The sequence below is a fragment of the Heteronotia binoei genome, chromosome 2 (assembly GCF_032191835.1).
Source record: "Heteronotia binoei isolate CCM8104 ecotype False Entrance Well chromosome 2, APGP_CSIRO_Hbin_v1, whole genome shotgun sequence".
NCBI lineage: Eukaryota > Metazoa > Chordata > Lepidosauria > Squamata > Gekkonidae > Heteronotia > Heteronotia binoei.
The window spans coordinates 149,676,139-149,748,227 of NC_083224.1; positions in this window are offsets into that span (position 1 = coordinate 149,676,139).

Genomic DNA, 72,089 nt, shown 5'->3' on the forward strand with positions numbered 1-72,089 from the left:
GGCTGAGCAAGTGCTCTTTGCACAGTTGTTCCAGCAGCATTGCATTGCCTCCAAAATTGCCACTCAGTATAGAGTCATCAGGTAAAGCTGCCAAGCCCCTGGGCTGGGCGAGGGTTCTCCTGACCTGGAGGTTCCCAACCCTCCAGCCCACAGTGAGCCAGAGGGGGGAACCTCCTCCAATGTCACCAGCATGATGATGTCACCTGCAAATGATGTCATCATGCTGGTGTAGGGTTGCCAAGTCCAATTCAAGAAATATCTGGGGACTTTGGGGGTGGAGCCAGGAGACTTTGGGGGTGGAGCCAGGAGACATTGGGGTGGAGCCAAGATCAAGGCTGTGACAAGCATAATTGAACTCCAAAGGGAATTCTGGCCATCACATTTAAAGGGACGGCACACTTTTTCAATTCCTTCCTTCCATAGGAAATAATGAAGGATAGGGGCACCTTCTTTTGGGGCTCATAGAATTGGACCCCCTACTCCAATCTTTTTGAAACTTGGGGGGTATTTTGAGGAGAGGCACTAGATGCTGTACTGAAAATCTGGTGCCTCTACCCCAAAAAACAGGCCTCCCCCCAGAGCCCCAGATACCTGCAGATCAATTCTCCATGATTTTCTATGGGAATAAATCTCCATAGGGAATAATAGAGTTCCCAGAAGACATTTCCCTCCCCTCCCCCTGCTTTCTGACGACCCTGAAGCGGGGGGAGGGCCTCCAAACCGGGGATCCCCTGCCCCCACCTGGGGATTAGCAACCCTAATTCAGTTTGCCTCAAATAGTTCCCAGCTGCATTGTCAGTGGCCAACTAATAAATTATGAATTGGCTCAGCAACCTTGGCTTTTCTTAAACAACCTGTTCTGCAATCATCTGAAAAGTTAGTGAGTTCTAGATTCTGCTTGGTGGCCCAGCAAATTCCTCCAAGCTCTGTCCCTGACCTACTAAATTTTGCTCTGACTCCAACCTTCCTGGCCAAGTCCAGCAAATCTGGATTTGGGCCACTGTGTGACAAAGAATTAAGGTTGCCAGCCTTCAGGTGGGGCCTGGAGATCTCTTGCTTTTGCAACTGATCTCCAGCTGACAGAGATCAGCTCCCCTTTGGAAAATGTCTGCTTTGGAAGGTGGAATCTGTGGCATTGTACCATGCTGAGTGAGGCCCCTCCCCTCCCCAAACCCCAATCTCTCCCAGATCCACCCCCAAAGTCTCCAGGTATTTCCCAACTCAGACCTGGCAACCTTAGTATTGGACTGGATGGGCCATCAGCCTAATCCAACATGGCTTCTCTTATTTTTAAAGCAGTTGTTTGCAACCCTACAGCCTCTTGAATTATTTATAAATTTACACAGAAGCTTGACATATAAGAAGGCTAGCAAAAGACGTCTCAACCTTGATTCAAGCCAGACTTTTTCTCAGTTTCACAATTTCAACAACAGATGTGTATATTAACAAAACAAACACCAGCACATGCATATTACCTTTCTGCACCCCCCCCCAAACAAACAAGTGCCATATGTACTTTTTTCATTTCAATTTTTATTTGTTGTATTTTTTAAAATCACAAAATAGATGGAAAAAAAGTTTTTGACACAGGGCTACCAGCCAATTAGCACTATTCACAGCTGACTATATATAGTGTGAGGGTACTTCCAAATCAACTGCATTGCTTCCAAAATGTACATCCATATATGCATTCACTTGGAAGTAAATCACACTGATTTCTGTAGAGCTAAGGCCATATGTTAAGTATCACTTCCTTAGGGCAAAACAAGCACTTTGCTTTTCCTCAGTCTTTTCATGCTGATGTAGGGTCTTCAGAAAAGAACAGAGTATCAGATTGCCTGTTGTCTAGGGTTACCATATTTCAAAAACCAAAGAAGAGGATCTATTTCTGGATCTGATTACTTTAAACAAATGATCACTATAACAAATCTTATTTTAAATACCCCTACTATTTAAACTGTGATAACTGCTACTAACTAGAAATATTCCAAATCTTCCAACCCCCAAAAGAGGACATTTACACCAGTTTTTTTTTTAAAAAAAACAGCCTCCAAAAGACAGACACTCACAAAAAACGAGGACATGTTCTCTGAAAAAGCAGGGCATCTGGTAACCATATTATTGTCAGTTCTTTGACATTCTTTTCAGCTCAGTTTTCACCAGTAAATCTTAAGAATACAACATGCTTGAATATTTGGTAGAGTAGTATGCTATGAAGAGTTCTGTGTGATAGTTTTTCTAATTAACTCTAATGAGGAATGGCAGTAAATTAGATTAAATTTTCAGTTTTAACATACAATCTTTTCTGAATATTCCCATACATAAATTATAGGTGTCTCTTTAATCTCATTCAGTTTGTAGAGAAGCCTTCAGAAGCCTTTGTTTTTCGCTACATTTAACAGTTCTCTAGAGCCCACAATGCAATCAATACTGGAAGTTTGTGCAATGAGATATGTTTACCTTGTTCTTCCAACACTTACATTGCTGCCAGGAATCACTAAAGCCTTAGAGCTAAATGCAGGATTTGCCTAAACCTGTAGAAAGACAACAGGCTTTGTTTTAGAAATAGCGGCTGCTGCCTCCTCCAGCCTGGCCGCTCCGTAGTGGGCTTCCAAGTGGGGGAGGGGGGGAGGGAGAGACGAGGCTCCGCGCTGCTGCTGCCGTCGCCTCCGCAGATTGGGGTTGGTGGGCCTCGGCTTTAGAGGCAGAGAAGAGCAGAACATAGACAGGGATGCCTTTTTGTTTTTCAAGACCCTAGCACCCTTGATCTGTACTGCTTTAAGTTGTTTATAAAAAGAGGCAATAAATACAAGTGTCTATTTCTGTGAACTGGCAGGGGCAGGCTTGCAGAGCTGGTACAAATGCAGCTCATACCTATCAGCTGTTACTGAGACCTGGTACATACCGGTATTTGAAAACAGTCTGACTAGACACTCCCTGAGGCAGCAAGCAACATGATGACTTTTTGAAGTTGAATCCATCCAAGGCAGAAATAGCGGCCGCTGCCTCCTCCCGCCTGGCCGCTTGGTAGTGGGTTTCCAAGTGTATGTGTGTGTGGGGGGGGAACGAGGCTCCGCGCTGCTGCTGCCGCCGCAGGTTGGGGTTGGTGGGCCTCGGCCGGCGCCGGCGGCCTCTTCCTTCGCTGGGGCGGGGCCTGGTTGAACGGAGGGAGAGGAGACCTGCCGCCGCTCTCCTCGGGCAGCCTGTAGCTCAGGCTGCGGCGGCGGGCAGCAGCTGCGCCTGGGCCAGCGGCGCTGGTGTTGCTGCCGCGGCGGCGGCGGGCGGCGGTGTTGCTGCCGCGGCGGGCGGCGGTGTTGCTGCCGCGGCGGCGGCGGGCGGCGGTGTTGCTGCCGCGGCGGGCGGCGGTGTTGCTGCCGCGGCGGGCGGCGGTGTTGCTGCCGCGGCGGGCGGCGGTGTTGCTGCCGCGGCGGGCGGCGGTGTTGCTGCCGCGGCGGCGGCGGGCGGCGGTGTTGCTGCCGCGGCGGCGGCGGGCGGCAGCGTCGGGGCACCAAAATTGGTGCCGTTTCCTCCCTCCCGCTGTCGGATTTTCTGAGAGCGGGGGAGGAAGCGGTAAATCCGGGGGTCCCCCGCCAGGGCGGGGGAGTTGGGAAGCCTATGCTGGTGATGTCACATGCCAGTCGCTCTAGGCGTTTCCAGGAAAACTCTATGGTTTTCCCAGACGCTCTACCTATAGAGTTTTTTCCTCTCAAATTGCTAGAGCATCTGGGAAAACCATAGAGTTTCCTCAGAAACACCTAGAGTGGCTGGTGCGCGACATCACTGGTGCAATGACGTCACTTGTGGGAGGCCACGGAGGACTTGGCAACTTTACTATCAGGAGAGGCACAGAGTGGGCTACAGAGCCATCAGACATGGCAACAAAGCCATATCACCACTTTAAAGAGCCATGTTTGTCAGCTATGTTGCCTGCCACCTGTGCAGACGGCCGAAGGCCCAGCCATGAGAGAGTGTCAGCCAGCAAATAACCTACATTCTTTTCAAGCTCTCCTGAGGGCTCACATGCTCACCAGGCCAGCATGACTTCAACAACACTCTTAAAAGGAGGCCCTGAGAAAAGATAAGGCAGGTGCATTTGGGCTCTCTAGAGCAAACTGTGGAGAGGCCTAAAGAGAGTCCAGAGAGAATGCTGATGTGTCCTTCTCTGTTCTACTGAGTAGAATTGCCAGGTCCCCTCTTTGTTGTGGTGGGGGGATTTGAGGGGCGCAATCTGGGGATGGGTGTACCTCATATGTGATGTCCCCAATGCTATAATGTCACCTGGTAGTGACGTTATCACATGGTGGTGTTGGAGGCAATGCTGTTTTTGTTTTATTTTTTTACAAAACTCAATGGGTTTTTGGCTTCAAAACCATAGAGTTTGCCCAAAAATCAGAACATCACCACTCAATGTCACCTGGAAGTGATTTCATCACATCAGGGACATCACATGATGATGTCATTGCTTGGAGGTGGGATTTCCCCTTCCGGCCAGCTGGTCAGCAGTGGACCAAAGCCCACAAAAAAGAAGGGAAACCCCCACCAGAAGCTGGAGACTGACAACCCTACTTCTGAGGCCTTAAAAGGGAGAGCAGTGGTGTCATGATCCCCTCTGACCAGTCCAGTGCCTCAGATTTGGAGTCTTTATGGAAAGAGCCTAAGAAGCCAAGGCTGGTGGTAAAGGAGAACTGGGGATCTCCTATCAGTGGCCAGGGGGACCTGGCAACCCTGGGAAGGATTCCTGCTGACAATGGTCCAGCAGCACCAGAAGCCATCTTCCCTGAGCCTGCAATGGAAGCCCCACTGCCAGCGCTTGAAGTAGTCACTAGGCCTCCTCTGGGCAGGATGGACATGAACCCAGGGCCATAGCTTCTCAGGGAATCTTCTCACTCTGCAGAAATAGCGGCAGCAGTAGAAGCCCAGGTCAAGGTGGGCCAAAGAAGTCAAAATGCTTGACTGCCTGCTTGCAACCCCATTCCAGAGCCAGAGAATAAGAATTCTTCACAGGATCATGATCAAAGCACTATAGACACAGGAGCTCACACCTGTAAGCAGGGCAGCTGAGCCCAATTACTTCCCAGCCTATTTAAGCTACCCTGTGACGGAAATATAAATATATATTTATATATATATATATATGCCAAATATAGCAGCGCCAACCTCACGGCCTCACTGGATCTCTTTATTTCAGTCTCTTCGGGGTATTTTACTTGTTTATTTGATGGGACCACAGCAGCTTTGTTTGTTCTTCCCACAAAATATAGGCTCTTGAGAACTTTAACTTAAACCACAGATTTATTGTAACACAAAGTCTTAAACTGGGGATATGGGAGATATTTACACAGGCTAATACGTTGCTCAGTTGTTTCAGGCTTTACAATCACTTTTACTTTTCTTGGAGTCTCTCACAGTTCACAGTTTCCCTTTAACTCACTCTCCACCTCTAGCCAAGGTCTGGCCTCTTGGGATTGATGTGTCAAGTCTCACCCCTCGACTGGAGTCTCTCCTCTCAGCCCTTCTTGGTGTCTCAGACCCACATCCACTCCCTCAACCACCTCACTAGATCTTCAGAGTTGTCTCTAGGTGTTTGTGACCATTCAGGTCTTAACTGACTCACACACACACAGCCCTCTTGGCTGATTTTGTCGAGCTTGCAGCCTCTGGAAGACTTCCCCGTCTCTGCCTCAAGCTCCTTCACAGGATCAGCTGCCCTCTCAGCCCTTCTGGCAGGCTCGAACTGACCCTCTCAGTCTCTGTCAGGTCCCCACTGACAGACTTCTCTGACAGGCCTCCACTCTGTCAGACATCAACTGACTGAACTCCTGCCTCAGCAGTTTCTCTCTCTCACAGACTTTCCCTCCCTGAGAGTTCTGAGCACTTTGCCCCCACCCTCAGGTCACCTGACGCAGGCCCTGTGCGTCTTCAGTTTCTGGTTAACCCCTAGCTTTCCGTCACATACCCACTATGAGCAAGCCTATGTTCAAGTTCCAGCTCCTTTCCTCTAGCCCCTGTAAAGTGCTCTTAAGCCTTCCTACTGAGACCTTGGGGTAATGCTTCCAAGGAGACCTTACAGTGCTGGTCAGGTTGGCAGTCCAGGGGCTTACATAGGTTTGCCAGCTCTGGGTGGGAAATTACTAGAGATCTGAGGGTGGAGCCTGCAGAGGATGAAGTTTGGAGAGGGAGATGTATAATGTCATAGACTTCACCCTCCAAAGCAGCCATTTTCTCCAGATGAACTGATCTCTGTAGTCTGGAGATCAGTTCCTGGAGATCTTCAGGCCCCATCTAGGCTGGCAACCCTTCATTGGTTACCAAAGTGAACTCTGGCTCCCAAAAGCTTCGGCTATGATTTTGTTTAGCCTCTTAAACTACCACAACATTGTTGTTGTCTGGGGCTTATGCATTCATTTCCTGTGTTGCTGCCATTGTCTCTGGTAAAAACAGGTATTTTGGGGGGAGGGTGTTGTACTATTTCAGGATGCATTCTACATCCAGTGGTGCTGTACTGGATGTGTGGTTGTTGGCGTGACACACCGGAAGTATGCCTAAATAAAATGAATTCTGCCACATCAGTCTGACAATAATGCCAGTTATATTCTTGCTGCAAGAGCAATAAATTTCATACCATATAGACTGCTGACACTGGTTTACAAAGCTCTTGTTTTCTGGAAACTATCATGTTGCTCAAATTGATAGAGAATTTTATCAAAGCCACATTTGATCATTCCTATCATTATGATTGAATGAGAAGACAAATTTTGATGTAAGCTAGGGTTGCCAGCCTCCAGATGAGGCCTGGAGATACCCTGGTATTACAAAGAGACGGAACAAAATTGTGGCTTAAGCTTTTGAGAGCCAAAGTTCATTTGGTAGCCCATGAAGGGTTGCCAATCTAGAAGTGGGGCGTGGAGATCTCTAGGAACTATCTCCAGACTACAGAGATCAGTTCCCCTGAAGAAAGTGGCTGCTTTGGCAGGAAGATTCTATGGCATTGTACCCTGCTGAGGTTCTTTCCCTCCCCTAACCAGGGACTAAACACAAAGCCATTGTTTTGGGCTGCAGCGGGCTAACACAGCTACCCCTCTGTATCAGGCAATGATGGTACCAGGTTTATACCACTTTAATTCCCATATCCAGAGAGAAATCTGTCAGAGTTCCTAATCTCCTCAAGGACTAGTGAACCAGTTTAGGTCTGTAGTTTGGGCATACCCCAGATCTTAGAAACTCTTGTACACAGTTTACTGAAAGAATGTATAGCACTCTTAAAGTGTCTGTTACACTTTATTTTATTACAGCATGAAGCAACTTTCCACAGAATCACTGGTCCATTAAGATCAGTATTATCCACCGTGGCAGCAGCTCTCCAAGGACTCAGGCTGAGATCTTTCATATCACCTGCTATTTGATCCTTTAAACTGGATTGATCCTGGGACCTTCTGCACACAAAGCAGCTGCTCTGCCACATACCCTCCTCCCCATCAGAGTTAAGTTCACCATGGTTAGCCTTGCTTAGCCACTCCTCTCTGTTTATGTGTTTATATGTTTTATATAGATATTTGCCTACATTTTAATGTGGTTTTGATTGTTCACCACCTTGGGCACCTTAAATTTGGTAAAAAGATGGCATATACATGTTTTTAAGAGCAGGAGAAGTGCAGCCCATGCTAGGGTTACCTGGTTTCGGGTGGGTGGGTGTTTCCTAAGTGATAGAATACCCCCCTGGCAATTTTCCCCACATCATAGTGTCACTTCTGCGTGACATCATCACACCAGCCATGTTGTGGCATGCTGGTGATCTTTGGGGGTAGGGCTCCCCCCCACAGCAGCCAGCTCTGTAGCGGTGTGTTTGGGCCCCTGAAATCTGAGGAAAACCCACCCCCAGTGGGAGGCTGGGAAGCCTAGCCCACACTTAAGATGGCAATGATTAGACCTTTTTGGGGAAAAACCCTCCCTGAACCCTGCATGGAATAGAGAAGGCAGAGAAAGAAGTACTTTTCTCCCTTTCTCCCAAAACAAGAACTTGTGGACATTCAATGAAATTGCTGAGCAGTCTGGTTAGAACTGATAAAAAAGAAGTACATCTTCACCCAAAGGGTGATTAACACATGGAATTCACTGCCACAGGAGGTGGTGGCGGCTACAAGCATAGATAGCTTCAAGAGGGGATTGGATAAGCATATGGAACAGAGGTCCATCAGTGGCTATTAGCCACAGCGTATTGTTGGAACACTCTGTCTGGGGCAGTGATGCTCTGCATTCTGGGTGCTTGTGGGGGGGGGGGCACAGCAGGAGGGCTTCTAGCCCCACTGGTGGACCTCCTGATGGCACTTGATTTTTTTGTCCACTGTGTGACACAGAGTGTTGGACTTGATGGGCCATTGGCCTGATCCAACATGGCTTCTCTTATGTTCTTACTGTGTTGGAAAATTTCCAACCTGTTCCCAGTCTTCCATTTATGGGCAAGGTGTTAGAGGTTGTTTCTCAGCTCCACTCAGCTCTTAGAAGAGACTGATCTCCTGGGCTCATATCAGTCTGGCTTCAAGTCAGGATTTGGAACAGAGACTGCTTTGGTCACCTTGGTTGATGACTTCTGTGGAGAACCAGACACGGAAAATGTGACTCTGCAAGTTCTTCTGGATCTCTCAATGGCCATTGACACTATCACCCATAGTACCCTACTGAGCTGTCTCTCATCACTGGGACTAAAGAGCACCATATTATGGTGGTTCGAGTCCTTCTTGGGGGTTCAGTTTCAGGTGATATTGTTGAGGGTTTTCTGCTCTGGTTTATGGTCACTGGCCTTTGAGGTGCCCCAGGGTTGCATTTTATTCCTTTTCAGAGGATATGGGGCTGCAATGTCACCAATATGCTGATGAAACCTTACTCTACCTTCTTTTCCACCTAACTCTGAGGATGTTGTTAATGTTTTGAACCAGTGCTTTGAGTTAATAATGGGCTGGATGAGGGTGAACAAACTGAAACTTAATCTTGACAAGACAGATGTTCTCTCAGTTAGCAGACCAAGGACTTCAGATCTCCCTCATCTTGGATGAGGTTCTACTCCCCTTAAAAAGCCAGGTCTGCCACTCAGAAATGCTGTTTGTCACCTTAGAAAACCAGATGGCTGCTGTGACCCAGTGGCTCAACTGCATAAGTCATAACTGGCCACAGAGATCCATGCCTCTGTTACATCTAGACTGGACTATTCCAATGTGTTCTATTTGAAGACTGTTCAGCAGCTGCAGCTAGTACAGAATTCTGCAGTTAAACTACTAGTCAGGGCCAGCTATCTGAAGCATATGTCTCCATTACTACATCTATTATACTGGCTACCAGTCTGCTCCCAAGCCCAATTTAAGGTGTTGGATTTGTCCTTTAAAGCTCTACATGCTTGGAACTGGGGTATCTGAAGAACCATCTTTTCCCATACATTCCTATATGTTCGATTGCATCACCAATCGAAGATGCTCATTGGTGGATACACAAGAGAAGGCCAGTTCCATGGCAGCCCCTCAGTTATGGAACAACTTCCCCAGGGAGGTGTGCCTGACCCCCTCCTTGTCAACCTTTGAGAATCAATTGGAGATAGTTGTATTTAAGACTGCATTTTAATTGATGTAGCTTTTATTACTGGCAGTCCTAATAGTAGTTTTTAAATTGTTACTTCTATGGGTTTTATAATAATGCCACCTCAAGTTCCGGAAGGGAGAAAGGTGCCTAATAAATGCTATAAATCAATAACAGACTCTTTAGACAGTTGACAGCTCTTCAGACAAGGAGCACTGTCTTCTGCAGACTGAAATGTATGGTTGTTATGCATTTACATACACTTAACATAATCACATTGCACAGGTATCAGCAAAGTCAAGTATTTATCATTTTCTGTCCCACATCAGAAACAACTCCAGCAAACATTCAAGCAACAGTTAGCTTTAGAAAATGAGGTGCTTTTTCAGCTTGAAATGATTGCACTCTTCTAATTCCCTAAAGAATTTGCTGGAGAAAGCCATGTTTTTTTGGCTACTATGGCAGCATTTTACTTTCAGATTAAGTTGCAAAAAAAAAAAAAGTAATATTGTAAAAAAATCAGGTTTTTGAAGATGAAAAGTGAACGTAGTACAAAGCCAGAAGAGCATCTGTTGCAGCAGCTGTGGCAATATCTTCCACACAAAGAGCAGAGAGAGGGAAAATGAAATTAAAATAGGGTCAGAGAAAAATTCATTTTTGGGAAAAAATACTATCCTCAAAGTCTGGCTGTAAACCCTTTCCAAATATAGAATATCCTTGAACATATAATCAGGGGATATGCATTCAACATTAATTTGTATGACTAATAAATGTGATGACACACTGTATGGACAGTAATCATTCTGTGCCACTTTCTCTTGACTAACCTAGAAGCACATGCTCACTGGTGGAATGCAAGGACATCTGATACAGCAAAAGAATAGAAAGGGAATGTGAAATTCGTCATGATCTATTTAATTTTGATGGCAGTTAGATGTGCAGGACCATAGTAAGCAAGTCCTGCTGCACTGAATGTGATTTACAGTTCAATCCTAAGCAGGGGCTGAACCAGTTCAGGGGCCTGACTACCCTTACACCAGTGTAACTCAGAATTATGCTGTTGTAAGGGCCAGTTATGCGGGCACAGGACATCAGCGGTGCTGCACCACTCTGTTGCACTGGTGTTACTGTACTGTGGTTGTGCACCAGTGCAACTCCAGCTCAGTCCTTTGCACTGATATCCATGTGGGTATTCTAGGATGTATGGCCACAGGCAGACAGCTCCTTAAGCACTTCCAGCATCAAAACACTCCCCAAAACAGGCACAAAGTTGCATCACCAAAAAGAGCAGCATATCCCATTGGCATCCATTATACTTGAAAACTGTGGTCCCGCCCACTGCTGTAGCCCTTCCCAGAAGAAGAAGAGGATAATGATGATATTGGATTTATACCCCACCCTACACTCCAAATCTCAGAGTCTAAGAGCAGTTTACAATCTCCTTTACCTTCCCCCCCTCCCCGCAACAGATACTCTGTGAGGTAGGTGGAGCTGAGAGAGCTCTCACAGAAGCTGCCCTTTCAAGGACAGGTCTGAGATATCTATGACTGACCACTGGGGAATCAAGCCCCAGTGGGGAATCAAACCCAGTTCCCCCAGATAAGAGTCTGCGTAAACCACTACACCAAACTGGCTCAAGCATCTAAGGATGCTGACTAAGAGCATGGCCAATTCCCACCTTCACTGATGGTGGCCTTGCCCCCTCCCCAACATCCAATCACAGCCCCCCAGACCTAAAAAAGCCCCACTTCCAGCAGGTCACCTCATAACATGCAGCATGAGATACTGTCTAACAACTGCCTGTTGTGTTTACTTACAATGAGCCCTGAGGCACCTTGGTGTGGAAAAGCACAGGGAGGGCACTTAGCACCCCTGGGCAAGCACTTGATGCCAACACTCAGCAGGAAGAGCAAAGTCCGCACTCCGTGGTGTACCTCTCCCAGTTTTTACCCCAAACACCCTATCTGCTAGGAACCAAAGGGGGGGGGGGCTGCACAGACAGGTAAGCAAGGCACCTCTTTCCCTCCATGGCCTCCAGCAGGGTCTGCAAGCTGCCATGTCAGTGGCACCTCCCACACCTGGTCTTGGCAGGTGGGAAGCACAGGGGCCCTTGCCCCCCACACCATCAGCCCCACATACAAGGGGTTGGTGCATGGGGACCAGCCTAGGACAGCTGCTAATGTAGGGGGCTGTACACTTGATGGGCAGTCTCAGTTGTTCACAGGATCTCCACTGAACAGGATGCTGTGAGAGAACAAGCCCCACCATCCAGAGTGAAGTGCATTACCTCAGGATCCCTCAACCCATATTGCTGCAGCCCCTGAAGCTGCTGCCACAGTAGACCCTCCATTTGTTGGTGGTATGGATGTAAGCCGCACACAGGTAAGAGGTATGGATGCCATAAATCCTTTGGAGGGGACAGTTGCACTGTAAATCTGTCCCAGGGTCTACATTCTTGGGTAGCCCCTGTGAGACCTCCTAGTGCCCACCAAACAGCCATTGGAGCCTTGTTGCAGATGCTCTTGTATGTGTTTGTTCATTCCACACCTGAAAATCCAACAGAGAGAGCTGCAGCTCTAACTACAGAGGCCTGGGCTTGCACTGTGTCCTGGTCACAGAAGAACCCTGTCCCTGGAAGGCCCCACTGGTATCCTGTCTCCTGGCACCTTGGTCCTCTGCCTAGAGTTGCCAAGTGCCAGTGGGGGATCTTTTTTGTGCATGCATAGCACAATGATGTCACCCAGAAGTGATGTATCATGCCAGGCATGTTGTGGGGATGCTCTAGGAATCCAGGGGAAACTCTGGTTTCATGTGGGGCCACTAGAATTTTTTGGGGGGAACACTATGGCACCATAGAGTTTCCTCTCAAATTGCCAGAGCATCCTCGTGCATAACCATAGTTCTCCCCCCCTGAATTCCTAGAGTGTCCCTGCACAACATGCCCAGTACAATATGTCATTTCTGAGTGACATCATTGCACCACATGCCGCCATTGGATGGATTGTCTAATGTATAGCTGCATATGTTATTTCTGTAGCTGTTTATATGTTTGTTTATAATCTGATATATGCAAAAAAAGGCTTTTGAAATGAGTTGAGTTTTATCTTCTCTCTCCCCCCTCCCACTAACCAGAGCAGGCCAGGTCAAGGAAGTCTTTCCTTAAGGTTCTTTCTGGAGATTCTTCCTGGAGCCTTTCTAGCCTAAAGTCCTCCAAATCTCTGTTCCCTGCTTGGAGAAGTGGGGGGGAGCTTGACCTACCCATTATCTTTTCTGCCGTATTAGCATTTCTAAGAAAGCGGGCTGAGGTACAGCTGGAAAGCAAATGAATGGACTCCCCCCTCCCAGCCTGTTCTCTGCCCAGAGAGGAATTTTTTTTTAAAAAAAACCTCAAAGTGAAAGTTTTGCTTATTTCAATCCTCCAGAGAAAAAATGAATTTCTTCACAGAAGGCCAACTGCAAAAGGGATCAATGCCACAGCCATTGTGTACATCAGGCATCTGGCTGGTGCTCTCACTGAAAAATGGCAACCATAATGAAAAATGTGATCGCTATGGATAGTGTGTCTGGTTTCAGCCACTTTCAGTTGGTTCAAAGGCCCTCAGAGCTAGGAGCATCCAACATGTGTGAGGTCCAGAACTGCACCATGGAGGGATTATCCACCTATACGGATATGCAGATCCTTCCATGACTCAAGACTTCATACAAGTATGCAGCAGAATATTTGTGCTTCCTATGTAATGGTTATTCTTCCTACCTCTGAAGTCACAGCCATCCCATCCCTCTTTTAAGGGAACTAACCAAAAGTGAAAAACAGAACTGATGGCACTAGATAGAGCCTGGAGAAGCCCCATCACCATCCTCAGGGTGCCAACAAATATTCCCTACCAAGGACCAAGCTGTGTGGGTGTCTATCTGAGCGGACACTTGAACAACTTATGCTTAACCCAATTTTTCTGATGATCTTCACTGAACACTCAAACATGCTTGACAGTTCTCCCTGTTTCCAAAGCACAAGTCTTACCTTTCCAAAGAATGAAAAACAAGAGGCTATGGGGTGTAGTTCTTTAAACAAAGGATAGAGTCACACTGAGGCTAATTTTTCCTGCACGTTACTTTCCCAGAAAGTCCCCACCCCAGTATGAAATCCTGCAAAGGTTGGTGGGAAACGTATTTTACCTGGCCTTCTGAAGTCAATTGGAAAGCTTAGAAAACTACAACTCCCACTAACCCTGTCAAGAAATCACACTGGTGAAGTTTAGGATGTAAGGCATTCTGGGCCAAAGTATGAAGGGATCTGTACCCAACCCCAACATAGTGTGAGTTTTTAGAACAGAGGAATGCCCCTTTTAAGTTCATCAGTATCACTAGCCCTCAGTCTGGTAACAGCAACAAAAATGTGCATAGTCTTTGCTTCGAACAAGTTATGAGGCAATTAAAAAAAAAATCTGTGAAGATAATCCACAGGTCAGAGAAGCTGTCAGAAGGCCTAGGAAACTCCAATTAACTCCATCAGGAAATCATGCTGGGAGAGGCTGGTTTCTTCATTGGGTTGCCAAGTCCAAGAAATATCTGGGGACTTTGGGGGTGGAGCCAGGAGACATTTGGGGTGGAGCCAAGATCAAGGCTGTGAGAAGCATAATTGAAATCCAAAGGGAGTGCTGGCCATCACATTTAAAGGGACAGCACACCTTTTAAATTCCTTCCTTCCATAGGAAATAATGAAGGATGAGGCACCTTCTTTGGGGGCTCATAGAATTGGACCCCCTGGCCCAATCTTTTTGAAACTTGGGGGGTATTTTGGGGAGAGGCACTAGATGCTATACTGAAAATTTGGTGCCTCTACCCCAAAAAACAGCCTCCCCAGAGCCCCAGATACCCGCGGATCAATTCTCCATGATTTTCTATGGGAATAAATCTCCATAGGGAATAACAGAGTTCCCAGCAGACATTTCCCTCCCCCCCCCCCAGCTTTCTGATGACCCTGAAACGGGGGGAGGGCCTCCAAACTGGGGGATCCCCTCCCCCACCTGGGGATTGGCAACCCTATTTCTTCATGACATGTTACTAGTGTTGCCAGGTCCTGCCTCCTTCCTGGCAAAGGACTTTGGGAGGCATTCCTGGAGAGGAGGGGATTTCCCCAGTGCAATGATATCACACAGAAGTGATGTCATCACGTTGGGGACTGGGGCCTCGCACACCTGAACTCCAAGCAGTGAATTTGCTCTCCCCCTCTTGCAAACAGCATTTAAAGGGACCCTTTATATGCTGTTTGCAAGAAATGGGGGCCATGAACACTGGCAGCCACCTCTCTCACTCTCCTGCAAGATTTAAAAAGCCCTCCAGCTGATTGGAGGGCCATGTGCTCCCACTGATTAGCCTTCTCACAGGATGGGAGGGAGAGGGGTGGCTGCCGGTGGTCTCTCTTGGTGGTCACTGATTGGAGGGCCATGTGCTCCCACTGATTAGCCTTCTCACAGGATGGGAGGGAGAGGGGTGGCTGCCGGTGGTCACTGGCCAGCTGGCTGGCAGCTGAAAGGACCCCATAAAATTGGGGGACCCCCCACCCCCACCTGGGAACTGGCATCCCTACGTGGTGCCCATTTATATCTCAGACAAGGAATCTGACTTCCATGATGTTTATTTTTTCATGTTATAGCAAGATCTTAGCTTTTATGCAAATATAGCACTCTAATGTTCCAGATCCAGAGAGCCAGTTTGGTCCAGTGGTTAGGAGTAGTGAACTCCAGGGCTTTTTTGAGCAGGAATGCACAGGAACGTAGCTGTGGCCTAATATGCAAATATGTTTCTGCTGGGCTTTTTCTACAAAAAAAAAAAAAAAAAGCCCTGGTGGACTCTAATCTGGGAGAACTGAGTTTGATTGCCCACTTCTCCACATGCACCTTGGGTCCATCACAGTTCTTGAAAGAGTTGCTTTCTCAAAAGCAGTTGTCAAAAGAGCTCTCTCTTTGTAAATCACTCTGAGACTTCAAGTGAAGGGCAGGGTATAAATCCAATCTCCTCCTCCTCTTTTTCTTCATCTAGATGTTACTTATTCATGGGACTAAGTAACTGACCTGTGGACAGTTTATATCTAGATACAGAAAGAGAAAGTAAATTTTTCTTGATGCTTTTTAGATGCTTCCATCTTCCATAGGGTTGCTCACTCTGGCTTCAGAAATTCCATGAGATTTCATTTGAGGGAGGAGTCTGGGAAGGGTGAACTCAGTTGGGATGTAATGACCTAAATAATGCCCCCTGACACTACTTTTACCTGCAGGGGAGCTGATATCTGTAGTCTGAAGATCAACTTTAATTCCAGGAGCACTGCAGGCCCCGCCTACATCGTGACAACTCTACCTATATAACAAACTGACCTGCACATAGAAAAGTAGCATCTTAGGGACAGAACCCTTCTACCTGGCATGATACTTTCCTCCTGTGCAGGATAGGGTTCCTAGTCCCCAGGTAGAGGTGGGGGGGTCCCCCTCTGCCAGGTCCTGTTGCCCCGTTACCAATCAGCTGGGTGGCATGGGACTTACCTAAACAAAGAGAAAGGCCCAGGCCTGGTTGCTGGCATTGCACAGGAACTGACATCATCACAACAGTGATGTCTGGGTGATGCTCTGGTATTTGCACAAAACCTCTATGTCAGAGGCCTATTTTATGACAGAGCTTGCGCTGAAATATCAGAGTGTTGCCTGGATGTGATGACATCACTTCTTGTGCAACACCACTGATGAGGCCTGGGCCTTTCTCTAGGTAAGCTCCCCCTCATCCCCCACCAGTTGCCAGAAGGCACCTGGCAAACCCTAGTGCAGGAGGTTTTATAAATGTGCAGTGTCCCCAATTTACAATCTGAAAACTGCATTATGTGATTCTCCTGGCCATGTATTTCAGTTCTTCACTGCCTAGAGAAATGGCAAAAATGACTTCTTTTGAAAGACAGGCTCTTGCAGCAGTGAATGCTCTCAATGGCAGAGGTGACGATGGCTATCGGCCTATATGACCCCCGACACTCAGCTTTATGATTCTATACTTGCTTCAGACAAAATGTCAAGCCTATGCCAACCAATAGTGAGTCATTTTCTATTAGTTTCATTTTCAGGTTTGAAAACACAGTTACCTGCCTCAGTTTTCTGTTCAGGGTGTCTAAGCAGGCAACAAGCCAGATATTTTGGTCTCTGGGATTTTTTTTTAAAAAAACATCTTTTTCATGACTTTACATTCATAAATATTCTCACAGTGTCAAGAGATGGGATTTTTTTCATCAATTCATTAGATCTGCTTCCATGAATTATTTATATGTGGAGCTAAAAATGGTTTTGAAACATTACAAGAATTCAATATCAGTTTTCACAGTGGGGATTTCATCTTTTTAGCATTGAAGCATAATCGCCTAATGCAATACTAATATGATATGGTGCTAATAGGGTACAATGAGAGTTTCCACTAATATGCAAACATTTTCCATGTTGCATTATTATTTCTTTTAAGTTAATGTGATACGGTGATAATATGATGAAACGAATTAGCTTCATATCATTGTCTGCATGACTTGTGCATATTAAAAGAAATATTCTGCTGTTACCACGACGTTTCCATGAATTCACTTGGAATGAGCTTGAAAATTTGCCCTGTAGTTATGCTTATGTTAATGAGGCTGTTTAGTTAGAAAACAGCCTTGCTGTTACTTAGCCAACTGGAGAAAAGTGTTGACATGTGTGACTTCCTTCTGGAATGAGATTCCCTCCCTCCTTCCTGCCTTTAAAGATTCTTTGGTAAACATTTTTTCTCTTAATGTTTCTCAGTAGTTTCACTACACATTTACAGAATATTTCTTATCACAGTCAATAAGAGGACCCAATTGTAAGCAATCAGTTATCACTTGCTCGTAGAGATGATGCACACCAGAACAGGAAAGGAAGATGATAGATTGATATTGGGCGGAATATCCTGGATTATTGGTGATAGACATCAATAGTCTTCAAACAATGTTCCACAGATCCCTGGACAGCTTATAAGGGATTCCTTAGGGAGAATGTCAATAGTGGTATATGCAGGGCTCTTTTTCTAGCAGGAGCTCCTCTGCATATTAGACCATGCCCCCCTGATGTAGCCAATCCTCCAAGAGTTTGCAGGGCTTTTAGTACAGGATCTACTGTAAACTCCAGGAGGATTGGCTACATCATGGGGGCATGGCCTAATATGCAGAGGAGCTCCTGCTAGAAAAAGAGCCCTGGGTATATGTGCTTTCCTGAAAGACAGATTGCTCACCACTGCTAAGCTTCTCCTGCAAAGTACAGTGAAGTGCTGGGTGCTTTCTAAGGTATTTTTTTTTTGTTTATCTGGAACAATCGATGGACTCAGTAGGCTTTGCAAATTTCCCACATGTACCCTATGTATGCTCTAGTATATTTTCCAAAATATTCTGCAACACACAGGGGCTCCAAAGCAGACATACAGATTTCCCAGCAGATAAGTTTCCATTGGAGAAGTGATTTAAAGAGAGACATGCCTTCTCCAAGCTAGCCAACAGGGTGGTGGGGGCTTCAAGAGCCACACAATATGGGTGAAAGAGTCACATGTGGCTCCTGAGCCACAGTTTGGCCACCCCTGACCTATACCCTGCTTGTCCTCTTGGCTTAAGGCAACATAAGTGATGTTTAAAACATCACAAATGAAAACCAAATAAAAATGTAAGAAACTAGAGAGCTTTCTGCCCCCAAAGATAATTTCTGTTCATACCTCATTAAAAGGCTTGGCAGACAAACAGGCCTTCCAGCTGGAGCAGCCAGCAGGTGGTGGCCTGAAGACCTTTGTTGGTGCATGGGGACCTATGCGAGGAGATGGTCCTTCAGAGAAGTGGGCCTCAGACCATGGGGGGCTTTAAAGACCATATCGAGCCCTTTGAAATGAACTCAGAAACCAATTAGCAGCCAATTAGTCTATTTCAAATGGGCAACAAATGTTCCCACTGGCTAGCTCCTGGCCATAATCAGGCTGCCATATTCTGGTTTCTAAGCTGTGGTTTCTAGGTTATCTTCAAGGACAGGCCTACATAAAATATGTGGCAGTACTTTATCTGCATTATTGCCAGCCTCCAGGTGGGGCGTGGAGATCTCCAGCTTTTACAACTGATCTCCAGCTGGCAGAGATCAGCTCCCCTGGAGAAAACGGCTGCTTTGAAGGTAGACTCTGTGGCATTGTACCATGCTGAGGTTCCACCCCTCCCTAAACCCTGCCCTCTCCTGGATCCACTCCCAAAGTCTCCAGGTATTTTCCAACACAGATTTGGCAATCCTAATCTGTAAAGATGCAAAAGTATGGATAAGCATGACCAGATCTTCAGAGTCTCAGAAAGGAGAGAGCTGGTGAACCAGAAGCAGCTGGTAGGCAGGGTTGGCCCTGCCACTAGATAAACTAGGTGATAGCCTAGGGCACAACCTTCTGAGGGTGGCAAATTAGGTGCCCCCCATGTGACTCAGTGACATCATGCTGCCATCCAGCCTGGCCTCCTCACCCAGTCCTCCCAAGGAAAGCCTTTTGGAGTCTCTGAGAAGCACTGCCGGTAGGGCTTTCTCCTTGCTTTTTGTACCCCTGGAGTGCAAAAGCAGGGAAAGGATCTGTCCCCCCTCCCCGCACATCTCAGAGACTCCAAGAGGTGCTGGCAGCGGGGCTTTCTCCCTGCTTTTTCACTCCTGAGGTACATTCTATCTTATGGGCCCATAGGGTAGAAAAGAGTCCATTATATCCTATGGGCCCATAGGATTGAATTGAGAGATCTGGCAACAGTGACCCCAGAGAAGGGGGGGGGAGTCATTAGTCTTGCATAGGGTGCCGAAGGGCTCGCCCTGCTGATAGGAGGTGCTTTCAAGTATGGCTGAAAAAAGGAAACGGTAGATAAGACAACTGCTTTGTATCCAATAAGACACTACAGAAAAATTATCTCTTGATCTTTTCCAAGGTTATAGAATTATGGTTCCAGAAGAAGAGATAAGAAAATTATTTTATCACAAGTGTCTTCATTCTACAACCAGATCCAGATCCAAGTCCTCCCAATTCAATTGTCAGTATGCACAAGAGTGTTCACAGAGTTCATAGCAGCAATAATGGAGATGACTTATGTCATCAAGAAATCATCATCTTTACCTTTATAGAAAACTGGTCTTTTGAGGCAGACTCCTGATTTTCTGTTCTGTACAATGTGCACCCAACAGCTCACCTCAGATTAATGTAGCAAAACTGCATCTTTACCGTACCAAGTACATCCATTTTATAGGAGACACTGAGGAGTATATCCATATGCATACTTTTCTACCTCTCAGAGCACACAGCCTGACTCATCTTGCATCTCTGACAGCTGCCAAACAGTTCTTCAGATATACCATCTACTACATCTCATGTCCTCAGCTACCTCTGTGATGCCCTTTTTTGCTGCTCAAAATGAAAAAATCTAGAGGGTAGTCCAGTTATAATTTCAACTGCTTCAGGATCAACAACGAATCTGTACATATCTCTGTCCATTTATCACACTGTCCATTTGAGGCCATAACTAAGGGGTTTGCTTAGGGTACTCCCTGATACCTCTTGCCATGTACTTTATAGAAGCATGCATGTGTGTCTGAGGTGCACCTTGTGGGATTCGTTCCATCAGTCACGCTTTGCCTCAGCAAGAGTCAAGGGCTTGTATAAGTATGCTGGAGCTTCTAGCACTCTAGACAGCTCTACAGGGCTTTCATCTCATCCTCAGAGGCAAGGTAACATGATAAGGTAACTACCAAATGCTGCATAAACAAACCAGAGAGCACAGATTCCACTCCACTCTGGTTGTAGAATGAAGCCAGTTTGGTGTAATGGTAAAGTGTGTGGACTCTTATCTGGGAGAACTGGGTTTGATTCCCCACTCCTCCACTTGCACCTGCTAGCATGGCCTTGGGTTAGCCATAGCTCTGGTAGGAGTCATCCTTGAAAAACTTCTCTCCCACCTAAGATATCAGCTATCAGAGTGCTGTGTAATTTATAAGATGATCATAATAGCCATTCACATAGCTAGCAAGAACATCGTATTAGCAAACTCCATCAGCAGGTAAGGAGAAATATCAAACAAATAGTCCCTAACAACAACTTACCTGAAACCAATATTTACTTAGTGGGGTTGGCCTTAGGTACAGACTTTTGCTTCTGCAATCAATTGCAACTACTCTAGGTATTACAACAGAGCAGGGAATGATACCATTTGTGAACTCTTGGATGAATGGGCCTTTGTGAACTCTTGGATGGATGAACTGCTATGCATGTTTCTATATCTCTTGTACCTTGAGGACTCCACAAAACAGTTCAGGGTAACAGAAATTGTATATTGCTCAACAGGGCTTTTTTTTGTAGAAAAAGCCCAGCAGGAACTTATTTGCATGTTAGGCCACACTCCTTGATGCCAAGCCAGCCAGAACTACTTTCCTATGTGTTCCTGCTCAAAAAAAGTCCCGTTGCTCACCCCCTCCTGGCTATATTAACCATGGTTCAGGCAAACACTACACAAAGCCAAGAAAGTCTTCATTCACTTCAACCAGACCAAAGATCTCAGGATCATGGCAGAATATTGCATTTGGAAATGTACTTAATGGTCTGGAAAATGCCTCCTCCAGGATTAATCAGCCAAAATCCAGGACACTCTTCTAAATTCCAAGAAGTTCTCCATATTATATTCATATTGTGTCAATGAAAACAGAGAAAATTTTCCTCTGTTCAGATATTGCCATCCTATCTCAAGGCTTCATGAGAACCAAGAGTTTGTCCTACTTCCGGAACCCTTCATCTAAAGCAGAAAGGGCATTCTATCATTTGATGTTTACCTTCTAATGGACATGATATCTGTTTTTACAAAAGGTTCCAGCTTTCTCTACTACAGAGGCATGTGCAGTGACCTGTCACTGGATTGCACTGTTGCACATAAACTGGCTAAAAGGGACAATGAGAATATACTGGACAAGGACAATAACTGTTCCCACAGCTTTTTAGCAAAGGTATACCCTTATCAGAATTCTGTAGAGCATCCGCATTCACCTTTGTGAAATACTATGCCCAAGATGACAGAGATAGGAAAGAAGCAAACTTCAGACAAGTAATGTTCAATATTTTTGTCAGGACTAGGGTGGCCAGACCGTCCTGGGCACCCGGGAATGTCCCGGTTCTGGCCCCCTATTCCCGCCTCCCGGGCTGGCTATACTGGGACCATTAGAGGTCCCGGTTTGGCCAGCCCCGGAGGCGGTGGGCTGCGGGCGCCGGCGGGGAAGGCGGCGAGTGAGGGAGGGAGCATCCCTGCGCGCGCGCAGGGCCCCTGCGCACACGCAGGGACGCTCCCTCCCTTACTCGCCGCCTTCCCCGCCTGCGCGCGGGGCCCGGCGGCGGTGGCGGAGGCCTCTCCGCGGCCTCCGCTGGTCCCTGGAGGCCCTCCAGAGTCTCTGGAGGGCCTCCAGCGAGCAGCGGAGGCCGCGGAGAGGCCGCGGAGAGGCCGGCACTGGTCCCTGGAGGCCCTCCAGAGACCAGCGCCGACCAGCGAAGGCCTCTCCGCGGCCTCCGCTGGTCCCTGGAGGCCATCCAGAGACTCTGGAGGGCCTCCAGCGAGCAGTGGAGGCCGCGGAGAGGCCGCGGAGAGGCCGGCGCTGGTCCCTGGAGGCCCTCCAGAGACCAGCGCCGACCAGCGGAGGCCTCTCCGCGGCTTCCGCTGGTCCCTGGAGGCCCTCCAGAGACTCTGGAGGGCCTCCAGCGAGCGGCGGAGGCTGTGGAGAGGCCGCGGAGAGGCCGGCGCTGGTCCCTGGAGGCCCTCCAGAGACTCTCCTCCTTCCTTCCCTCCCTCCTTCCGTCCTTCCCTCCCTCCTTCCTTCCTTCCTTCCTTCCCTCCTTCCCTCCTCCCTTCCTTCCTTCCCTCCCTCCTTCCTCCCTCCTTCCTTTCTTCCTTCCTTCCTCCCTCCTTCCCTCCCTCCTTCCTTCCTTCCTTCCTTTCTTCCTTCCCTCCTTCCCTCCCTTCCTTCCTTCCCTCCCTCCTTCCTTCCTTCCTTCCTTCCTTTCTTCCTTCCCTCCCTCCCTTCCTTCCTTCCTTCCCTCCTTCCTTCCTTCCCTCCTTCCTTCCTTCCCTCCCTCCCTCCCTCCCTCCTTCCTTCCTTCCTTCCTTCCTTCCTTCCTTCCTTCCTTCCCTCCCTCCTCCCTCCCTCCCTTCCCTCCCTCCTTCCTCCCCTCCTTCCCCCCCTCCTTCCTTCCCCCCCTCCTTCCTTCCTTCCTTCCTTCCTTCCTTCCTTCCTTCCTTCCTTCCTTCCTTCCTTCCTTCCTTCCTTCCTTCCTTTCTTCCTTCCTTCCCTCCCTCCCTCCCTCCCTCCTCCCTTCCTTCCTTCCCTCCCTCCCTCCCTCCCTCCTTCCTCCCTCCCTCCCTCCCTCCCTCCCTCCCTCTGGCCACCCCTGGAGTAGACAATACTGACTTTCGTGGACCCAAGCACTGATTCAGTGTGAGGGAGCTTTGTGTTTGTGACTGGACTAGACAATACTGACTTTCGTGGACCCAAGCACTGATTCAGTGTAAGGGAGCTTTGTGTTTTTGACTGGACTAGACAATACTGACTTTTGTGGACTTAAGCACTGATTCAGTGTAAGGGAGCTTTGTGTTTGTGACTGGACTAGACAATATTGACTTTCGTGGACCCAAGCACTGATTCAGTGTAAGGGAGCTTTGTGTTTGTGACTGGACTAGACAATACTGACTTTTGTGGACCCAAGCACTGATTCAGTGTAAGGGAGCTTTGTGTTTGTGACTGGACTAGACAATACTGACTTTCGTGGACCCAAGCACTGATTCAGTGTAAGGGAGCTTTGTGTTTGTGACTGGACTAGACAATACTGACTTTCGTGGACCCAAGCACTGATTCAGTGTAAGGGAGCTTTGTGTTTGTGACTGGACTAGACAATACTGACTTTCGTGGACCCAAGCACTGATTCAGTGTAAGGGAGCTTTGTGTTTGTGACTGGAGTTGACAATACTGACTTTCGTGGACCCAAGCACTGATTCAGTGTAAGGGAGCTTTGTGTTTGTGACTGGACTAGACAATACTGACTTTCGTGGACCCAAGCACTGATTCAGTGTAAGGGAGCTTTGTGTTTGTGACTGGACTAGACAATGCTGATTTTGGTGGACCCAAGCACTGATTCAGTGTAAGGGAGCCTTGTGTTTGTGACTGGACTAGACAATACTGACTTTGGTGGACCCAAGCACTGATTCAGTGTAAGGGAGCTTTGTGTTTGTGTCTTCTGGTGCAATTTTGTTCTCAGATCCTGTATTTACTTCATCAGTATATGGGATAAGGCACTTTCTCAACTGTGCTGCATAATGCAGCCTATTTATTTTGTCCTGTTTGCTCTGTTGGCTCTATCTGCGCCACCTTCATCACTTTCGGGGTGTGGATCCCCCAGTGGGGTGGTCTCCCGACTCCCTCCGCCGGCTGTTTCTGATAGCCCTGCGCCCCCTCTTTCATTTGATATGTGTCCCGTGCGGGTGCCACCCTCCCGCCGGGAGATGCCGCAAAATGAGCCCCCTTGAGGCTTATGGCGGCAGGGCTCGGGGGAAGCGAGCTAGACTGCTGTTCTTCTGAGGGGTTATAGAGTGTTTCGAGCCCGTCCCTGTGGCATTGGTCCCATCATTGTAGGGCCCAGGGGGCCGGCGCAGCGGCCCGCTGAAGCAGCCTGTTGGTCACTTCCGGGTTCCTGTCCTGCATCTCGACCTGTGTTATTAGTGACAGGCTGCTTCGGCGGGCCGCTGCGCCGGCCCCCTGGGTCCCACAATTATGGGACCAATGCCACAGGGATGGACTCGAAACACTCTATAACCCCTCAAAAGAACAGCAATCTAGCTCGCTTTCCCCGAGCCCTGCCGCCATAAGCCTCAAGGGGGCTCATTTTGCGGCATCTTCCGGCGGGAGGGTGGCACCCACACGGGACACATATCAAATGAAAGAGGGGGCGCAGAGCTATCAGAAACAGCCGGCGGAGGGAGTCAGGAGCCCACCCTGGGGGATCCACACCCCGAAAGTGATGAAGGTGGCGCAGATAGAGCCAACAGAGCAAACAGTACAAAATAAATCGGCTGCATTATGCAGCACAGTTGAGAAAGTGCCTTATCCCATATACTGATGAAGTATATACAGGATTTGAGAACAAAATTGTTTCCAGCGGTAATATTTGGGGGATTTTTGGGGACGTCACAGGAAGTGCTGTGAAGTCACTTCCTGTTTCCGGCAGTGGCATTTGGGGGAAATGATGTCATTTGGGGGAAATGATGTCACAGGAAGTGATGTCACTTCCTGTTTCCGGCAGGTGGCGCGGGGGGGGGGGGGGGTGATGTCACAGGAAGTGATGTCACTTCCCGTTTCCGGCAGGTGGCATGACATCACTGGAAGTGACATCACTTCCTGTTTCCGGCGACGCGTGCGCACCCCTACCTTCCCCCCCCCCAAGGTGTTCCTGGCTGGCCTTCAGACATTATGGCCACCCTAGTCAGGACACCTATACCAAACTCCAGATAAATCATTTTACTAATTGCTCCATAGGAGTTCCTGCATAGATAACAAAGAAAAATAGTTTATCTGTACTGATATCCTTCAAGGGATTGTCTGTGGAGTCATAAAACCCACCCTCTTTCATCATAACAAGCCCACACTACTTAGCTGCATACACTCAAGGCAAGTACATTGGGAATTGTTCTCTTCAAAATGATGTCCAAAAAGTATTTTAATTGAAATCTGGAAGGTTCTAAAGCATGCTCTGCACAGGTGTAAACTCATAGATATGACAATAGAGATGACCACTAGAAGAATATAATTTACAGTAATCAGCTTGACATTTCCCATCTATTAAATGGTTCTGTTAACTCCTTTCACATAGATGTGTTGTGGAAATTAAATCAACTGGCTCCTAAATACTAGTGGTTGGATCCAGCAAGCTTTTTCATATAATCTCATATAATCCTCTTCCATGTTATAGCCCCCATTTCATATAGCTTTTGTTTATGCAGATTCCATGATCCCCAGGATAAGCTTTCTAGAGGCCAAAGGGAATTCCCTCCCTTCACAAAAGCTGGTTGGATCCAACCCTGTTTGTAAAATGCTATGAAATGCTGCTTATATTTGTTACTAATCTTTGTTTATCCTCTGACAAGGAATGCACAGCAAGGCTTGAAATCCACATCATGTCAACTCACTCATCATTACTGTTCACAAATAACTGATTGATTGAATTTAAATTGGTGTTTAAAAACCTATAATTCAAATAAGGTTACCTAGTATAGCTCTCAAAGTGAGGTCCTGAAATGCTGGAAACCTTTCCTTAGCATTATTAGGTTTTTAAATGTCAGAACTAGAAGGATCTTGTGCTTCCTTTTTAATTATCAGATTTTCAACACTATTGTACATAAATCCTTCCCTAATCAGAGCTTAAATTCATGAGATGCTCATATGGATGACATTTCTTCTCTGTCTTCAATTGGAGATTACGTTTAAGAGGATCCAGGACCTGAAAAATATGTCAGGCGAGCCTGATATTTAGAGCATATTTACTGGCATTTATGTTTTAATCTTCTTATTGACTAGAATTTATGGCCAATTCAGGTTACTTAAGTAGTGATTAAGATAAATTAAATCCTTTGATAATCACAAATTGAAGAAAGGTGAGCATTTGATTCCAGAACTGCATTATGGAAATCAGTGATTATGGGAAAGCATTCATTTTCTCCATTTAATGGTTTTGCAAGCCACATTGTTGCTGAGTTAATCTTTTCCTAAAATATATTTGGCTTAGTTTTGTTGGGATCCCAGGCCCTATTAATGATTCTAACCAATCAGGAAGAAATGAGCAAGATTAACAAAATTTGGGGAAATAGCTGACAGGAGCAAATTCATACCCTCTGAGACTGTAGGTGAGAAAGTCTCATAATAATTGCTACAGCAGTGAATAGCAAATGCTGCCCCAGGGACAGAACTCTTACAGGATACACTTTAGAAAACAGCACCATACAGAAGCTTATCTCAGCTCTCACCTCCCATCTCAAACCTCTTTCATGCTTTAGAACATCCCCATTAAAGAGACAAATAAAAATACCACCTAGACCCATGTTAACTAAAGGTTAAGAAACCATCTCAGCCTTCTGGCCTATTTTCCTAGGGGGCATATTGTTTTACGGGTATGTGCTTCGTGGCTGCTTGCACTCTGCTTTTGTTACCCATAATTCTAGAAGAAACTGCCTTTTCACACAAAAATATTAGACTAACCAATGCTTCTCTTTTTTTCACGCATCTCAGATTATGGCTAACCTTGAATGGTTCTGTTCACTTGGCATTTCCCCCTAGAGATTTTTTTAAAGTTCCAACTCTTATCCTTCTGTTCTCTACTAAATGTACTCAGCTATATTGGCCTAAGGATCTTTCCCCCTGTCTGGGGCAAAAGAGAGATCTGTTGATTGACTTATCATCTCCAGACAATCATAAGCAGCCCTTGCTTAAGAGCCAGTTTGGTGTAGTGGTTAAGTGCGTGGACTCTTATCTGGGAGAACTGGGTTTGATTCCTCACTTCTCCACGTGCAGCTGCTGGAATGGCCTTGGGTTAGCCATAGCTCTCACAGAAGTTGTCCTTGAAAGGGCAGCTTCTGAGAGAGCTCTCGGTCCCACCCACCTCGCAGGGTGTCTGTTGTGGGGGGATAAGATATAGGAGATTGTAAGCCACTCTGAGTCTCTGATTCAGAGAGAAGGGCGGGGTATAAATCTGCAGTCTTCTTCTTTAAGGCAAGAGAAAATACTGGTTTGGCCTTTAAGAAACATTCACAATTTCATCTGTCCAGGAGTTTTTTGATAGAAAAAGCACAGCAGGAACTCATTTGCATATTAGGCCACAGCCCCTGATGTCACCATTGTTTCACATAGGACTTTTGTAGAAAAAGCCCAGCAGGAATTCATTTACATATTAGGCCACACACCCTGACACCAAGCCAGCCAGAACTGTGTTCCTGTGCATTCCTGCTCAAAAAAGCTCTGCCTCTGTCCATGAAGAAAAAAAAACTAGATGCAGTTGACAATAGCTTTCTAAATCATTTGGAGGTCATCCAGTTTTAGAGCAGTCAAATGTATGCATGCAACAGCTTTAAACTAAATCAAAATTAGACAATCACATGTAAATCATGGAAGTGCATCTAAAGCACTAAAAATGGTGGAGGTAAAGGAAGTTTGTCAAAAGATAGACCTGTTGAATTAGGGATGCCTCCATCAAGGACAGATAAAATAAAATAAAACCCTTTCTACATTTCCCTAAAATGAGGGCGAAATTATCCCCTACTTAGAGAATAAACTCCCAAGAGATATCTTCCCCGCATATGACAATCGACTTTCAGCCCCTGTTCCTCTTGAAACAATAATCTGTTGGCGGAGTTCAGGAAATAATCCAATCAATGGTTTGGAGTTTGCTTCCAATGAATGTACTACAACAGGATTTTGCAAAAAGACAATAATTGACTACAGGCCATTCATACAACAGAGACACCTTCAGAGCACAAGCACTAACACACAGCAGATAGACAAAGAACAAGAGGTAGGCTGAACTGCAAGAGAAAACATTCAGTAAACTCTGAACACTAGAGAATGCACCACAGCTCCCCCTAGTGTACAGATGGACTAACCTACTCTTTCAGCTGTATTGCCTTTAACTAGACTGTTTGCAGGCTGTTGCTTCTCCAACATAATCCAGACATGGCCTAAGAATGGTAACACTGTAACAATTGTCTCAGGTATTGAACAATGCAATAATTTATGACCACTCAAGGCAAATCAATACAAAATTCTGAGTTGGAACACAGCTGATTGGAATAGTAAAAGTCAGATGCCACATGTTATTTCATTTCTAATTCAATATGAGATTATTTTACTTTAAGAAACATAGACAGTAAATGAAGTCACTCTGCCTGGTTATATTTCATTCACCAGGAAAGCTTCCTTAAGGAAAAGGGGAGGGAGAGTGAGGGCTGGCTAATCTCCACAGCATTATATATTACCTCAACTAAAGTCTTGATTTCTAATTATTTGGCTTTGACTGGTTTTGTTACTCTGGATAATTTTGATTTGATTTTTATTTCAGTTTGTTTACTTCCAGTTGTGGTATTGTATTCATCAATGAAAACTGGAATACGTTAATAGGGTTATATGATGAATTGATTGAGACCCTTCCTTATGTCATGATAATTTTAGCAGATAATTGGAATCAACAATGAAACTTTATTGTCTTCCTGGTTGAGTTTTAACACTGATCATACTTTAGTATGTTCAAAATCATTGAAAGATAGCAGTGGGCACTGGGACAGAGTAAAAGCTGGAACAGCCCGGAACAGCCCAGAACGAGCATAAAACAACAAAGACTGTCACAAAAAACACTGGGATGCATCACGGACACTCAAGAACAATATTCTAGAACAGAAAAAGTGGAACTCACAAGTCCTTAACCCCGTTCCGGGCCAAAAGGCTGGCATGCATCACAGCCACTCCAGAACAATATTTTAAAACAGAAAAAGTGAAACTCACACATCCTTATTACCCTGTCCCAGGCCAATATGCCTCCAGAACACCCTGGAACAGGCCAGAATGGGCATCAAAGAACCTGGGTTGCCACAAAAAACACTGGCATGCATCACAGACACTCCAGAACAATATTCTATAACAGAGAAAATGGAACTCACACTTCTTGATAACCATGTTTCAGGCCAAAAGGCCTCCAGAACACCCCGGAACAGATCGGAACAGGCATCAAACAACCTGGGTTGCCACAAAAAACACTGGGATGCATCACAGACACTCAAGAACAATATTCTAGAACTGATAAAGCAAAACTCACGCATCCTTATTACCCTGTTCTGGGTCAAAATACCTCCAGAATACCTTGGAACAGGCATCAAACAACCTGGGCTGCCATAAAAAACACTGGCATGCATCAAAGACACTCTAGAAAAATAATCTAGAACAGAAAAAGCGGAACTCACACGTCCCTATTACCCCGTTTCAGGTCAAAATGCCTCCGGAACACCCTGGAACAGGCTGAAACGGGCATCAAACAACCTGGGCTGCCACAAAAAACATTGGGATACATCACAGACACTTGAGAACAATATTCTAGAACAGAAAAAGCGGAACTCACATGTCCCTATTACCCCGTTGCGGACCAAAATGCCTCCAGAACACCTCAGAACAGGCCGGAACGGGCATCAAACAACCTGGGCTGTCACAAAAAACACTGGCATGCATCACAGATGCTCCAGAACAATATTCTAGAAGAGAAAAAGTGGAACTCACACGTCCTTATTACCCTGTTCCGGGTCAAAATGCCTTCAGAACTCCCAGAACGGGCCAGAACAGGCATCAAACAACCTGGGCTGCCACAAAAAACACTGGCATGCATCACAGATGCTCCAGAACAATATTCCAGAACAGAAAAAGCAGAACTCACAGGTCTTTATTCGCACATTTAGGGCCAAAATGCCTCCAGAAAAGGGTGGAACAGGCATTACAGAAATAATAGTACTGTGAAAAACTGCACTGTAGAATACTATTTTGAAAATCCAGACACAAAAATATTTTGTTCTGGGCCAAAATGCTCCTGAAGCACCCCAGATCAGGCAGAAGGGTCATTCAACAAATAACAGATGGATTAAGGTGGTCCTGCAGAAGTGGTATAGTACAGTGGTTGAGAATACCACAGAAGGTTCACTTTTTGTCATGTTCAGTTAAAGAAGAATCTCTGCAAGCCAGCCTAGAAAACGTGTTCTGTTAGAAAACCTGGGACAACCACGACTAGTCTGAATAGATGCGACTGGCTATGTGGAGTAGTGCATAAACCATATGACATCTCTGTTCTATTGTTAGTTGGCTAAATACTGAACCATGTCTTGTGGAATGCAAACAAACTGACTGATGTGTGAGTGAGGGATCTGCAAAAACCCTTGAGGAGCCCTTCCACTGCCAGCCCCTGGCCCTGTGCCATGTAGTCTGCAGCTACTTGACCCATGATTTAAGCCCCAAACCACACTGGACAGGACAGTTCAGGGGCCTTGGAGTTAAATTATGCCTGGTGCATTTTTAGCCCTGACCATGTTGCCCGCCACTCCCACCTAGTCCACTATTGTTCTCCCCTCCTGTAATCTGACCAACTATCCTTTCCACAGCACTCTCTTAAGTCATCTCTACCTTTTCATGGGAATCTCCAAGTGCTAGGCGACACAACTTTTCAGACAATTTTGTGTGATGCCTGAGCAAGTGAAAACATTGAAGGAGGCTGAAGTTGGTTTCCTTTTTGCAGATCCTTATTCATTCCCTATCTATTCCTTATTTGCGAATTCAACCAAAAACACTGAAGAGAGTTTGAAAGCACTGAACCACAAAATAAGGCCTGGACCCCCATATATCATACACCCCCTTGTTCAGGACAAGTGCTGCCTCATGGTCCAATGAGCGGTTCTCGTGTCAGCTGCTCCAAACAAGGTGCCCCCAGGGCACTCAAACAGACAGACACTGGGGAAAGGCTGTACCCCAAAACAATGTTTGGACCACCCCAAGTGACACATCCCCATGCTTGGGATACTGTCCCCTGCAAAAAGACATGCAGTGTTGTCCGGTCCAAACAATGGTTCCGATGCCACAAGCTTCCATTGCGAGTGCCACCTAGAAGCCTGTGTTCCAAAGGAGATTTGAATAAGGAACTGTTTTGATTGCTTGCCCTCTGCACCCCAAAATGCACTTTGGACCACCATATGCCATACACCCCCTGTGTTCAGGGATCTTTGCCCTTTGAGAGGACATGTGTTGATTCATGGTTCAAAGAGTGGTTCTTGTGCCAGCTGCTCCAAAACAAGATGCCCCCAGGACACTCTAAGAGGCAGACACTGGGGCCAGGTTGTACCCCAAAACAATATCTGGACCACCCCAAGTGACACATTCCCTCGCTCGGGACACTATCCCCTGCAAGAAGACATACAATGGTGCCTGGTCCAAACACGCCTGTTCCTGCGCCACAAGCTTTCACCTAGAAGCCTCTATTCCAAAGGAGATTTGAATAAGAAACTACTGTAAAGACTACTGTAAAGGCCTGTCTTCAAAGTGCTAATGTACCACACCCAAGTCCCAAACATCATTCTAGTTTGGTCTTTCAATTTGTTAATTTCACTATTTTGCAGTCAAAATAATGGCAAACTAGAATGATGTTTGGGACTTGGGTGTGGTACATTAGCATCAAAGGTGAGGTAAGAATCCATTGAGCCCTGATGGGTCCATCACAATGAACTTGAGAATGAATTCAAATTTAGAAATTTCTGTTTGTTACCATGAATTGAAGCTTGGAGGACTGTTAGTCCCTATTCAGAACCAAAATAACTTTAACCCTAAGGGAGTCTGCAAGCTGGGACATCACTGGGAGAGGTTCCTTTATCCAATGTACTTTGAAAGACAGGTCTTTACAGTGGTCCCCCAAAACAAAGTGTGTAGTGCCACACTTTTTAGAAGCTGGCATGAGCTCTTTGGACCATGAGGCAGAACATGTCCTCTTGAAGGGCAGAGTCCCCTGAATGTGGGTTGTATGGCATATGGCGGTCCATAGTGCATTTTTGGGGTGCAGACAAAGGGCAAGCAGTCAAAACAGTTCCTTATTCAAATCTCCTTTGGAACACAGGCTTCTAGATGGCACTCGCAATGGAAGCTTGTGGCACCAGAACCATTGTTTGGACCGGGCAGTACTACATGTCTTTTTGCAGGCGACAGTGTCCCAAGCATAGGCTTGCCAATCCCCAGGTCCCAGTGGGGGTTCTGCCACTTTCCCAGGCTGCTTCCCGCCCCCCGTGAGCTGGCTGGTGGGGGGGGGGAAGCCCCGTCCCCAGAGGACCATGTGCCTTTGGAGGCTTCAGTCTCCAATTGAAAGGCTTCCTCTTGGGATGGTGTGTCTGTGTTACTTTGAAGAAGTTGGCAGCAACTTGTGAGTAGAAAGGCCAATCACTTCAGTCAACAGAAATGGGGACGGTGGGGAGGAAAACGTCTGCTGAGCACTTCATTATTCCCTATGTGGCGATCGATTCTCATAGGGTATAATGGAGAATTGATCTGGAGGTTTTGGGGGCTCTGGGGGAGCTGTTGATTGAGCTAGAGGCACCAAATTTTCAGTATAGCATCTAGTGCCTCTCCTCAAAGTACCCCCCAAGTTTCAAAACGATTGAACCAGTGGGTCCAATTCTATGAGCCCCAAAAGAAGGTGCCTCTATCCTTCATTATTTCTTATGGAAGGAAGGCATTTAAAAAGGTGTGCTGTCCCTTTAAATGTGATGGCCAGAACTCCCTTGGAGTTCAATTATGCTTGTCACACCCTTGTTCCTGGCTCCGCCCCCAATGTCTCCTGGCTCCACCCCCAAAGTCCCCAGATATTTCTTGAATTGGACTTGGCAGCCTTACCCAAGCATGGGGCTGTATCACTAGGAATGGTCCAAACATTGTTTTGGGGTACAGCCTGTCCCCAGTGTCTGTCTGTTTGAGTGTCAAGGGGGTGCCTTGCTCTGAAGCAGCTGGCATGAGAACCGTTCTTTGGATCAGGAACCAGCACATGTATTATCAAAGGGCAGAGTGCCCTGAACGTGGAGGTGTATGGCATGTTGTGGTCCATAGTGCATTTTTGGGGTGTGGAGGGCAATCAAACAAAATAGTTCCTTATTCAAATTTCCTTTGAAATACTGGCTTCTAGGTGGCACTCCAATTGGAAGCTTTTGGCACTGGAAGCATTGTTTGGACCAGGCAGCACTGCATGTCTTCTTGAAGGGGACAGTATCCCGAGTGTGGGGATGTGTTACTTGGGGTGGTCTAAACATTGTTTTGGGGTACAGCCTGTCCCCAGTGTCTGTCTGTTTGAGTGTCCTGGGGGCACCTTGTTTGGAGCAGCTGGCACGAGAACCGCTCATTGGACCATGAGACAGCATGGCCCGGAACGGGCTAACAAGGACATGCGAGTTCCACCTTTTCTGTTCTAGAATATTGTTCTGGAGTATCTGTGATGCATGGCAGTGTGTTTTGTGGCAGCCCAGGTTGTTTGACACCCGTTTCGGCCTGTTCCAAGGTGTTCTGGAGTCATTTTGGCCCGGAATGGGGTAATAGGTACGTATGAGTTCCGCTTTATCAGTTCTAGAATATTCTTATGGAGTGTCTGTGATGTATGCCAGTGTTTTTTGTGGCAGCTCAGGTTGTTTGATGCCCATTCCAGGCTGTTCTGGGTGTTCCGGAGGCATTTTGGCCTGAAATGGGGTAATAAGGACACGTGAGTTTTGCTTTTTCTGTTCTAGAATATTGTTCTGGATTGTCTCTGATGCATCCCAGTGTTTTTTGTGGCAGTCCAGGTTGTTTGATGCCTGTTCCAGCCTGTTCTGGGGTGTTCCAGAGACATTTTGGCCTGGAACGGGGTAATAAGGACGTGTGAGTTCCGCTTTTCTGTTCTAGAATATTGTTCTTGAGTGTCTGTGATGAATCCCAGTTTGTTTTATGCCCGTTCCGGGCTGTTCCAGTCTGTTCCAGCTTTTACCCTGTTCTGTGGGAACTCCTACTTCAACTTTTTTCCACTCCCTCCTCTACAGGATAGTAACACCATAAGGACTCAGATGCCATCTGCTCCCCCCCCCCCGCCCCTGCAAAAAAATTAGTGTTTATTGTTGTTTCCTTGGTTTTAATTCTTTTGCTGGTTTTATATTACTGTAAATCGCCTTGAGCCCAGTTTCTGGGAAGGGTGATTAAAAATCCAATAAAATACCGTAAGTAAAGAAATAAATAATATTAATAGGGCTAGTCTGAGTCTCTTTGAATTTCCTATACAAAGAGGACTTACCATATTAAATGGGTATATGGAGATTTTTGTTGAACAAACAAGTAGCAAAAATGCTGCAAAAATGGACACTATCCAGTTGAAAACGTAACAACCAATATGATAGTTGATTAATTATGATAACCAGGGCTTTTTTTGTAGCAGAAACTCCTTTGCATATTAGGCCACACACCTCTGATGTAGCCAATTCTGCAAGAGCTTACAAGGCTCTTCTTACAGGGCCTATTGGAAGCTCCAGGGGGATTGGCTACATCAGGGGTGTATGGCCTAATATGCAAAGAAGTTCCTGCTATGAAGAAAGCCCTGATGATAACTCATCAAATCCACTGGCAGTGAATCCCACAGTTTAATTACTCATTGAGTAAGTATTTCTTTTTGTCTGTCCTGTACCCTTTTGCCCTCAACCCTGAGTTCCTATTACTTCAGGAGAGAAAGAAACAGCTTCCTCTATCCACTTTCTCTGCCCCATGCATAATTTTATAAACAACTGTCATGCCCTCCCTCCAAAATGAAAAAGATCTGACGCTTCAGCAGACCATTGATTATGTTAACTGCCTTCTTCTGTATGCATTCCACCTCAGCAATATCCTTTTGAGATGTGGCAACCAGAACTGTTCACAGTACTCCAAATACAGATGCTCCATTGCACTATAAAAAGGAATTATCATTTGATGGTTTTATTCTGGATCTTAATAATCTGCAGCATGGAGCTGGCCTGTATCATTGCCGCTGCACATGGAGGTGGCATTTTCATTGAGCTATCCACTATAACCCAAAGATCTCTTTCATTTTTGGTCTGAACCAGTTCAGGATCCATCAGAGTGAAGATTTTTTGTTCCAATGTACATCACCTTACATTTACCAACAGTGAATTTAAATTGCCACATGGTTGCCCTCTTACCCATATTTGAAGTTTCTCCTGTTGCACTTCACAATCCTCCTTGGTTTTCACTATCCTCAATAATTTAATATCATCTACCCTGAGCCTGCTTTCACATCCATAAGAGGACCATAAGAGGTCTATAAGAGGACCTGTCCTCTTATCCCATGATTGCTTTAGCATACTTGAAAAAGTTAGGAAGTTCTGTTACTTGGGATTGTTTTCTCTTCAAGCCTTTCTTGGTCTCTCCAGCTTGAGTTTGCTACCCCGTCAAAAGCCTTTTACAAGTCCAACCTTATAGTGTCTATTGGATGTCTATCTCTATATTCATGTTAACGTGCTCAAAGTACTCCAGAAGGTTGGTTATACAGAACTCCCAGCCATGCTGATGTTCTCTTAGCAGTTTTTGTTCTTCAGTATGCTTAATAAATCTGTCCTTAATAATGATTTGTTCTAATCTTCCTGGAACAAATTTTGGGCCAACAGGCTGCAGTTCCCTGGATCACCTTTGGACATTTGCCACTTTCTAGTCCTCTGGCACGAAGCCTGATTTTCGTGATAATTCAGTGACAAGTTTCTTCCAGCTGAAGTATCCCTTTCTTTATCAGGCAAATTCTGGTATCTCCAAAGCAAACAAAAAGAGATGCTGCAGGTCTTAACAATCACAGCTTGAAACAATTTCCACCCTCCCACACATACGTCTTTTTAAAACACTATAAATAAATAGCTCCATGTTAAACACAGACTATGTTCTTTGTGCTTTTCTTGCAACACAATAACCATTCAATTGGCTTGCTAAAACTGCCCAGAACAGATAGAGCCATTTTTTCTGCTCCCATATTACTTTTTCTAACACAAATATTAATGCTCAAGCTGTGAAGGAAAAAAATAGTCTCTTACGATGTGCATGAGATTTTCCCAGAACAAGTACCTGTAATTGTAATCTGCATGTATAAGAAGCTCTCTTAATGTTTTGTTTTCAAGCAAACATCCTCCTTCCTGTTTGGGTCAGAATTCCAGCATTTCCCACTCCCTTTTTTCCTCCCATGGTTCCACGGTCCTTTATTTTTCTTCCTTCTGGCTGAGGGGAACCTCCACATTCAGAGGCACTAAACCTTTAAATCTCACAGCCAGGAGGTAACATCATGTGAAGGCCTCAGCCTCTATGCCCTGTTGTTGGCTCTACAGAGGAAGTGGTTGGTCACTATTTGAGACATGATGCTGGACTAGATGTACCACTGGTCTGATCCAGCAGGGACCAATGCTTTCAGTTGCATAGCAATCAACCCTGTGGTTGCTTAATAACTACAATGTTCTCAACATTTCCCTCCCAAATCTTCCAAATAGTATACAAGGGAAGAAATGTGTGAGCAGGTGGCAGTGAAAGGATGGTGGAGATCTCTTCCGAAGGACAAAAGCAAAAACAGGAAAGCAACAGAAATTGATAATACCTTTTTTTAGTCCACTTCAGGTTTGGACGAACTGCATTTTTTTGTAAAAAAACAGAAGCTGAACAGAAGTTCAGGAGTTCTTATGTCAGTCTGGGAACAAGAACTTCAAAAGCTGGTTTAGCTTTGGTTCGTAGACCTCCCACCGAAATCTCACCATTGTGAAACACTTTTTCTTAAAAAGCTCTTCTCAATCCTTTTAACAAATAAACAAAAATGGCATGAAATGCATCAGGGAGACCAGAGGCAAAGGAGGGCAGCACCCTGTACATTTAATAGAAGAGACTGTCCATAGATGCAGCTTTTATTTTATCTAAGGCATTTATTATCTATACTTTCCTGCCATATTTGTCATCCATACCCATTTTTCTAGCCTTGAAGTTGCGCCTTTCAGTGAGTGCTCTGCCATCTTCTGTATTTGGCCATACTACCTGTACCTATTAATTCACAGATCTGTAATGTTACCATTAGTATAGTGTCACTACATGCGGAAAACAATTTCAGCGATCAAAAAATAATTATAAATGAAGCCCAGTTAATTATGCCAGACAATCACAGCTGCCCTAATTAAGGCTCAGTTCAATAAAACTTGCCTAGCAATTAAAAAAATCATAGATTTAGTAGAAGCTGTTCTGGTAAACAAGTAATGAGACTGGAGTTTCTGAAAGTGTCTGATTAACAAAATTACTCAACAGCCATTTCTGTCACCTTGATTCATATTATACTTCTGCCTTTCTGACCCAAAAGACATTCCAATCTAGAGCCTAGAGCTGATTTGAGTGCAGCAGAGATTATTCAGAAGTCTGCAATACTAGAAGAGAATTGTTCAAGCATATACCAGGATGAAGAGGGCAAGCTCTCCACCTACCATAATTTCATGTTGTTGGACACCCCTCTCATCATTGTACAAAACCCCATTTAATTAAACAGAAATATAAATATACTGAAGCCAGAACAGGTCACAACTTATCTCAGAAATGTATAATTACATAGTGGAGTGATTCAGAAACAAGATGGCAAGAAGGCCAAAGTTAACAGTATCAACACCAGAAAAAATGCATTTTTAAGAGGGCTCTTGAACAAAGTACTGAGGTAATGATTGTTCCAAGAATGATATGAAGGCTAGGAGCAGGAAAGGAAATATTTTATTTTAAAACCATGTATTTCCATCCCAAGAAACCTCTTTGGAGGCAGTGATGACTTATTCCTCATTAAGGAGGAAAACACTTGCTAAATATACTTCAAGCTCTAATATGTTTTCTTCATATTTGAATAGAAAAAAATGAAAATAAAATAAAGTGCCTCTTTTTTGTGGATTTGAAAGAGATGTCAGGAATAATGTTTCTATCCTGTATGATCCGTATCATTAATATTTGTATAAATTATTGATATCCTGTTCACAAATTAACTACAATAGAAAAGGGATACTGCCCTAAGACTTTGTTAGGGGTGGTGGTGGGATGATTTGGGAACCAGAAAATTCTAGAAATTTGGATTGGTGTAAAGCAGAATACCCCATTCCCAGTTTCCAGTTCCTGCCACTGCCGAGGGAAAAAAAATACCATCAGTCCTCTCTAGGAATCACACAAAATACTATGGTTTTTAACCACAGAGTTTCCAGAGATTCTTGGAGAGGCATGATATCACTTCTGGGTTTTTCCTGGAAGTCACACCATAGCCAAAAGAAGACCACCCATGTCACCTCCACCTCCAGTCTCCTGCTGGTTGCTGGGCCATGCCTGTCAACCCTGATTGGAAAGGGAACTATATTTTTGGTTAATTCCAGGCTGGGTAGCTATGTGAGTCTGATGCAACTAAAATAACAAAAAGTTCTGTGATACCTTCTGTGATATATAAACAAATATTTCACAGCATAAACTTTCATGAGCCAGATCTGCAAAGCTTATGTCACAATGAGTGTGTTAAATATTTAAGGTATCGCAAAAATCCTTTGCTATTTTGCAGTGGGTTAGTTCAACATGTTAAATGTAATTAATTTTTTTTACTAATATAGCAAGTAACTGGTTGCCTCTGTTTCACCTCATAGCAGTATATTCTGCATACTCAGAATTCCATAGTGTGACAAATTGGACATTCCAGGGGTTTGTGGGGTGGTTTGTGTGTGTGTGATTAGCAGTTCCTGACCCTGATTTGATTTCTAATTTAATCTAGCAAAACTTAATTAAGTATTCAGATGTCCAATTTATATGGTTTTCTCCAGATTAATTACTACCGGGGCAGGTCTCTAGACCCCTTCAGATGCTAGTAATGTCTTCAAGGTGAAAGAAAAGAAGATCCAGGGACTTCTGAGTCTGTTATAACATTGCCAACACAAAGTAAACCTTCCCCAAGATCCCCCTCTTTATTTTATCATCCAAGAATTGGAGACAGCAGGGAAAGTCTAATTCCTACTGAGAGAGCTACAGAAGAGACTTTGCTACATGCCCAGTGACCTGTGCATGTGCTAAGCTCTAGAGGATGAGTTCTTTCAAATAATTGTGGCCCCAGTTTTGGAATCTGTACATTCTGCCTAGGCCCTTCCAGCATGGAGAGAAAAATAGTGCATATTTGACCCTAATATTTTCTTAGTTTGTCACCAACTGTGCCTCTTGCCAATGAAGTTTCTGGTAAAAGACTTGTGGGCGTTGTTTTAGCTGCTCTCCTTAGCAGAAAACCTGTTGGCAAAACTAGTCTAAAGTACATCCTGCACGGGTGCTGCCTAGATGGTTATTAATGCATCCAATTCATCGGAAGATTCTGTGCAGATCTCTTTAGCACCAAAGGGCCATTATGTAGGGTGGTTTGAGTAGGGGAGGCCAAGATGGTTGGATGTCCACCGCCTCAGCTGAAGACCTGGCAGAACAGCTTCATTTTACAGACCCTTTGGAATTATAATAAATTCTGCAGATTTATAATAAATCTCAGGTGGTAGAATGTTCTACAGGTCCAAGCCAGGACAGAAAATGCCCTGGCCCTAGTTGAGCTTAAGAGGGAGTCTTTACCAGAAGGCTTTGATCTTCAGATATGGGGAGAGACAGTCCTGTATGTATGTTGGTGCCAAGCTGCATAGGGCTTTGAAGGTTAATACAAAACCTTGCAATGGATCTGATACTCAATTGGCAGCCAGTGCAATTGGCACAGCACTGGCTGAATGTGCTCCTGCACAGACATTTTATTACTGGAATTAAATTACACAATGAGCCACAGTTTCTGGTTGGATACTCAGCTCTTTCATACAGTCTCACCTAACGCCCCTTCTCTTGACAGCCCCATTGCACTTACATTTTGTCCATGCAGCTCCCATGATTCCAAGTATATCCTTTTATTTTGCTTTATGCTATATAGAATTTCTAAGTTATTTGTTGTATTTATAAAATCTTGTTATGGTTCCATTTTAAATTGTGCCCTCACTCTAAGGAGCATACAGGTTCTCCCCTCTTCCATTTTGTCTTCACAAAGCCATGTGAGATAAACTAGATAATGCAACCTATAGTGGAGCTTTGCAGCTAGGGCAAATGCTGCTCTTTGCCTCTGTTATGGGATGAACCAGCCTTCAAAGTCAGATTTCCCACACACGATTTAAATATCTTTGTGTGCAGAAGATACGCAACCCCATGATGATAAACACACTGTCTCGTCACACAAACACTTTTCCAGTCATAAATACAGGCATTTCTCTAGCTTGCAATGTTTCTCTGGTATGGAACTATCCACACTGGCAGGTTTTCTTGTGATCTATTATCTATTGATTGCCAGATTGGAAGAAGGTGATTTTTTTATACCACATCGTGATCTGCCACTCTTTACTCCCAATTAGCAATAAGCTTTCAGGTTCTTCACACAAAAACGCATCTTGTCAAACTCTTTACAACTGACCTGGACAGAAGTCTTGCACTATTCTGTTTTTTCCCCCTCATGATTCTGCTTCTTCCCTTTTATTACTGGGACTTTTTTTGGTCAATGTTATTTTGTACATATGCACATGTGCATGAACGTTCACAATAAAATCTATGCACCCTAAGCATAGCAACAGTAGTGTACAGTAGTGTCCTTGCACTACAAAGTTTACAACATGCTAACAGCAGAATTTGATATGGGAGAGCCTGGGCATGGGGGACTGTCTCAATGAGAGGTAGGCCCTCTCCCACAACCAGCTCTGCCCACCAAATCACAACCAGCTCTGCCCACCAAATTCTGCCATTCAGTTTTCATGAATTCATTGTTGTTGCAGATTTTTAAAGCCTTCAGTGGTGAGACCATGAAGAGGAAAAACAAAGAAAAATACTAGAATAAAGTTTGAGTTCAGTGGCACCTTTAAGACCCACATGGTATGAGCTTTCATGTGTACACACAGTTCTTCAGATACAATGAAATGGAAATTGAAACAACAGTCATACATATAGAGGGTGGGCAGTAAATTAGCATACAGAATAATGAAGATGTTTTTAACAGATTAAAAGAATAATAAGCTTAGTATATATGGCTGTCATCTGTTTGGGTTCAACTGGGGGAACCAAACATAGCATAGGTAATAAATACATCAGAACTGGAGATTGATGTATCCTTAATTGTGGAATCATGAAAGTCTGTCTCAAGTATGAAGGCGACCTTGAAACATCTTATTGCCCCCCCAGGCGGAATAACGAGACAGACACCAAATTGGATTAAAGGGCCACTTTATTAACTTAACGGCAAGGGCAAAACATGGGGACAGATCAAGCCAGGGGTCAACCCGACCACCTCCTTGACCTGAAACTGGGCGAGCCCCCTAAGCCCCGGGTATGAGCCAACCCAACGGCTCAGACCCGGCCGACCCGGCAACTTGATCACCGCTCACCTGAGCTCCGCCATCCCTACAGCCGTGCAGCCTGGGATGCGGACATTCACCACGTGCCGGGATCCCACAGACTCCCTGGAGCCAACCTTGGGCCGTACAGCTTATGGTCCCCCAGGACAGTCATGCACCAAAATGGGGCGATGCTACGGGAGCTCACCAATCCCCAAAACATAATGCCAACCATAAACTGCCAGTGACCAACCTATATAACGGCACCACCATTCCAATTGCCAGCACCAAACATCAGCAGTACAGGGTAGGCAAAAACACCCCCAAACAAAGCCAATCTGTCTGGGGGCGAAAAATTCCTACCCGGCCCCTAGAAACAGGCGACCAGCCTCTGCCTATACTGCTTGACGGGCGGGCGGGCGGGCCGAGAGCGATTTCAAACTGCATGCTAGGGGGTGGAGGCAGCCTCTTAAGGCCGCTCCTCGCCCCCTCCCTCCAAGGAACAAACCATTGCCTCTAATCCGATCGGGGAGGCAATGGATGGCCCCCAGCCTCAGCAGTCGATGAACTGCTCGGCTGGGAAGGGGGCCGAATTCTTTGAAGTAGGACAACTGGTTGTGTAGAGAGAAAAATACTGTGGAACTAGAAACTGTGGAACTAGAAACTCAGTCAAGTATGCTGGATTTGATACATCTTTCAGAGTCTGCTATTTTTTAAAATATCCCCATAGAACTGGACAAAATTCATATATGAACATATGAAGCTGCCTTATACTGAATCAGACCCTCGGTCCATTGAAGTCAGTATTGTCTACTCAGACTGGCAGTGGCTCTCCAGGGTCTCAAGCTAAGGTTTTTCATGCCTATTTGCCTGGATCCTTTTTAGTTGGAGATGCAGGGGATTGAACCTGGGACCTTCTGCTTACCAAGCAGATGCTCTACCACTGAGCCACCGTCCCTCCGTTCCCACCGTTCATACATGCTGCTTAAGAAATTGTTTAGACTTTCTCCTGCTAGTTGGTCTGCATATGTTCAAAAACAGCTGTTCTAAATGTACAAGAACTAAGTTTCTAGTGTGTGTAAACTAGAAAGGCAGTTTTAGATGTGCTCACATTGGGTTTCTAAATCAACTGATCAAAGGTCATGCAGAGAAAAGCTGATTTTCAACCACATTTCAATCTTTACAGTTGCATATGTGGTTTTGCATCAGTGCAGTCATGCATGGAGAGAGACATTGGGGGCTTATTGACACAGCCAATGCATGACCTTATTAACATAAAGCCATGCATAAGGGAAGGGGGGGATTGGGGCTTATTCACACTTAGCCAATGCATGGCTTTTTCTTATGTCACTCAAATAACATACCTTGGAATTAGATAGGCAGGGCTAATGCCAGGGTTCCTTCTCACAAAAATGCCACCCTTCCTCCTAGCCTGGTGATGTTTGTATTGGAAAGGAATCATGCATTGGCAACCCCCATGTGGTTTTTAGATAACACATTGCTGGAATTTAACTGAAAAATGGCTCTGGAACTGAGCCCAGTTAACCCCAGACTTAAAATTCAATCCGGCGGCTCAAAGCAAGGTCAAGTCAAGCCTAGTTGTAGGTCATATGTGGCCTTTGATGGGAATGTGTATCCCATCTGCAACAGTCATTACTGAAGACTATTTTAACATACATCTATATCAGCTGTGCACAGGAATATTCATGGAACGCGTCATGTAGAAGAGAGTGGGGATCTTCATCATCTTGGTGAGCCCCCCTCAACAGCAGAAGGAGAAGGGTTATGCAGTAGCAAAGAAATGAAGGAAAATGTCTGCTGTTCCTGCATACCTATTGGAATGACAAACAAGGAAGGAAAGAATAATTGTACTGCTGATTTATCGTTTTCGTCATGGAAGCATTATATCTCAAAAGAAAGTCATGATACTTGACAGACCCATGTCTGAATATCACTTCCTGATTAATCCTGGGGGTTTCATGACTCCTGTCTGTGCTGGAGAGGCTCTCCCAAGCTGCAACACAAATTGCCTCTAGCCTAGGTTTTCACTTACAGTAGAAACTGTTCTAACTTGATATGGGGTGCGGGGTGGGAATAGTTGGCCCTTACTAAAACCTTGGGAAGGGGCAGAGTGCTGTAGGTTAGGGTTACCAATATCCAGATAGGGCCTGGAGTTCTTTAGGAATCACATCTGACCCTAGACTACAGAGATCAGTCCCCATGTAGGAAATGGCAACTTCAGAGGCCAGAGTCTGTGGCATTATATACTAAACTTCCTCCTCTCCCCAGACTTCAGCATCTCCAGGCACCACCCATAAATCTCCAGGAATTTACCAAGCCAGAGTTGGAAAACCTATGGTAGATAGATTTTTTTTTAAAAAAAAAATTTGTTTAAGGTCCTTTTATCCTACCCTTGAGCCTGGTGGGACAGAGTGGTCAATGGAAGGCTAAGCCAACTAATCCTAGTGTTGTCTCTTCCCTCTTCCCGTGTACTATTGCCAAAGAAGACAACTGCATGCATTGATGGTCCATTGATTCCGTATAAGGGAATCTCATTTGTTTCCTGCTTGTAACTCTCAGTCACTTCTACACTGAGTTCCCAGACAGTATAAGGTGATTTACTAACTATGCAATCCTAAGGAAAAGTTACAGTTTTCTAAGCCTGTTGTCCTCAATGAATGAAATACCCTTATCCTGTATGCTGTTCTTCATCCCTCTTTCCTCTCAGGCAAATTCCTCCAGCTAACTCTTCTCATAGTTATGTTTGTTTCTCAGAGTCAGCATTCAGCTCCTACTGGTTGATCTCCTGTGTTCTTGGGTGATTTTTGCTTCTGTACCTGTCACAAATGTGAATAGAAGAGTGGAATTTTCTACAGGCAGTGCCTTGGGAAAGGACTAAAAGGTGCTAGACAATGGATCAGGCTGGTTAGGGAGCAGCCGAGCTCAGTCCAAGGAGTGACAGTGAAGGTGAGTGCATGGAGCATTGCCTGAGAGACAGGAGGATCTTTATTCCCAGATAGGAAATGTTCTTCCCCTCCAGAAGCAGCATCAGCTGTCAATTATGTCATTTGGAAAAAGGTGTTTCAATATGGGCTGGGTTGTATGGAGAACTGAAGTCAGTTCCAGATGTGGTGACAACAGGAGGCAGGTGGCTCTTCAGCATTCCAGAATGCTACTCCTCTGCAGCAACAGCAGCAGTTTTAAATATCTATTGGAAAAAGTGCAGGTCTGAAATGGGCTGGATGGGAAACAGGGATCAGTTCTAGTTGATGGAGTCTCTGGCACATTAAAGTATCCCTATATGTTTGTTTGTTTTTTGCATACAGTATTGCTACCACTTAGATTACTTTTCATAACAAATACAAGCTCCCACTTGATCATAAAGGTTTAATGACAAAATTCCCAATACAGTGTAAAGTTATAAACTCTTAAACAAGGACTCCTAAATGAATCTAAGATAAACAAAGAAACTTCATGAATTTGTCTGGATCCATTCAGATTGTATTGCCTAGGCTGCACTTCCTGCTTAGATATTACACTGTTATTAATTTTCTGATATGAAACTACGATTTCTTAGATTCATAAACTGTAAACTGCATTACATAAACTGATACGTGCCAGATTAACTGGCTAATTCTTCTTCCAAATGGTGATGTGAAAAACCCAACTAATAGGCTGGTGAAAAGACTGAAGGGGGTAATAATGGACTTAATCGAGAAAGACAAATGTGATTCATTAAAAGCTGGCATTTAGTTGATAATCTTCAGAGACTATTCACCATAATCTATGTGGCAAATCTGAAAATAAGAATATAATCTGGTTTCTTCCTGTGCATGGGTGAGGAGATATTCATTTTTGAGATAGTAAGAGACTATTCCTATGAGCCTTTGCATTGCAAATGTTCAGTGCTGGACACAAAAATCTTGGAGCAAATGCATGCAGAGGCAAGCTGACCCTGTATATCAACAGTACATGAATTTATGTTTCTATGTTGACAATAGGCTCTGTCACCAGCTGTGTCATGACTAGGGATGGGCATGGATTGGGAAAATGGAGGTCCAAGGAGGTATGTGAATTTCACAAGCTACGTATTTCCCCGGTTTATTAACCAGTTCATCCTTTGTGAGATCTATTATATGGTGTGACCCAGAAGGGGGCTCAGAAGACATTTAAATGGTACAGTACATGAATTTATGTTTCTGTGCTGACAACAGGCTTTGTCACCCGCTGAAATGGCAGCACGACCCAGTAATGGGCTCAGAAGGCATTTAAATGCCTTCTGATCCCATTTCTGGATTTTGCTACTGCTGAGGGGGGCAATGTGAGTGAGCTCAGGAGGCATTTAAAAGCTTTCTGAACCCACATCTGGGTCGTGCTGCCATTACAGCACAACGTTGAGTGAGCTCAGGAGGCATTTAAATGCCTTCTGAGCCCATGTCCGAGTCAAGCTGCTGTTTTAAATGCTTCCTGAGTTCACTCACATCATGCTACAGTGGTGATCATGCTACAGTGGTGTGATCTGGAAGTGGTCTCAGGAGGCATTTAAGCTCATGGCACACCATAGGGTTTCCCTGGGCACCAGAATGTCTGGCCAATTGACTACTCCAACAGACCATCTAAAAAAAGTGATCTGTGGATGGTCTGTCAAAACTGCAAATACACAGACCAGGCAATTGGACCACAAACTGGCCCCTGGTCCTTGATGAAATTAGGTCCATGGGCTGGTTTGTGCCCATTGTTAGTCATGACAGCATTGTTCATGAAAGGTTGCAGCATAGTGCATCACTTAGCAGCGAGGAAGTACAAAACACTACATCCTCATAAGGGATTTGGGCCAATAGGAAGGCAGACACAATCATCTCATATTAGTTGTATACTACATACTTTAAAAAAGAATAGTACTGCTTTCAGGCACACAGGGCTACTGGGATGACAGGACTGGACATACAACATTTCTTGGGCCTGAGTTGTTAGAAGAGGACAAGGAGTAGAAGCCAACATGATGCCTGTAATCATTGCCTTCAGCAATATCTAGAAACCTCTCTAGAAATCTGCAGTCAGTCATTATGGTATAACCTTTTGTTTGATTTGGAATCATACCAAGTACTTTCAGGTGAAGCATATGAGCTATTGCAGGCTGCTATAGAGACTTCCCTTCCTCTGTTCTATTAAGGATTCACTGCAGCCCAGTGATTTCCACAAACTACTGTTACTGAGGCATAGGGGACCCTGAGGAATGAAAAGAGGGTAGGGGTCCCTTTTGTCTATTTTTGGCAGGCAAACCCCACTGAAGCACCCCCATCAGTGGGGGCTGATGCTCAAATGTGCAACTGGAGAACATGTGAGGGAGAACATCATTGATGCATCAACATCACTTCTGGCTAAAACCAGAAGTGCCATCACTGGCACTCTAGGATTTCATCAATCTCTATGGTAAAATCATACCAACAACATCCTTCCCCCCCCCCCCCCGTGCCCTGCCCTTTGAAGTCTTCCAAGGGTTCCATGCAAGTACCTGGCAACTCTATATGGTGTGGGGATTTTCAGTAGGAAGGAGAAATTGTGCAGAGCTGGCCCTAGACTGTCTGGCACCCAAGGCAAGGGTAACTTCTGGTGCCCCTCCCCTGCACTGATAACATCACCAAGTCACATGGGGAGCACCCAATTCGGCACCCCTAGAAGGCTGGTGCCCTAGGTGATTGTCCTAGGCAATTGCCTAGTTTGCCTAGGGGCAGGGTCGGCCCTGCCCATAGGCAGGAGTCCATTGTACTTTATCACTCCGGTGGGTAAACAACTGTCAGCAAGGAGACACCGATTCCAAAGTATTACATATGAATTAAGTGGTTTATTGAAAGACATTACGGCATAATATATTACAAAAGCAAATTAGAAACAAAATCAGATGCATAATGCAGGAATACATATGGAAAAGCATGGGTACAAACATCAGAAAGGTGCAGTTGGCTACAGAAAATAATATAAATAGATAAACAGGCAGGGCTGAACCATGAGTAATAAAATTCTAAAGGAGTAGAAGACACATTAGAAAGAAGAGAGATGAACCATAAGGCATTGTAAATACAGTTGAAACAAATAATTGCAAACTCAAGAACAAACTTAACAAACTAAATTGAAATGTTAAAACATTGCCATCTTTCTGAACTTCTAGTTTCTCAGTTTCTGAGAAAGCAAGCTGATAGATAGTTTCATAGCTACCCATCCAAGGATCCAGGAAGGTTGAAGAAGCAGGCCTTTGATAAGCTTGTGAGCCTCTCAGCCCTCCAACTCCTAGAAAGCAGGAGGAAGGGAGGGCAAAGCACAACAGCTAGAGGACTGAAACTACAACACAGGCCTGTCCAGTAGGGTGACCAACCCCCATCTGGCACCTGTTACAGCTGATTTCCAGAAGACAGAGATCAGTTTGCCTGGAGAAAATGGCTACTCTGAAGGATAAAATCTATGACATACAAAATCTATGACATTATACCTTCCACAGTTTCCACTCCCAAATCTTCAACCAAGGGACTGATTCCTCACCAGCAGTTGCTCCTCCCCTGGGCTTCTGCTTGAACCAGCTCAAGTGATTGATTCCCCACCAGTTGCTGTGTGGGCACCTTTTGATCCCTAACTACCTCCCATTCCCCTCACGGCAATTAGGTCCCCAAAAAAACAGATCTGGTCTCTGGTCTCTGCAAGGGAATGGAAGGTAGCCATGGATCAAAAGGCACCTGAGCAGTAACTGGTGGGGAATCAATTGCTTGAGCAGGCTCAAGCAGAAGCCTGGGGGTGGAGCAACTGCCAGTGAAGAATCAGTCTGAGTTAGCCACCCTAGTCCAGACCCAGAGCTTCTTGGTCCTTAGCAAGAAAATCTTTAAGAAGTATACATCTTCCACATAGAAAGAACAAACATTTACAGGTGGCTTAAAAGAGAATGGATCCCAGAGCCCAAGTCCTAGAAGCAGGTTGCTACAGGCCCAAAGGTAGCAGGTCTGAATTCACAGGCAAGTGGACTCCAAGGTGCTAAAAGCCAATCCTCACCTAAGGTCCTTATACCTTTCACTTGATCAGGAGCATTACCAAAATGGTTCCCATTCTATAGGGGTGGAGAAAGTGGTGTGTGTATGTAATTTCCACTCATTTATTGTTTACTTGGGCAACCAGGGAACCAAATGTCCCTTCCCCATGACTTCTTCCCAGGATTTGAACAATTCTTTTCAGTCACAAGACTGATTTTTTATTCATCAGAGTTGCAAGTGTTCCTGGGGACTTTCTGCTTTCTCAGCGATCAGTCAGCATTCTTGGGACTGCCAATGAGAAGTTTCAGGCTGGGGTTCAAGGAAGTGTCATGATGGTGTTTGTAAACTGTCAAGGGGGTGGGGTGGGATTCTGTTTCACTTTATGTGTGGAATCCAGTCTTGTGCAATTTGGTTTTCATGACATTTCAGGTGCTGCTTATCTCAACTCAGTTGGCAATACAATTTTGAAAAATCCAGCAGTCCATGCTTCTCTTCAATCCATAATATCCATTACAACCAAACATCACCAGGGGCAACTGATGGGGGAGGAATTTTGTTATAGAAATCCATTTGGACAAGCTTTAGACAAATTGCCCCTCTCCCGCTGAATTTTTTTTCTCAATATTAAGTGGTGCTTTCCCAGTGTTCTCAGCTGTTTACAGTTAGATGTTCCTCAAGGAATACAAAACAATCACTCAGTGTTTTATCGTTGCAGTCTCAGCAGAACTAACTGCGCTGAGTAAAGATCTGAAATCCATTTTGTTCAAAGAGCCAAATGGCTCTGTTGCTCCACAGGATTTTAGGGACATGGTTATTTGGACTGGTTCAAAGTTCCCTCTAAGCTGCAGAGTCTTGTGAGCAAAATTCTACTTTGTGAGCTCCTGGTACGAAAGTTGTGAGTTATTACATAAAATAGTGTGCTCTGGGGTCATCCTTCCTGAGCTAAGACAAAAATGCATGAGCTGGAGGCTAAAAATCTGTGAGCTAGCTTACGCTAACTCAGCTTAGAGGGAACACTGGTTGTGAGTTGTTCTAGATGCCAATAGATGCTATTCTTCCATGGCCTACTTCCTGTAGTCTTCCATGATGAGCACTCCCTTCTTTTGGGTGCCTCCTCCCCAAGTGTGATAAGGCTAAGAGCTTGGCCAAGAAGAGGATGGGGAAAGAAGAGCTATGACTCAGAGCATACCCACCATCTCCCTGGGGTGTTGAGAAAGCAGAGGCTTCCACTATCATTCAGTAACTATCACACTGGAGAATGCTGGAGAAATGTTGACATTAATACATTCTTCCACTTTGTAAGTTGCTTTGAGAATTTGTTTAGTTGAAAAGAAATGGAAAAATGTCTAAAATAAATAACATTATGAGCTTGGGAGAGTGTGGACTATGTAGCAATATGTTTATATGGGATTCTGCAACTGGTTGCCAGAAGTCTATGTTCTCCTTCCAGTTGCTTCTTACTGTGATGACCAAAAGCACTCTGGATTCTGCATGTGAATGTCTGCATAGTCAGCAGCAAGAAATCTTTTGCTACAAATCTTTTTCATTGTGCTGGACAGTTTCCAGCACATGCTCATGTATCTTGTCTCCATTTTCTGTGGGAGTTTTAAGGTAATGGATTTTTAAATATTCTTTAACCAAGCTGACCTTTACAACTAGTAATCTTGCACTGCTATCAGAAAATCCTGCTATGTGGAGAGGAGTCCTCCCCCACCCGCCATTGATTCCTCAAGAGTCAAAATGGAATCCAGCACTCTGTGGGTCTCAGAAGGGTCTACCTGGATATTTACCTGGATATGGTGGCAGTCAAAGAGAGGTCCTGGTGGGAACCCTCTTCCCATAGTGGGAGGCCTTGCAACCCTAAGCCATGAGGTTTCCAGTTGAAATTCATAAATTCAGCAATAATGCATAGTGGGTAGGCTGTTATCAGGAGTTCAACTGTAAACAATTAGCAATAGCATTGGGCTTCCTTTCGAAGTGTTCAGATACTTGATTGGTCTGATGTAGCAATCCAGTTTATGAGCAAAATACATTATGGCCAGCCTCAAGTTCCTTTTGTTCTCCCCATGCCACTTTCCTGGAGTTTGTTCTCATTTCTCTGTATGGGAATTACTTTTGAATGGACCTGCTTGAGATTGCTGCTGGTGTGCAGAGTGCTGGGGGGGTCTTCCCTTTTTTTGCGTTGCTGCCTCTGTTCTGTGTTGTGGGGCCTGTTCCTCTAAGGGGGTGGGGTCTATGCCATGGGTGTGGCTCAGTGATGTGCAGACCCACCCCTCCTCGCCCTCAGTTTACAAGTCCCCAGGTCTGGCTCACCATGGTTGCCTTCCTGCGCTTGGTTGCCCCCCCCCCCCCATCTATCATGGCCATGCAGTCACACCTCTGTAATGTCTTCTGGGCATGATGGTGCTATTGTTGGGGATGCTGGCCTGTCTATCAGATGGCACTATCTGTGGTGTGTATATGTAGAGCCCCCCATTCTATAAAAATGGGGGGGATTGCACTTAATACAATGAAACTGACCCCTATAGTTAAGACGAAAGAAACAAAGCCATTGTACATGTTGTACATTTTGTTCCTGTATGGTTTCATTAATGTGGAATCACCCAGTGAGCACTCCAAAATGGATCTGTAGGCCTTCTGGTTCCCATATGCCAACTCCTACCAACTGATATCTAGTGATGACCTGTTAAGCATTCTGATCAAATAGGGGAAGTTTTAAATTATTTTCCTTGTCATGTCACCAAAGTCAAATGTGTCATCTAAAACATATTTTGCAGCTGTCACAAAGCTGCGCTAGTACAACACAGTGTCAAAGAGAATAAAGCCAGCTGTGAGGAAGAGCCAACTAAAAAAGTAGTCACATGAAAACGCATAGGGCATATGGATAAAAAGATAAACATCGCAATATGTGTCTCTCGAAGTGACAGGAGAGGTGTACAGTACCATGACTCTGTGTGCCATTTCAACAAAGGTTATGAAGAGTCAATGCCTTATGAAAGATTAAAGAACAGATAAGTGTCACACTTCAGTCCCAAAATGTTTCCACATTGTCTCTTTTTTCCCTATATGCCATTTAAGGTGCCTGTATTCTTCACCTTGTCTGAGCCAGTTTATGCAGTTCCTGATCTTCCTAGAAAATGGCCATCATCACATGCTAAACAATTCAATTCTGTGTCATATGAAAATCATCCATTTCCTATTACTCACCTTCCTTACATACTTTAGACTGCAAGGCTGGGATAAGGACTATATCTGCCTACATTGTGCATGTCTCTATATCTACTTACTTTGTTCACATAAGCAGTAGCAGGCCCTTGAAGGAGATTCAGCTTCTTTCAGTAATACAATTTGAGAACCCAGAAAAAGTTAAGCACCTTCCCACTGTTGATTTCAGTGTGAAAGTTAAGCATCATTCAGTGTTGGTGATGTAAAATGGTTAATTTTTCCAGTTGAGGAAAGCAGCCATATAGAGATCACTTTGCTGTCTGAATATACAGATAACAAACTTCTTGTTGTTGTTGTCCAGTCACACAGTTGAGTCTGACTCTTTGTGACCCCATGGACAAAGTCACACCAGGCCCTCCTGTCTTCCACCATCCTCTGAAGTCTGCTCAAATTCATGTTTGTTACAAGATGCTAATACTTCGAAAGAAGGAGTTTGATTAAGGAAGGAAATCTCCTAGACATGTTGAGCTCTAGCTGTTTAGGATGTTATAAATGATCAAAACTAGCAATTTGCGTTATGCCTGGTAGACAACAGGATGTCATCATAGACAGGGGTGCAATGTGTTTCTGGTGACACAACACAATACTTGTTAATTACAGGTCTTATTCACATGTACACACCACTTTGCTAGGGTTGCCAGGTGTGGGAGGGTATGGTTCCCAGCTTCAGGTTGGGAAATTCTTGGAGGTCTGGGGATGGAGCCTGAGGAGGATAGGGACCTCAATAGTATAATGCAAAACAGTCGATCCTCTAAAGTGTCCACTTTCTACAGGGGAACTGGTCTCTGCAGTTTGGAGATGACCTGTAATTCTGGAGGCTGTCATCCCTGTCTTCAGATGTAGAAGAAGAGCCTTAGAGACTAAATAAGTTTGGGGTGTCTGCTTTCTCTGTTGTCCAACTGTGTTACTAGACATTCTCTGTTCTATGGTTGCCAACTCTGGATTGGGAAATACCTGGAGATTTTGGGGGTGGTGTCTGAGGAGGGCAGGGTTTGGGAAGGGAAGGAACCTCAACATGCCATAGAGTCCACCCCTCAAAGCAGTCAGGGGAACTGAACTTGGTCACCTAGCAATCACCTGTAATAGTGAGAGAGCCCCAGGTGCCACCTGGAGATTGGCACCCTTACGTGTCTGGTTCTGTCCTGCTAAAGTCTTTCCCAGCACAACTATACCATTGAAAACCTGGTGGGGAAGCAAAGTAGTGCCAGTGAACAGGCACAGGCTGTTGCTGGAGAATGTTTCCTTGGGAGCAGCACTGTATGTATTACCATCAACATACAACAGTGATTGGCCATAGGTTATCACTTAATGGTTTCCACCTGTGCCCCGCCAGCCACAATTGAGACATAATCATGATTTTAAATTATATTTTATATAGCCTAACTGAAATATTATCCCCAAATGCAAGGGAGCAATAAATGTTAAATAGTCATCCTAGTAGCAGTAATATCAAGCAGCCACTGACCCAACACATCAGAGGCCATCTCAGCCTCTGTTATTATGACAGCAGATGGGTATTCCCATTTTCTTCATGAAGGTTCATTCCTTGCCAGATACCACTACATTCTCCAAAATAGCAGCAGCTGACATCAGACCCCCGGTGGCTATTCCCAGCCTGAGATCTAGCATTTTTATTAATTCTTGCTGCCCTCAATTTTTGACTCCTCCAATTGTCCATTGATTTAAATTGTCTGGTTGTCTGAGAGAGTTCAGGGAGGAAGTCAAGAAAACCCCAGCCTGGATTTGTACAAGCTCTCACCGTTCTGCCTCTCACATCTGTAGAGAAACAGCATGCTTTGAGCAAGCAGCTCTAACACCAGCAAGCATTCCTGATGTTTGGAAGTGCCCTCGGTACTTAAAACTCTGATTACCACCACTACCAGCCCATAGGTGTCTTTTTTGTGTGCAAGGATGTGTGTGTGGGGGGGAGTAATGTGAGCTGTCCTTTGACATTTTATGTGTAAGCCTTACTGTGTTAACCTTTCGAGATAATTTTCTCGGCGGGTGTTTGATGTTTCAGGCAAGCATTTTAACAGTGAAGTATCTGCTAGGCTTCCCGACAAAAACAATTTGTGGTAAAAGTTTGGAAGGAAGAGAAGTAAAACTAAGACAAATTAACAGGAGAATTTTAAGCAAGTCTGCTAAAGGATCAGATCAGATATTTTGGTGTGTCCTAACTGTGCCTGCCATAAAGAATTCAAGATGCCCTTTCTTCAATATTTATAAAGTCCCATTACCTCTGTCAGCCATTAAAATATGCTCCTGTGGTTTTGCCAACAAAATTGGAACATAGAGACCTCTAATTATTTTTAATTCACAAGGCCAGTTCACGTTACACAGTCCTCACATGTTCTTTCAGCAAATGTCGTCTGAGAGCGCACTGAATTTATTTCCCAGGTGCATGTGGGCCTGATTCAGATTGGGATTGTGGCTGGGCCAGTCTCAGCATACCCAGAGGTTGAGCAGCTGCCAGGGCCAAGGACTTCTGGCAGGGCCCACCACTGTAACTCCTCACCCTCTCACTTGCTAGCACTCCACCACCTGTGCTCCCAGATGCTTGCACTGCTAATGCCACTGGCTAAAGTACAGGTGGATTTGACTATTCGCAGGCAGAGAAAGGACACCCCCCAAGTGGGAGGCATGCAGATAAGTGGGAAAGGGCCCAGGATGAGTAGAGGAGGGGGAGGGGCCCTGGAAACTCTGTTCAGGGTTCCCTCAAATCTGGAACTAGCCCTGGAATGTGACATCCGGGGAGTGGGGGCTTAAGCCTTCTCTATCCCACCATTTCTCCTGACCTGAAAAGCACTGCTGTGTTGGAGTCGGAAAAATGCATGTGTAGGCCAACTGTACATATAAGTTGAACCAGTGGGGAGAATAGGAGCTCCCCAAGGCCCTTTCAGGTAAGAAAAATGGTGTGATGGAGAAGTCTTAAGTCCTCTTTCCCTGCAAGCCATGTCCCAACCAAAATTGGGCCCATGGACCTAGAATTCAGTTGGGTTAATGTTGGGTTAATAGGGCTAGGGTAGGTATGTGGTAGATGGGAACACCAAGTCTTTGTAACTTTTGAATGGGTCCTGAGTGTGAATGAAACATGTGAATTGGCCCTGAGTGTGAATGAAATGTGACCTTTTTTTGTCAGGTAACATTGCAAGGAAAACAACTTGGCTATTTTAGGTTTTTAAAATTATTATACTCACCACTTGCTTTCTTTTAAAGCTAAAACAATATAGAAATACACTCAGGCTGCAGTCTAAATTCAGTGTAATTAACATAAGGCATTTAGGACTGATTTCAGTTGAAGTTGAGAAAGATCATATGCAAGCTTGTCGCCTTAAAAGATTTGTGGACTGCAAAATTTAAAATGTCAGTGCATTGTAAAACAAAACACCAAATGACAATCTCTTCCAGTCTTGTTTTTTTTAATGAAAGCAAAACAAAAACCAACTTTGCTTTTATTTGCAACCACTGAATAATTCAGGGGAGTGAAAGCCACCCCACCCACCCCCCCGCATACACTTATTGTAATGTGTGAAGAGATCGTAATAGAACCACTCTGTTAGCATCATTAACTGGCAAAGCACTAGATCCAAATGTAGCTCTACAACCATATGGTCTGATTTGCATGGCACCATTCACTTTTATGGTCAGAGTCCACTCCATTTATCTGAGAATGTAGGGTTGTGTTGCCCAATTCAATACACAGACATTTCCTACTTTTGTGTAGATGCCTTCCTTTGAGTTCAGGTCACAAGGGGGATGTTACAGAATTTCAAAAGCTGTGACAGCATGGAAATGAGTCAAGTGCCTGCAAGCTTCCAGTGTTCAGGCAATCCATTTTGTATTAGCACTTTGCCCCCTTTTTATTCAAATCATGCATCTGTCACATTTGCAGACTCCCCAGTGATTTGACACATTTCATAGTAAACCAAGCCACTCCGTAGACTGTACTGGAAAATAGGTCAAGCCCTATTTAAGGATTAAAATACACTGTCCCTCGTCATGAAAGGGAATGCCTATAACCTTGTTTATGTGGGGAAAGTGCAGTGTTAATAAAAGTGTTAATAAACTTTATCAGAGCTTGATAGAAAAGAATAGCTACAGAAATTCTGAAGGTCACAATATGTGCTAGGGCTTTGTTCTGATATTTTTCCATCTATCACATTTTTATTTCATGCTTTCTCTAAGGCAGTCCAGAACAGCACACACGGGTCTCCTCCTCCATTTTATACTCAAAACAACCCTGTAGTGTAGGTTAGGCTATGAAAGAGTACCTGTCACAAGAACACCAGTGCTTTGAATTCAGGTTTTCCATTGCACACTGAAATCTACTTTCAGTGCCAAATACCAACCCAGCAGGAACTCATTTGCATATTAGGCCACACCCCTTGATGCCAAGCCAGCCAGAACTGCATTGCTGTGTGTTCCTACTGAAAAAAAGCCTTGGCTGGAATCCACCAGTACTCTCCCATCCAGAAGAAACCAAACACCAAGAGTGCATCTTTTGTATTTTGTTACGCATTTCCCCCAAGCACTGTGAAATCCAAGGAGATTTTTCTTCTACAAATAAGCCCTATGTGAAACAATGGTGACATCAGGGTGTGTGGCCTAATATGCTAATGAGTTCTACAAAAAAGTCCTGGTTCCAGCTATTACATCATGTACAAACATACAGGTACAGGACAGTGGAAACAAAAATGTTATTAAGGCATGAGATCTTCTACTCCAGTCCTCCCACAAGAGACCTCCTTGTACCACAATGCCAACTTTCAATCAATTTTCAGCTCTTTCCCACTGTTTCTTCTAGACAACAAAATTCTTAACACACCCCTGAACCTTATGTTCAAGCAGAGTAGCTTGTTTGTTTGTTTTTTAAATCTCATTCAAGATCAGGAGACCATCTCTTAACAATTAGCTTCCATTTAGGAAACATCTGCAGCCATTATAATAACACCTTTTGCAAGACATTCTTTATAAGATGTCACTTCTGACAAAAACAGTGGCATACACAAGTGATTCTCAAACTGTGGGTTAGGACCATGTGGCCAGGAAGGAGGAAGATGAACCAGAAGAGCTGGAAGAGGAGGCTTCTGAAGTCTCATTGGCAAATTTGCGTTTGGCTCTGAACAATGTGCAAAATGGCTATGCAACATAGCCTGTTGTTGGTAATGCTATATATTAATAAATATCTGATTAAATATCTGGTGAGTTAACTAATGTAAAGTTCCTGCATTTTATACTGGGAAGGGTGAAAGCAGGGAGAAGTTACTTTGCAGATGTGTCCCCAAAAGTACAATAATTTTAGAAGTGAGTCCCATATACAAAAAAAAAAACCCTGAGAACCACTGGTGCAGACCCATTTATAGCCAGCACTTAACAATATGGGGGGGAGGGGGACCTAGTGAAATCACTGTGAACAGATGAAGAGTGCATTTATCTCACTTCTGAGAAACCATCGAATCCCAGCCTATCATGAATTTAACTTAAAAGTTTCCAGATACATATTTAGGTGTTTTTGATAGACTTGAGCACAGTATCTCTTGTTCCAGGTTTTAAAGTGTATTAGTGATCTATCCTGAGGATTTTAGTACTACTGCTTTTACATCAAGCTAAAAGAAAGAAATTACTGAGAGAAAGTGAGGATTAAAACAAACAACATGGATTGGAGAGAGTTAAACTTAGCTCTGTCACTAAAATCAATGGAACTTAGTTCCGCTTAGTTGGCTGGGTCAGGCCACTATATTTGCATGTGAAATCAGTAGAGAGATATTCAAAACCCTATCTGGAAATTAACAATTAGTACAGCAGATAAAAGCAAAGATGGGCTGTGCGTTCAGCACTGAGGCCAGTCAAGAATGTTATCCTGGGTTACAGTGCCACAGTTCATTTGTATATCATTATTGTAACATGTAATTATTGTAATACAATTGTATATTTGTTTCATGAACATGTCAAGCTGCAGCTGCTTGGCATAATTCTTCTGTCACTCTTAGAGCCTAGCTTTCTCAGGCATCAGCATCTCTCACAGGAACTATCTTGGAGGGTTTATGCAATCTGTACAGGCCCTGCTCCTTTTCTGAGGATGATGGGCACTCTATAGAAGGCATTTCACAGGAAGATGGCTTGATCATGGCTTTTAGAAAATGGCTGCTGGGCAAGAGGGTGAAAGAAGGATTCTCTTGGTTTCTATCTTTGTTAATACCTGCTAGTGTTCTCATCATTGTATTAATTGGATATTGGAGATATTTTTTTAAAATGGATTTTTATAGTAAATTTCCTTGAGATCATACTCGGAACCAAAGGGGAGGGGGTAAAAGTTTGAAGCCTATATACAGGCTACAGACAATTTTTTAAAAGAGTGTTTAAATGATAAAAGCATTTCATTTTCCATGTTATACAGTTCCCATTCTATTGGCCCACTGCCCTTTGTGGCCAATATTTTTAGGCATTCAAAAAAAAAAAAAGCATAAGCAGAGTTAATATGGGGTGAAGGTGTCCCACAATGTTTCTGTCACATTAGCTGCATCTCTATAGAACAAACTCTTTTCTGTCTCTACTACAGCCACTAATACTTTTGTTCTTTGAAAGCCTGGAGATCTTATTCAGAATTTTTTACCCAGTGAATACAAGCAGAGGGAATATGTCCATTCCTCTTCTGAGCTTCCATGTATCATTCAACTAAATCTCTGAGCAGAGGCTACCTGTAAGTTGTTCACCTGTTTAGAGGAAGCTCCCTATGCATTCCACTCCTTGAATTCATTGACTATGGATTCTTCATTCCCAAGCACCCTACTCAGACATTTTAGGAAATCCTGTTCCCACTCCCTCCATACTACAGGGCTCAAGGGAGTATGTTTTTTGCACACAAGCTCTCAGAGAAGACCAAACAGCACCAAGAAAGAGGCTAGTGCCTCATGGCAGGCAGCCAATCAAAAGTGAACTTGAATTGTCTCTTCTCCCAGCATCTTTCAGTTTATCATGGCACGTGACCACCCTCCCAGTATAGCAAGTTGGGCTTTGCAGGTTGCCCATTTCAGGTTCAACTGAATTCTTCTGTTCTAGCAACCTGTATTGACCAGTATTGATTGTGGAAAAGGAGGCTGCCTACTCCATCTTCCATATGGGCACAGGGAATGTTAGTATGGCCTTAGTTTCTTGTATCAATAGCTATAAATAGCTCAAAGAAAAAAAGTTTGATGAGTGCCATGAGTGACTGGTAACTTGGCACAGTGAATTCAGACAGGATCCCCTTGCAATAGTCTGTCTGTAACCCAGGTAGTAGGAATTGACCCAGTATAGCTCCCTTCAACACCAGTAAATGTTTTTTTTTTGGGGGGGAGGGGTTGGGGGGGCGGGGGAGTCAGAGTAGAAAATGGCCTCTGAGCAGGGTGTAGGCTCTCAGATGCCAGGGATGTTCACAGAAGTAGGCCTGACTCTATCTTATTCCTGAAATTATTTACTACACTGGTAGGCAAAATAGAGAAATGATTCTGCCCATCCCAGATCACTTTGTTATAAATAAATTAAGCTGTGGCCCTGTATTTATCTAAATCACGTGTGTTGTTATCTGTTATTTTAATCAAGTATTGCCCTAAGTGATATGAAATTCTGCCAAACACAGTATCCCAGAACCCAGCATTTGGATGTCATTTGCCTAGAAGCCACGACATTTACACTGAAGTGAACCAAACATAAAAATACAGAATTATCTCTACAGGAAAAACTATCTGAGATTAACAGCTAAATTGAGTGTTTGTTCTGGCATAGCAAGTACTTGTGTGAATGCTCATTCTAATGTGTCCAAGGAAAACAAAGAGACAGAATTGCTTTGAAAAGAGAAGAATCTGGATAGGGTGAATTACAATTTTATAACTTGTCTATTACATGAAAAATATTGACCATATCTAAAAGATCAGGATTTCATGTCTTCATCTATCATTTCTGGCAGTTTATCTGAACCCAACTTTGTTTAGCTAGTTCTGGTAAACATCAGCAATGATGGGTAGAAAGATTGTTTGGGACCTCACACATTAAAAGAAAAGGAATAATACTTTAAACAATAAACAGCAGCAAGTAGTCCTCCTCTTATGAACCTCTGTGTCAATACATAAATGGTTAGGTATGGCACATGGACCACAACACCAGCATACCTTTATGATGTATCTTTGTGCTGAAGGTACAAGCCTCCATAAGATATTGGATTTATATCCCGCCCTCCATTCTGAATCTCAGAGTCTCAGAGTGGCTCACAATCTCCTTTACCTTCCTCCCCTACAACAGACACCCTGTGAGGTGGGTGGGGCTGAGAGGACTCTCACAGCAGCTGCCCTTTCAAGGACAACCTCTGCCAGAGCAATGGCTGACCCAAGGCCATTCCAGCAGGTGCAAGTGGAGGAGTGGGGAATCAAACCCGGTTCTCCCAGATAAGAGTCTGCACACTTAACCACTGCACCAAACTGGCTCTCTGAACTGCTGAACTGAGGAAACCATATGAGCTGATATCCAGCCAGGTGAGGTGACATTAGCAGCAGCCAGTGCTGCCAGATGTGACACAGTGGCAATGAACAAAACTGTTAAACTGTATGAAAATGAACAGTGAGGAAATGGGGCAGGTGTGAAGAGAACCTAGACTAGAATGGCAGATCTATATGCCTCTCCCTAATGACACTTCACCCCTGATAAATTAGTCTTCTGCACAGCATCTGGTGTATACTAGTTACTTGTCTGAATGCAATCACAGCAGTCATGATCAGACAAGGGAGAAGGGCAGCTATATTCAAAGCCAAATGGTGTGTTTTCTGTCCAGCTCAGGACCCTTGAGTTTAGTTGCTGGAGCCTGACGCTTGGCAAGAAGCAGGTACGGTTCTGTTGGCCAGGCTAAGGCAGATGGCAAGACTCCCTGTATTTATGCCAGCCGATAACAGAAGTGATGTTGTAAAAATCATTCCCTTATGTGCAAAAAGAGAACTCTGAATCCTACGTACACAACATTCTGGATAGTTCATTAAAGTAGAATTTAGCTTCAACTACAAAGTTACACATTCATTTTAGAGTACTAGAGAAAACCTTATAAAAAATACGGAGGGACAAATGGATACCTCTTGAACAACAAAAAGGGGGCTTTATTAATCTAAGGCCCATTTCCTTAACAATATTATTATTAGAAGTAATATTATTATAACTTCTAAGAGCCGAACAAGCAATTCATTGACGATTCAAGCTCTGATCTCCTAGCATGGCAGTGGCACCATTACCTCAGCCCCCTGACTTTTTTTTTTAGGATATGAACCTAAATTTGGAGGTTTTGATCACAAATCTCCAATGCAAAATTTGGGACAAAGACTATATAATGTTTCCTTGAACTGCTTCTTGTCCATTATTCAAGATCTGCATTCTCAATATAAGAAGCACAGGACAGAAAAACAGTATATTTTTGAATCCTACAAGTGTCAATGAATGCCACAGGACAAGGATACTGTAGTGGTGAAGCAATGTATGGGGCAAGACAAACTTTGGAAGGAACTGTAAGCCTATTTGGAGAAAATGTTCCCAGAAAAACAAATAAAATGAACAACAGATTTTATAGTTTTCAAAAAAACCCAACCCTTCTTATATTCATGTAGGCTTACTCAATGGATTGTATTTGTCTTGTGAGAAAATGGTGGAAAGTATTACATTCCTGCATTTTTATTATGGCATAGCAGCATTAATAGGTACTGTCCAAAGACAGAGGGATTTCTCATATTTTGCTTCCCTCCAGTGCTGACAGAATGCTATTTCCCTGGACCGGTCTTGCTGGCCCTGTCACAATCGATTTTTGAGCACTGAAAATGTTGTTGGGTAAAGAGGACAGATTTGCCTCAGTTTTTTTGGCTACTTGTCCTGCAGTACAGACTGAGCAGTACTTCCTTCTTGCTCATGAGAAGGCAAGCTGGTTGTCGTATTGTACCATATTGTATTGCTTGGGGCAGTGTACCTCAACACCAATTGCTTGGGAAGGGGGCAGCACTGTTTGCGGTGTGCCAGGAACAAATCTTGGTGCAGGGTTTCCAGGAGACACTTACCGCACAATTCAGAGAGGGGGGGGCGGAAAGTCTTTTGGGAGCAGATGAGCCGCTACGTGGGCACAGAAAGGGTTTGCACCAACGTACGACCAGCACCACCACAGTATAGGGGAGTTACATGGGCGGGAGGCCGCCCGAGCACCATTCCGCCTGAGGGCAGCGGCGCCTGAGGGCTGCATCCAAGCATGGGCAGAAGTGAGGTGAAGCACGGTGTTCAGGCAGAGGAAGGGGTGGAGTTTGGGGCGCGGCCAGGCTTAGGCAGCTTCCTGAGCAGTTTGGCCCATGACACACACACCCCCCCCAAGAGGCGCAATGTTACGCCGGCAAAAATAGCAGTGTGTCCAATAGGCACTCGTTGAAACCAAAAACAAAAGTCGCCTCCGCTGCTGTGGAAGCTCACAAACCGCTTAGGGAGCGACATGATTGCCTCACCAATCCCCTCATGCCTCGGGCTAATGAGCCCCCTCCCCAGCACCCAATCGTGATCTCCCCCCTCCTAGAAATGCTTCTGGCCTCGCACAACTCAGTTGTTAGGAGTGTGTGGCGGGAAACTCTGACGGTGAGCTTCCAGCCGTACAGACTTAGAGTGAGGGACAGGCAGGCACATTGGTGACGGGTTTTGCACTGCACAGTTGCTTTGACAGTATCTTTGACTTGCGAGGGGGAAAGAGAGATCCAAGATCCAACACCAAACCTCCATGAATTTTCCAAAATGGAGTTGTAAAACCCCCTGAAATCAACAGGCATGCCCGAGAAGCACATATTTTTATGTGATCTCAGCACGACCAAAAGGGAATAAGAAGAGTTACCTGCCATAAAAAGAGCAATGTGTGAAAAATGAGAAGAATCTTCTGCAGTCCTGTCACTGAGTGGCAAGGGAAAAAATCAGTTATAACAAACACAGCTAATAATAGAAAGCTAGCAGATAACAAGCCTTGGGGAGCATGAAAGAAACATCCAGCCCCAAAATATCAACTTCTAATCTGCAAGAAACCAGGCCAAGGCACAGCTGAGACTACTGGATCCACGACAAACTCAAATGGAAAGCAGAGATTTAGCAAGTCCATTCCAGGATCCATTATAGTGATGCTTTTAGTCAAAGAACTAGAAGTTAACAATTTAAAATTCTATGACACCTTACCTCGGAAAGAAGAAAAATCAGACAAGAAGGCCACCGGGGAAAGAAAAGGAAGACACCTGTTTGATCCTACATACTTAGGAGGTAAGGAAAAATACACTCTACAACTACAGAAACAGAATTTAAGGGTAGGGTTGCAGTCCCAGCAGGATACTACCTGCACTGTTGCAGCTGCACATTGATTTAAGTGAGAAGGGAACAGAAGTGTAAAACACCAAATGGGATGTATTAGTGATTCCTGCTTAAAATTCTAGTCCCTATAGAGAAAAGAAAGAAAAGCTCACAAAGTGTTTGAATTTTATCTCAATGTCAACCACTCATTCAAACAGTGTGCATCACCATCCTTGAAAAGAAAGGAGTGTCTCTTGCCCTCCACTGTCAAAAATGTGATGTGACTTCATATGCTTAAGGTGCTCAGGTAGGGCTTAAAAAGGCACCTCTTCATATCCAGAGACATAGTGATAAATGTCACAGAGGAACCTTTTGAGCTGCAGTTTTCCTCCTGGGCTGCAGTCACTTGACTGGGTTTAAGCACATGACCCAAGAAACCAATCAGAAAGTCTCATTCTGGACAACTTGCTTAGCCTGGAAGGAACTATTCCAGAATGAGTGTGGTTCTTCTGTTTCCAACCCTTCCATAACCAGTTTAACTTCCAGGAAGTTAACCCTGCCCATCTTATATTACACTTCATGTTTGTGACCTTTGAAGTTTGGTTTACGTCAGTTAAGGTTGGCAATCTCAAGGTAGGGTCTGGGGATCCCTTGGAATTGCAGCTGTTCTTTGGACTAGAGAAATCAGTTTCCCTAGGGAAAGTGGCTGCTTTGGAGGGCAGATTCTGTGGCATTGTACCCCTCTTAGGCCCTTCCCTCCTAAACCCCTCCCTCCCCAGGCTTTACTTCCAAATCCCCAGGAATTCCCTAACCCAAAGTTGGCAGCCCTGTGCAACTTCTGGCCTGTGACCTTATCATCCAGTTTTCTGTCTTCTATACAGTCCCAGCCAGCCTGTGTGTCCATTGGCAGACCATGGAGGTAAGCACATAAGACTACTATATATACTGCAAGTAAACACTTTCTTCATATCAGTAAGTTCAGAAATATCTTCCAGATTCAACCAAAGACATTTTTTGTCTGATTAATAAAAACCAAGTGACACCTTTCCTTAGTGGTAAGTAATGTAATATGCTAAATAACTTGCAAGGTATTCCATTAAAGGGTACCCTCAAATCCACCTCTTTGCCAAAAAAGAAAAAAGAAAAGAAAAGAAAAAAAGGCCAGGCTTCTTCCTGTTTGGCTCATTGTAAGGGCAATGCCAGTGAGCTCATGCTCCCCCTCCTATTTTACAGGAAAAGCATGATGTGAAGGGAACCCAGTTTCTCACCCCTCAGAAAACAAAAGAAAGGCAGAAGTGACACTATCATGGGAATAAAATGAATTGAAATTGCCACTGACAATGAAATAGGAAGCAGTGATAGACAGTAAAGGCTGTCCCTGAAATCTTTACAGCTTCTCTGGTGCTGGAGGGAACAGTGATTTTAAAGACAGTTATGGATCTGAAAGGAAGGGGAGGGGGAGAAAGTAATAATGTTGAAATCATCCATTGGTTGTACAGGAGGGTTATTATTATTATTTGACTTTAACTGCACATGGTACCTTTATGACTTGTAAGTGCTTTGGAAAAGGAAAGTGATTGTCTTTGCTGCCCTGAAATTTCAAAATGGAATTGCGGATTCCATTGCTCTAAGGGGCAAGGTGGGAGATTAATGTTAATAGTAAATGTACTGTAGTCAAGGGGCATTACTGAGGAGGGAAAAAATGCTTCACACACCAGCTTAGCAGTGATAAAGTACTCCAAAACCATATCAAGAACTGCATAAATTATCCAGGCAGCTTATTAATGTTGTGATTATGAAGCACTAGTGCCTACCAACAACTGAAAAGTTATTAGAAAGGATCAAATAATGAGAATTAGGGAAGATTGGCTTTTTACCTCCACAATAGTACAGGCATCAACCAAATCACCTTGTTTTTAAACTTCCTTCATATAAGACATAGACCTGAGGCTATATGTGCCATCACGCCTTAATTGCCAACCTCTTCATGAGGCCTAGAAAGCTCCAGGAATTACAACTGATCTCCAGTCCACAGAGATCAGTTCCCCTGGAGAAAATGGTGTGTGTGGAGGAGGGGGTGTTCTATGGCATACCCTGCTGAAGCACCTCCCTTCCCCAACACTGCCTCCCTAGGCTCCAACCCTAAATCTCCAGGAGTTCCCCATCCTGGAAGAGGCAACCCTAATTGTAATGCATGTGGACCTTGTTTTTATTATTTTGTAAGCTTCCTCGGGCAGGTTCCTGAAGAGATGCTGTACAATTTTTCTAAATGAAATGAGGGAAAAAAATAAAACATTAGGATTTGCATTAGAAATTTCTGGGAATTAATTTCAGCTGTTCTAGAAGTTTCCACTCAGCCTATTCTGGCACTACATATCTTCCATATCTTTCATATTTTCCATTATTATATGTTTTTCTCATCTTTATTTGGAGAGCCAGTGTGGCATAACAGGTATTCACTGACTCTCAGCTTAACCTACCTTGCAAGGCTGTTGTGAGGATGAAAACGGATAGTTCCATATATATGCCATTAATTTCTTTGAGGAAAGATAAAATACAGACCTGTGAAAGACAATTATAATATATATTTAGATCAATAACTCATTATGTAGCCAGAACATAATATAAATGTTAAATATTATTGATAAAATTGTTAAATAACAATAAAGGTGCCATCAACTGATTTCTCTTTTAGCTGCTACCCTTTTGCTCCTTTTCAAAGACCTCACAAATCAGAGTACCTAGCATAGTTTTTCTTTCCAGTTTTATGTCACAGATAAATTCATTCATACTATGCTTCGGCAGTTTTGGAAACATACAACATTATAATTGTCTGGGGCTTTTTGTTTGGTCAGTTGCAAGGATAAATTAAAGAACTGCCCTTGGGAGGAAAAAAATTCTCATGAGATGTTATCTAAGTTTACAGAATATGGTATTTTACAACATGTTCAATAATACATCATTTTTAAAGTTTTGGGTGGGGTTTTTTTGTTAGTAGGTTGCAGCATTAGAAACATGCTGGAATTCTTGTATTTCTGTCTGCTTAATAATGCTTAAGAGATACTCTCTGCCGATTTAAAATAACTAAAGAAAGCAAAGACTCTCTTTTGCAGCTATCACTCTCCACATAGAAACCAAATGCCAGAAATGCTTTGCTTTTGTGTGGGCACAATTGTAGGAACAATTCAGGCATATGAGGAGGGGGAGGAGAAACAGGTAACATATTTCAAATGAGAAAAGGCTATGCTTTTTTCATAAACGAATAGAAATAGTAATTTAGAAACAGAGCATTGTGAGATCAGAAGTAAATGAGTCTTCATCAGCACATCATATTTTTCATTTTAACTAGAGCTTTTTTAAAAAAAATCAAATTTCACAGCTGAGCAGACACTGTTGTTGAGGTATACACTAGCTTTTAAAAGCTCTGGTTTTTGTAATGGGATGGGAACTCAAAGACTAGATCTCTTGTGAGGGGGACAATGTGGGAAAGGATAGAAGGGAGGAATGTGATAGTGCTTCTAGAGTAGAGAGCAAAGAAGAGAGAATGTTAAAGGTGTGGCTCCGAGTCCTGGAGAAGAAGACCAAGAGCCCAGCAGAGACAGATAAAACAGATAGGAGAAGGGTTACTGGGAATAAGAATGAAAGAGATAATGTGAGAACCAATGTTCCTCTAAGAGTCTAAGCTGCAGAGTCTTGTGAGCAAGAATTCTATTTTGTGAGCTACTGACATTAAAGTTGTGAGCTACTGCATAAATTAGTGTGCTCTGGGGTCATCCTTCCTGAGCTAAGACAAAAATGTGTGAGCTGGAGGCTAAAAATCTGTGAGTTAGCTCACACTAACTCAGCTTAGATGGAACACTGGTGAGAACACAGCAGCAGACGCAGTTTGACCTCTACTACTCAAGTGTTTGCTTACACACACATGCATACACACACACATAGAGAGACACTTGGGGTAAGGTGGGAGACATATGTTAATAGTAAATGGGTGATTCTGTTGCAGCCATAGTGAGTGATTGGTGACTAGTGCCAAGGCCTGCCTGCCACTAGACAAACTAGGCAATTGCCTAGGGCTCTAGCCCCATGTGACTCGATGATGTTATAAATGGAGGGGGAGCATAAATTAGCCTTGCCTAGGGTGTCAGACAGTCTAGGAACAGCCCTGGCTAGTACCTGTGACTTCAGCTACACACCTATCTCAGCTTAAATTGTAACATTTAACTAGTACTTGATATTTTTAAAAGGTGAAGGGTGAATGAAATTTATATACATAAATGCACACTTGATGCTTTAAAAACCTCTGGATTATTGCTCGTGATTTTTTAAAAAAAGTTGTGTAGTGCATGGAGCATATTTCCACCCCCCCCCCAGACTTTGTTTCTGTTGCTGGGCATGCAAAAAACAGGGAAAACTTGAATACTAAGGATTTTCTTTGTTCTCCAATAATTGGCATTAAACATTCATTGGGTAGCATGTGCACACATACGAAAGTTTCTGATACAGTCATGTCCATTTCTATATTGGCTTGAGGTAGACATAGTAAGTAAGTAAGTAAATTTTTATTTATACCCCGCCCTCCCCGCCAAGGCAGGCTCAGGGCAGCTTACAGGACATGATACGGAATCATGATATCATAGTAACAGATAAAATCAATAACAGTATAAGTACAAATATAAATTATTATAAAAGTTAAAACAATACAGTGGTGCTATTTATCTGGCAGCATAATATTTATTCTGGTTACATCTTAAAGGCTTCTTGGAAGAGGGCAGTTTTGCAGGCCCTGCGGAACTGATTGAAGTCCTGCAGGGCCCGCATCTCCTCCAGTAGCTGATTTCACCATTGGGGGGCTTTTATAGAGAAGGCCAGCTCCCTGGTCATTTTAAGTTTGGCCTCCTTAGGCCCAGGGATTTCCAAAAGATTTTGTGAACTGGAGCGCAGTGCTCTCTGGGGAACATATGGAGAGAGGCGGTCCCTGAGGTAGGCAGGTCCTCGGCCATATAGGGCTTTATAAGTGATAACCAGCACCTTGTAGCGAACCCGGTATACAATTGGCAGCCAATGCAGTTCCCGCAGCCTAGGCCACACGTGTTCCCACCGAGGTAGTCCCACTAGTAGCCTGGCTGCTGCGTTCTGCACTAGCTGCAGTTTCCGCATTCGGTACAGGGGCAGCCCCATGTAGAGGGCATTACAGTAGTCCAATCTCGAGGTGACCATCGCATGGATCACTGTTGCTAGGTCGCCTCGCTCCAAGAAGGGGGCCAACTGCCTTGCCCGTCTAAGATGAAAAAAGGTGGATTTGGCAGTGGCCGCTATCTGGGCCTCCATTATCAAGGAGGACTCCAGTAGCACTACCAAGCTCCTGACTTCCCGCACTGGTACCAGTGGCGTCCCGTCAAAAGCTGGGAGGGGAATCCCCCCTTCCAGGGCGCTGCGGCCCAGGCAAAGGACCTCTGTCTTCGCTGGATTCAATTTCAACCCGCTCAGCTTGATGATCAACAAGACAATCACATTGCCCAGTGAAGCAAGAGCAGGATACAGTTCAGCTTCCCTTGCCTGAGGTTTTTGATGTAGATGTAGAAATCTTATATCCTCATACACCCTCTCCTCAGCTTCTTGTATACATAAATGGGAAAGAAATGTGCTTACTCAATGGTGGTTGACATCATCAAGCCTAATTTGATTCTTAGTGAATCTGAAGCAACTTCAGGAATGCATGGTTTGGGGGGGGGGGGGATTTGTTTAAACATTGTAGCCTATTCTACAGTTTGCTCATACATTTTCTTCAACATTCACTTAGATCTACATTTTATTGGCAGGGGGCAAAGCAGTGCAACCCTGAAAACCAAATCCACCCTACTAAGTGATATCCGTTTATACCATAGATTTCACCTCCCAAATGGCTAGAGCATCCAGGAAAACCATAGAGTTTTCCTAGAAATGCCTAGAGCAGCCCTACATGTGTGCCGCCATTTTGATGACATCACTTCTGGGTGACATCATCATGCCGGCAATGCAGGGGGAGGTTCCCCCGCCAACCCAATGTGGGCCAGCAGGTTGGGAATCTCTGGGGCGGGGGATTCCCCACCCAGACCGGGGGCTTGGCAGCCATAGTGTGTGTACGCGCCTTTAAAGTTGAGCAGGAAATACTTCATGGGGAAGGGTCAGCAGCAGCCTCTGGGAACACAGGCACTCGGTTTGTTTGGCTTTAGTTTCAGAGCAAGTAAGTGTGTGTGTGTGTGAGAGAGAGAGAGAGAGAGAGAGAGAGAGAAAGCAGCGTAGCCCCTGTAATTTTCAGATGTTGTTGTGGAGGAACTAGATCCAGTGTGTATGTGAGAGAGAGAGTGTTTACTTTTCAGAAGTCTTTGTTGGGGAGGCAGTAATAGTGTGTGTCTGTCTCTGTGCTTGTTTTGCATTGTTTTCAGAGTCTTTGTATAGGACCCTGTTTATGGGATGGAGGAAAATTCCACCTCTCTCTCTTTTTATTTGCCTGCGTTAGCCTGAAGAACAGCAGTTCCTGTGAGTAAAGCCCCAGGGAGATCACAAAAGTGTGAGCTTGCAAACTGTGCATTTTGGTTGCTTTTTGTGTGTTTACACTTTCATCTACTAGAATTGCAACTATTGGGGGATGAAGAAATGATGACTATTCAAGTGAACTGCACTACTGTATCTTTATGCATTTATTTTGGAATTGGGAAAGTCTGGCTCCACCCCTAAAGTGTCCTGGCTCCAGCCCCAAAGTCCCCAGATATTTTCTGAATTAGACTTGGCAACCCTATTTAGGTGTCAGCTCCAAACATTTGTCCTTATCCAGGGTTTTTAACTATGCTTCTTTTTTAACCTGTTTAATTATATATGTTCTATGGTCCACTCCTAACCTGAAGACTGTTTTATTAAAACTATTTTAGACTGCTCTGTCTTATGTGCTTTTGTGCCTTGGCTTGTATTAAGTGGTTGGTTTTATTGGTATGCCTTTATTATTATTGAGTTGGGTTCCTATATTTATTTTGTATTATGGTGATTTCTTTTTATTGTGTGGTTTGTTTAATTGTTGTGAGCAGGCTTAAGTAGATCTGGAGATGCAGCATATAAACTATCTAAATAAATATGTTCCTGTGTACCAACTATTGTCTTCTGGTTGCCGCCCTATAATTGTTCCTCCACTTAAGGTGGTCATCTGGAGCCTATTCTTTTTCTTTGTGATTCACACTAGTGGAAAAGGCATTCCAGGCAAGTGAGAAGGTACCATTGTAGAAATTTCAAGAGGCTCTGTAAGGCTGTATGTATGAGAGAATTTTAACAAGGTTTAAATTGCAGGCATTTTCTTGAGGATTAGGGTTGCCAACCTCCAAGTAGGTCCTGGAGATGTCTCAAAATTACAGCTGATCCCCAGACTACAAAGTTTGATTCCGCTGAAGGATTCCCCTGAAGGCTTCTTTGGAGGGTAAACTCTATGGCATTATGCCCTGCCAAAGTCCTTGTTCTCTGCAGGTTCCCTTCCCAAATCTCCAGAAATTTTCCAAACTAGAGTTGACAATCCTTGGCTAAATGGTGCTTTAATGTATTTATAATTGAATACATTTTTGGAATTATAAACTGCATTCAACCACAAAGGAAAGGCAGCATATAAATACCATAATCAATATAAAAACACATACTACAAATTTATTTGATAGCACAGAAGCTAGACAATTAGAGCATGAAATCTTAATAAAATATATAACGTTGCAGAGCCAGGAGGCCAGTTTCGAAGTATCATAAGCACCTTCTGCTCAAGAATTCCATGCTTAAACTTGCAGTGGTGTGGGGACAGGGGGAGGAAGAAATGCCTTTTCAGCAAAAACTAGTTACAGTGCTGAACGGCTAGCACAAAGTAAGCAACACAGTTCAACCCCAGTCCCCAGACTTAGTCTGCTTAACATGTTGGAGTTTTTTAATTATATGATGTTGTGATTCTTTTCTCCCCAATGGCAACCCAAAGTGGTCTGCAACTTCATTCTACCTTCCTGCATTTTATCCTCACAGCAACAACCCTGTGAGATAGGTCTGGCTGAGGAAGCACACCTGCTCCAAGATCACACAGAAAGTGTCCATGGAAGAGTAAGGATTCCAACATGAGTCTCCTAGATCCTAGCCCTACACTAACCACAACACTACACCAGCTCTCAAAAAAAAATGCAGCCAGCAACACCCTTGAGACGTGAAAAAAGTGGAAAAACTGACAGCATGTCCAGCATTCTACTTGAGAGAATGTTTTTTGTGCAAACTTGGAAGCCAGGAGTTAGCTGGGCTAAAGCTGCAGGTGAAATCTCTGATGTGCCTTCTCTTTAAATGTTACATCTGTCTTCCACCTCAGCCAACAGTCCCTGCATGTGAACTAGTTGCTGAATGATGTCAGTTTTTAAAAGAGTATATCTAGGAGTGGGTGGGGGAATCACCTGGCCATTTAGTAATAGCATTCAGATGACTATTATTATCCTAACCCCTGGCAAAACATTTTTACACCAGAGGTAATAGATGTTCCCGTATAAATGGACTGTGACCGCTTCTTAAATTTATTCAAGAAATTCTTAAGTAATTAGGCTCTCCAGAGGTTGAGGTAATAAAGCTGTGTGACACAGCACCAGATGTAATCTGATTGGACCACTGCACAGCTTTACCCCTAAGATAAAAAAAAAAGCTATGTTAAACAGCAAACTCCAATTTCTGTGGAGATTATTTTTCACAGCTGGAAGAAAAGTAAAGATAGTAGAATATGTAAAAATAATAATAAAATGCACTTTTAAACTTTATTTCTCTATTACTGGGCATCATGCTTGTCTATTTGAAAATGGGGAAGCAAGGAATATTCCAGGTAAAGAAAGTGTTTGTTTTTTAGGTTAAAGGTTTCTTTTTGTTTTCTTTGACAATTAGTAACAGTACCATCATGGCTTCTAAGGTTCTAGACT